The sequence below is a fragment of the Dermochelys coriacea genome, chromosome 1 (assembly GCF_009764565.3).
Source record: "Dermochelys coriacea isolate rDerCor1 chromosome 1, rDerCor1.pri.v4, whole genome shotgun sequence".
Taxonomy (NCBI): domain Eukaryota; kingdom Metazoa; phylum Chordata; order Testudines; family Dermochelyidae; genus Dermochelys; species Dermochelys coriacea.
This window is the reverse complement of record NC_050068.2, coordinates 174,838,660-174,910,748: the sequence shown is the minus strand read 5'-3', so window position 1 is coordinate 174,910,748 and position 72,089 is coordinate 174,838,660. Positions and strand designations below refer to the sequence as shown.

The 72,089-nt window shown below is 42.1% G+C and overlaps 1 protein-coding gene and 2 long non-coding RNA genes across 6 annotated transcripts in view; 2 read left to right on the top strand and 1 right to left on the bottom strand.

Moving 5' to 3' along the window:
* Positions 1-27,956: 27,956 nt before the first annotated feature.
* C1H21orf91 (chromosome 1 C21orf91 homolog) lies at positions 27,957-54,394 on the bottom strand. Of its 4 annotated transcripts, none has more exons than XM_043509228.1 (5): positions 54,162-54,394; positions 53,275-53,405; positions 35,656-36,189; positions 29,431-29,532; positions 27,957-28,915 (listed from the first exon to the last, which is right to left on the bottom strand). In XM_043509228.1, the coding sequence occupies exons 2-5, from the start codon at positions 53,396-53,398 to the stop codon at positions 28,755-28,757; spliced, it is 921 nt and encodes a 306-aa protein (XP_043365163.1). In that variant the 5' UTR covers positions 53,399-53,405; positions 54,162-54,394; the 3' UTR covers positions 27,957-28,754. The 4 variants fall into 4 exon arrangements, with proteins under 4 accessions (XP_043365163.1, XP_043365172.1, XP_043365167.1 ...); XM_043509237.1 differs by having other exon boundaries at positions 54,200-54,338; XM_043509232.1 differs by having other exon boundaries at positions 29,431-29,493; positions 54,162-54,307.
* On the top strand, positions 53,722-63,854 carry LOC119848626. Its single transcript, XR_005290295.2, has 3 exons — positions 53,722-54,007; positions 61,681-61,831; positions 63,417-63,854. It is a non-coding gene; the product is annotated as an uncharacterized LOC119848626 (long non-coding RNA).
* A 3,211-nt stretch (positions 63,855-67,065) lies between these two features.
* Positions 67,066-72,089, top strand: part of LOC122457727 — an 11,255-nt gene continuing 6,231 nt past the window's right edge. Inside the window, exon 1 of the long non-coding RNA XR_006277401.1 lies at positions 67,066-67,319. This is a non-coding gene — a long non-coding RNA (uncharacterized LOC122457727). The remainder of the gene's footprint in view (positions 67,320-72,089) is intronic.

Here is a 72,089-nt window from a genome sequence, read left to right as displayed (position 1 = left end):
TTGAAGCTTAGTCCCAAGTTCAGTTAAAATGCAGTTGATTGTAGATGAAAATAATTATCCTCTGATTCAATCATACAAAGATTCTATGTCCCATCCAAATCTCTCTTTCTGATATCCCCAGCTAGGACCTATTATTTGGGTTCTGCAGGAGGTTAATATTATATAAGAGGAAGAAAAGTACATAGTCAAGTTTAAGGCTATTATTGAAATAGGCAAAAAAATGTTTCTCCAAGTGTGCTGTCCTAGGTGAGACACCCTTTCCAGCAATGAATACAGTAATATGAAAAGTGACAGGGAGATTTAGACCTCCAAATTGCTTAGATGGAATGAGGTCAAGTTTAGCAAAATGCATTAAAATCAGCTAGAGAGGTCATTTAAAAAATAATTGATTATAACATGCCACATGGTAGGTACTACATCACTGCTTTTTTGCAACCTTTCTGAGTGCCCTAACACTAATTTGTGTCTCTGATGCAATGTCAGATATTGAGATGTGTTTTCACGGTACACAATATAAATATCTATTTTCACTCTCTCTATATAATATAAATGCTGTGTGGTGTTGATGTCTTCCAGTTTGCTTCTATGGAGAGGGTTGGGGGAATCAGTAGTACATTTGTTGAGAATATAAAACAAAACCATAACATGAACACCAGATTTTGTCTCTCTTGGACACGGAAGGAGCTGTGTCTAAAAGACACAGACATCAGAAAATGTGTTGGCAGGTCCTGATAAAAGGACTATGGGACCTCAAGGCCACAGATATTTAGGGAGCCCTGAAGTCCCAGGACACCATTACTACATATTAAAGGTGAATTCCAGAGCTAGAATAAAAACTGTGTTATTCACAGATTTGGTTTCCAAATGAGCTAGCCAGCCACGCTCTTTGTGTGCACATGACAGGAGGGAAGATATAAATACTCACACCTGAACTTTCATAAAATAAATGTTCTTTTCTTGAAATCCCGTAGCACTTCATGATTTGCTAAAGACATCCGAAAACTGGCATGTGCAAGTGTTTGTAGATCGCTTGTAATAAATAATATAATGAATAGCTTTCCTTATAAAGTCTTTTGGTCCCCACTGCTCCATTTCAAGGTGTTTCAGTCCAGACCCAGACTCAGGAAGGCACCTACGCACATATTTAGCTTATACATATGAGCAGTTCCATTCAAGTCACGTGCTTAAAGTTAAGCATGTGATTTGCTAGATCAGGCCTTGGTGCACTATCTATACAAGTAAATGTAAAATCTGCATGCAGCAGTACACAAACAGAATAATGAGAGATATAGTCTATTTTCTGTGATAACCTACTGGGGATCTTCTGAATCTCTGACATGGATTCAATGTGTACAGAATTCCAGCCTCTCTGAGGCTGTTTGAATTAGGTGTATCTTGACACGTCAAAATGTACAATAGGATCATTTACATTAGCACATGATTCTGCTCACAACTGCACTCCCTTACATCATGGTTCACTACAGCGAAAAGACAGGAGGGCAAAGTGAAAACTGGCCAACAGAATGCCTAATAGGGAGATGGTCACAGTATATATAGCATGTCTCCTGAGAGGGGTCAGATGTAATTGTATAGTAATCAACAAAAACGCATTTACATACACGTGAGGGGACAATATTGATGTTTCATGGCTTGGGTTGTGGGTTAGGGAAAAGGGGCTGATCCACAAAAGGACTTGGGCTGAGTGTTGCAATGCCTAATGTTTAGGCACCATGCTGCTTAGTGGAATTCACAGCCATGAGATAAGTGTCCAGGTTCCCTATACAATATATGTGCCTAAGAAAAGGATCATAGAAGCCTGCATGCTGGGCAGGGAGTTGCCTAAGCTAGCCAACAGGAAATGCTGAGGAGAGAAGTGTGGCTTGGGCCCTGCTCATCTCAGAGAGTTAGGTGCCTATCTTTACTTAGGATTCACAGCCATGAACCCTCTCCTAGAGTTAGGTGTCTAAGCCAGGTCAGCCCTTTCTCGTGGAAAAATTGAGGCAGAAGCGATGATGATGGTGTGCCCCCTCACAACCCCCAAGTGGTTAGATTGGTAACCTGGAGTGTGGGAGACCAAGTAAGGTTCAGATCCCCACTCTGCCTGGTTTGGAGCAGGGACTGGAACTTGGGTCTCCCAGAGGAGTGTGCTAACCACTCGGCTATTGTCATTTTCTTTTTGGACCAATGAGTATTTTATATACAATGGAATGTATTCAACAGGAGAGACCCACCCCAGAATACCCTATAGCCTAGGATGCTGACCTGGGAGATGGGAGCCCTGGGTTCAAATCCTTGTTCCTCTTGGTCAGAATGGGGGTTTGAGCCTGGGTCCCCCATATCCTGGGTGAGTACTCTAACACTGGATTATTGGGGATAAGGGAACTGCCACCTGCAAGCTAGGCTTGGGAACACTTAGTTTGAAGATTCCACTGAGGCTTAGGCATGAGCTAGGTACCAGGCTGCTCTGTGGCACCAAGACTTAGGTCTCTTTGCACATGGCCACTGGCAGAAACTTAGCTGCTTTTGGGGTTAGGCAGCAGCTGAGTAGGAGCTTTGAGGATCTAAATTTTGGATTTAAGTGCCTAAAGTGGTAGTTAGGCACCTAAATCCTTTGTGGATCTAGCCCAAGGTGTTTTTTTTTTTTTTAGCATCATGCATTTGTGACCTTCCCAAACCTTTTCAGGTAGGTAAAGCAGATGGTAAGAAAGTAAATATTTATAATACATGGAGGAGAGAAAGGAAGATATATTTTCTTGCACTTGATTACTAACTTCCATGTTACTATTATATGCTACCAGAGTAAACTGACCTGGATCCATTGAAATCAATGGAAAGATGACTATTTACTCCAGCTGAGGATCAGCATCCAGATCTTTACCTGTATTAGCTAGCTATGTGGCTATGGCAACCATGTCTATGGATGAATCAGCAAACTCAGTTGGAAGGGCCTAATTTGGTAGCTGCTCTGAACTCTATATTTTGTGAAGGAAATGAAAGTACTCTTTGGTCCTTAGCACTTTTTTGCTCCAAGCATCATCCCATAGAAGAAAATAGGGAAGAATGATATATTATTGTATTAAGGAACAATGCATGTGGCATTACTGTGGAAATCCTATTTCTTTAAAGGTGTGAGAGAGTTTCTGAAAGCCATGCTCCAACATATCTTAGTGCTTAATATCCGTTATGAACTAGTCAATAATGATAACTTATGGTGATCTTTTATAAAATATTTTTAGTTCGTTACATCATGAATTTACAACTCTACTGCTTAAAACCAAAAATCCAGTAAAGTAAAATAAAATAAAATTGTAGTTACTGAAGTCTACCACCAGAGAGGGCTTTTGCTCTATTAAATATTAATAGCTAAATGGCAAATATATCAAAGGGAAACGTACAAAGAGCAATGCTTACCTTCTGCTCGTGTAAATGTCAAATTGGCAGTTTGTGCAGTAGTTATAATTGGATTTGGTCTTTATTATATTTATTCTAATTGTGAGTATTGGACTGTCCTTCTTCAGATACCAAGAGGAAAATAATGTATTGAAACGTCAACCGTTCATAACAGTGGACAAAATATAAGATTTAATCAAATCCTTTTAATTGTACATAGTGTTGCTTCAAGGATAATTGTCAAGATAGTTTAGAAAATGGGTACAATGGAGATAAATTGGGGATAAACTATTTTAATGGATAAATAATAAAGAAGCTAATAAGGGCCAGATTCTGATATCTTTTCATTGAATAGCACCTGACTTCACAGGTGATTCCACAGGAGTCAATAGCTTTACCCTTGGTGTGAGGTGCTACCCAGCATTGGCAGGGCTGTCAGAATGTGGTGCTGTGGAACAGTGCACTTCTCACTGATTTTGAGGGTGTATAAAGATCAGGAGTTCTATGGGGATTGCTAAGCCCAATTGATATTTCTTCTACTCTCCACCAAATGGCATGTGGCACACTAACCAAATGTTGCTTAAATACACAGAAGTAGCCATCCTTTTTAGACTTCAGATGCTCCATTAAAACATCCAGGCCACTAAAGGGTTGCTTAAACTAAAAGAATTCATGTCCATACCTCCAGGCTTAGTTTTAAATTGACATAATATTTATATTTGCTGAACATGGAAGTATGCAGACTTCTTGTTTTGTTTTTCTTTGCCTAAAAAGAGCTTGGGGAGAGTCTGTGAATGCGATATTTTTATATTTGATGGCTTATGTCCTTTAAGCCACATATTGGCTCTGCAGGTTTCCAATAGATGAGGAGGCTTGGTACAGCAAATGTACTTTTTTCATTTCTGCAGTCCCTTTGACTTCAGCGAAGAATTCTTAGTGCAGGCCCTCACCCTACCCCCACTCGTTCTTCTCAGAGGAATGTTTGGAAATGTGGAATCAAATTGTATACTAGATCTAATAAAAATATAGGGATGAGTAGAAGAAGCGGAGCCTGAATGGTTATTGTTTTAACCTATTTACTATGGCATAAATTCATTATGTTGTACAAACTGCAAGGTTTCCAGTCCTCTAGAGCCATTGGTCCTCATCCTGCATTCCTTGCAGAGTCAAAACTTCTGTGACTTCAGCAGAGTTTTGAACACACAAGAAATATAGAAAAGGAGTACTTGTGGCACCTTAGAGACTAACAAATTTATTAGAGCATAAGCTTTCGTGAGCTACAGCTCGGAATGCATCCGATGAAGTGAGCTGTAGCTCACGAAAGCTTATGCTCTAATAAATTTGTTAGTCTCTAAGGTGCCACAAGTACTCCTTTTCTTTTTGCGAATACAGACTAACACGGCTGCTACTCTGAAACAAGAAATATAGATTCAGATCCGTAATGAAATCCTGCTCTAAATGTGGAGGTGCACTAGTTAAACCCACTTCTCTAAATCATCTGTCCTCTCGTCGAGATTTCCCAGTGTGTCCTGTCCTGTTTGTCTGTCCTTTAGATTGTTCCCAGGGCACAGACTGTCTTTAATATTGTGTATTGCACACTCCACAGCACATCGTTGACACTAAACAAATCATTAACAGAATAACCACCCGGAGGGTAATGTTTGTTCTTGAAAATTAAGGCTTTGATCTTGCCTTGGGAGCCACACACATCAGACTTGTGCCTTCAGCAGAATTTTGCATGAGTGCAGGTATCTATGTTAGAGGTTCCCGATGCATGATCAGGCCATAAATGTTTGTTACTGAAGACTGCAATCTTGGAAACTTATCTCTTCAAATGTGTTTTAACAAAACCTATATTTGGGACCTAAGTTGCTTGAGTGTGATCCCTTCCTCTGTTGGCATTCAGGAGCATTATATTAGTTGTTGGGAGAGGGATTATTGGGTCCTGTTATGACAGAAAATAGGGACCGACTTATTCACAATTGTGTGTGATCAGATATATATTTGGTGCTGAGCATCCACAACTCCCATTGACTTCACTGGAGGTTGTAGATGCTTTGTGTATCTCAAGATTGTGCCTCTAGAGAGGTCCCAGAGAGGAGTAAAACTGCTGTGTGAAATAAAACTAGGCCCAACTCTGTGAGAAGCTAAACACCTCTGGCAAGGGGCTGAGGGTTCCTGTCTCTCATTCACTTCACACAGGATCAAGTGCTTTATTCTTAAAGAATATTAAATAAGTCTTCCCCCTCTTTACGATATTCACAGCCAGCGCTTTATACTTTCCATGGTCTTTCCTCACCATTCTGATAATTGCATGTGTCAGGAATGTGTCGGATGGATGGTACAGAAGGCGTTCTTTGCTTCTGTCATGCACTGCTCCGGAGTCATTAAGGCTCTAGTTCAAGAAAGCACATAAACATGTGCATCAGTTCATCCTTAATCAGGAAAGCACATCAGGATGTACTTATAATTTTAAGCATACGCTTAAGCTCTACTGACTTCAATGGGACTTGAGCACACACTTAAAATTACACGTGCTTACGTGCCTGAGGGTTGAGTTACTGCAGGTTCTGTTTACAGCAGTGGTTCCCAAACTTGTTCCACCGCTTCTGCAGGGAAAGCCCCTGGCAGGCCGGGATGGTTTGTTTATCTGCCGCATCCACAGGATGGGCTGATCGTGGCTCCCAGTGGAGGGAAGTGGCGGCCAGTACATCCCTCGGCCCGCGCCGCTTCCAGCGACTCCCATTGGCCTGGAGCAGCAAACTGCGGCCACTGGGAGCCACGATCGGCCGAACCTGCGGATGCAGCAGGTAAACAAACCGGCCTGGCCCGACAGGGGCTTTCCCTGCACAAACGGCGGAAAAAGTTTGGGAATCACTGGTTTACAGGATGAGTCAGTGCAGTTGAGTGAGCAGCCCTGGTCTGGCTGCAGGTTTGCTCACACTAGGCAGGCTTTCCTGAAGCCTAAATGAATAAAGTAACACATTTAAAAGGTTCAGAAGCCTAATTATCCACCTGCTTATACTGTGAATATCAGGAGTTTCTTCACTTTTGTAGAACTCGGGTAAACCAGAGGAGAATCAGGTCCCAAATGCACATGAAGGCTCCAAATCTAAGGATGTCTTTTCAATTACACTTTCATTTCCTGACACTTCAGATCTGCCTTCATCTCTCTCCCTGGCACAGCACTAAGCCATTGTTTCACTATGATGTCAAGTGTAAGGTTATGCATTTAGGGATTAATAACAAGAATTTTAGTTATAAGCTGGGAACACATCAATTAGAAGTAACGGAAGAGGAGAAGGACCTTGGAGTATTGGTTGGTTATAGGATGACTATGAGCTGCCAATGTGATATGGCTGTGAAAAAAGCTAATGCGGTTTTGGGATGCATCAGGAGAGGTATTTCCAGTAGGGATAAGGAGGTTTTTAGTACCGTTATACAAGGCACTGGTGAGACCTCACCTGGAATACTGTGTGCAATTCTGGTCTCCCATGTTTAAAAAGGATCAATTCAAACTGGAGCAGGTACAGAGAAGGGCTACTAGGATGATCTGAGGAATGGAAAATTTGTCTTATGAAAGGAGACTTAAGGAGCTTGGCTTGTTTAGCCAAACTAAAAGAAGGTTGAGGGGAGATATGATTGCTCTCTATAAATATAGAGATAAATAGAGGGATAAATACAGGAGAGGGAGAGGAATTATTTAAGCTCAGCACCAATGTGGACACAAGAACAAATGGGTATAAACTGGCCAGCAGGAAGTTTAGACTTGAAATTAGACGAAGGTTTCTAACCATCAGAGGAGTGAAGTGTTGGAATAGCCTTCCAAGGGAAGCAGTGGGGGCAAAAGATCTATCTGGCTTTAAGATTCTACTCGATAAGTTTATGGAGGAGATGGTATGATGGGATAATGTGATTTTGGTAATTAATTGATCTTTAAATATTCAGGGTAAACAGGCCCAATCCCCTGAGATGGGATATTAGATGGATGGGATCTGAGTTACCCAGGAAAGAATTTTCTGTAGTATGTGGCTGGTGAATCTTGCCCATGTGCTCAGGGTTTAGCTGATCGCCATATTTGGGGTCAGGAAGGAATTTTCCTCCAGGGCAGATCTGAAGAGGCCCTGGAGGTTTTTTGCCTTCCTCTGTAGCATGGGGCACGGGTCACTTGAGGGAGGATTCTCTGCTCCTTGAAGTCTTTAAACCACGATTTGAGGACTTCAATAGCTCAGACATAGGTGAGGTTTTTTGTAGGAGTGGGTGGGTGAGATTCTGTGGCCTGCGTTGTGCAGGAGGTCAGACTAGATGATCAGAATGGTTCCTTCTGACCTTAGTATTTATGAATCTATGTCAGCAAGGGACGGGGAATAAAATGATGCAATAAAGCAGCTATGCGGCCCTCCTCGGCACATCCCAATGATAGCTTTGGGGGATTAAACTGGAAATTGAAGGTTTACAGTAATTGCCTTGAAAATGTTGGTTTTATTTCTCTTTTACTAACATTTTAAGACAGTGTTGTTAGTCCCCAGTCTCCGATAGGATAAAAAGGGAGTTTGGATTCAAAGAAAGGCAGCTCAGGATAGGAGTGATGTGAAGTTTGTTGTTTGTAAAATGTTTAGTTGGAATCTAATTCTGGGGGAAAGATGTGTCTGAGTTAAGTCTTTACAGTGTCTGGAGCTTGAGAAAAGGGGAAAGAGACTTCAAACCACAGATCAGCAGAAGTGGACATGTGTCTTTTCTTAAAGCTGTGAACATTCATCCTGTTATGTGTGACCAGGCACAGATCTTGCCCTCCATTGTAGACTAAAGAGATTGTTTTGAACTGTGGACGTTGGACAAGATTGCCATTGGATCCCAGCTATTTCAGAATGTATGAGGGTAAACTGCAGGGAGCTGCTTATGTTCAAGTACCTAGCATTATACTCCAATGTTTCTCATTTCATAATCAGGAAATGAGAAAATTCATGCTGAAGGCCTTTGCAGTGACCACATTTTTGGGTTAATTCTCTTTAGGGATAAAAGATGATGATACTATTTTATACTTCCATAGCACCCACCCTTGGAGGATCTCAAAGCACTTCAGAAATGTTAACGGATTAAGCTTGACAATAAAACTCATTATTTCTAAGTTTCAGATGAGGAAACAAGCACAGAGAGGGCACTGGGAAGTGACTTGCATGAGGTCATGCTAGAAATCAGTAACAGATCTGGGAACAGAACCCAAACATCATTTCAGGTTCTCAGCCCTATTCTGACCACTTGATTGCTAAAGCCAGTGAAACCAGTCAGCTGTGGGCTCCCTGGATATGGTACAAAAGGAACAGGAATCTCCTACATGATCCCATCTGGGGCTTCCCATAGTGGGAGGGTGTCCCAAGGAGTATATAGTCACTGCCACCTCTGCCCCTGCTGCCTTCTGCTTAGAGGCATTGTTGGGTAGGGAGAGATGCATTGGGGTCATAGCCTGAGCTCAGTGCATTTCAGAAATGATCAGGTTGTTGTGTGGTCCCATGGTCTAGGTAAGAACGGCCCCTAGGCTGTTGCAGGTTGGCCCAGAGAATCAGGGAGCCATGGCAACTCCACGATGCCCCCCACCATTGTACCCACAGCTTAGGCAGAGGTGCCAGAGTGGGAGCATCAGGTAATGGAGGCAGATGATGAATCTGGCCAGTTCTATCAGCATTCCCTTAGCAGAGATAAGAGTAGGATGAATTAAGAGAAATACGTTCTTTTTTTCTGTTTAAGTGCAAAATGTTAAAGATGCCCTATCTATGAGACATAATAATGTACTGCACACAAAAAAGCTATATTAAGGTTGTAAAGTCAAGTCCTCAAAAGTTAGGAAATGCCTGAATTAAAGTTGCCTTCACCAAAATTCAGCTCCCTTGTGTGTATGCCGTAAGACACAGTCTGTAATTACATGATCACCTGTTTTTTTCCATAGGATCTCTGCTTCATGAAGAGCACAGGAATAAAGGGGGCTTGCATAATGAGTAGCTATTCAATATTTTTCTCTTCATTGTTCAATGTGCATCCCTAGAACTTATTTACTGCACTCTATTCAAACCCTTCTCTGAAGACAGAATTATTAATTTCTTCATGGGCTCCTCTAGGGTGCTCTCTACTTTAGTAGCTGAGTGTTGCACAAATATTAATAGGTTTCAGAGAGGGTAGAGGTGTTAGTCTGTATCAGCAAAAACAACCAGGAGTCCTTGTGGCACCTTAGAGACTAACAAATTTATTTGGGCATAAGCTTTCATGGGCTAAACCCCACTTCATCAGATGCATGGAGTGGAAAATACAGGAACAGGTATAAATACATGAAAGGATGGGAGTGGGAGGTCAGTCTAACGAGACAAATTAATTAACAGCAGGATACCAAGGGAGGAAAAATCACTTTTGAAGTGGTAATGAGAGTGGCCCATTTCAGACAGTTGACAAGAAGGTGTGAGTAACAGTAGGGAGAAATTAGTATTGGGGAAATTAGGTTTAGGTTTTGTAATGACCCAACCACTCCCAGTCTTTATTCAGGCCTAATCTGATGGTGTCCAGTTTGCAAATTTCAGTCTGCAGTTTCATGCTGGAGTCTGTTTTTGAAGTTTTTTGGTTGAAGAATTGCCACTTTTAGGTCTGTTGTTGAGTGACCAGAGAGATGGGAGTGTTCTCCTACTGGTTTTTGAATGTTATGATTCCTGATGTCAGATTTGTGACCATTTATTCTTTTGCATATAGACTGTCTGGTTTGGCAAATGTACATGGCAGAGTGGCATTACCAATGTGATATATGCCAGCAATGCCCCTCTGCCGTGTGTGTGTGTGTAATTTACTTGCTTTTTAAAAAAAAAAGCCTAGGAATTTCATCGTGTGGCATCATATTTGTTATGTTCACGACATACATAAAAAGAAGTTAGATTAAAAACATAAGTATTCTTGCTGGAAGGTTGCAGCATAGTCTACTTTATTTTTTGGAATTCAGATCAATAATACCCAAGGACTCCAAAACAAAAAGAGACAAAGCAGGTTGCTCCCTAAAACAGCAGCACAACTCACCCCACCTGATTGTTAATCCCAGATGCTTCACTACAGAGCCACCTACCTTGCAAGCAGGGGAACAACACTGATCCCCCCCACCCTTAAAGTGATAGCTTGCAATTCCAACACAAAAAGAAAAGGAGTACTTGTGGCACCTTAGAGACTAACAAATTTATTAGAGCATAAGCTTTCGTGAGCTACAGCTCACTTCATCGGATGCATTTGGTGGAAAAAACAGAGGAGAGATTTATATACACACACAGAGAACATGAAACAATGGGTTTATCATACACACTGTAAGGAGAGTGATCACTTAAGATAAGCCATCAACAGCAGCGGGGGGGGGGGGGAAAGGAGGAAAACCTTTCATGATGACAAGCAAGGTAGGCTAATTCCAGCAGTTAACAAGAATATCAGAGGAACAGTGGGGGGTGGGGTGGGGGGAAGAAATACCATGGGGAAATAGTTTTACTTCGTGTAATGACTCATCCATTCCCAGTCTCTATTCAAGCCTAAGTTAATTGTATCCAGTTTGCAAATTAATTCCAATTCAGCAGTCTCTCGCTGGAGTCTGTTTTTGAAGCTTTTTTGTTGAAGGATAGCCACTCTTAGGTCTGTAATCGAGTGACTAGAGAGATTGAAGTGTTCTCCAACTGGTTTTTGAATGTTATAATTCTTGACGTCTGATTTGTGTCCATTCATTCTTTTACGTAGAGACTGTCCAGTTTGGCCAATGTACATGGCAGAGGGGCATTGCTGGCACATGATGGCATATATCACATTGGTAGATGCACAGGTGAACGAGCCTCCGATAGTGTGGCTGATGTGATTAGGCCCTATGATGGTATCCCCTGAATAGATATGTGGACAGAGTTGGCAATGGGCTTTGTTGCAAGGATAGGTTCCTGGGTTAGTGGTTCTGTTGTGTGGTGTGTGGTTGCTGGTGAGTATTTGCTTCAGATTGGGGGGCTGTCTGTAAGCAAGGACTGGCCTGTCTCCCAAGATCTGTGAGAGTGATGGGTCGTCCTTCAGGATAGGTTGTAGATCCTTGATGATGCGTTGGAGAGGTTTTAGTTGGGGGCTGAAGGTGATGGCTAGTGGCATTGCATCCAAATGATAACTATTAGTGAGTTTAAAATATTTTTTTCCTAATGAGATAAGCAGAAGTTTTATATCTTCTGTGTCTTACGTATGTTATGCAGCAAAAGAAAAACCATATAATATAAAGTTCTGTTTTGGAGAGAATTACTGTATAGATTATAAGAACAAAGGAAACAGGAATTAGGTTACAATATGATGTACCAGTAGGCATGCTTTGTTTTATACCAAGAAGCACAAATTGTAGGTAAAATTCTGAAACCTGAGTAACTAAAGTTAGGCAGCTAAACATTATATACGTATTTTACAAAGGCACAACCAATTTTAGGGCAGAACCAGAAACCAAGATTTCTGGTTACCACTCTTATGGTGCAACTGTTAAAGGACATACCATCACAGTACTGGTGCTGATGATGGATGGTATTTTCACAACCATCTAAGTAACTAACATGCATGTGACTTTCATAGAATATCAGGTTTGGAAGGGACCTCGGAGGTCATCTAGTCCAACCCCCTGCTCAAAGCAGGACCAATCCCCAACTCAATCATCCCAGCCAGGGCTTTGTCAAGCCTCACCTTAAAAACTTTTAAGGAAGGAGATTCCACCAACCTCCCTAAGTAACGCATTCCAGTGCTTCACCACCCTCCTAGTGAAAAACTTTTTCCTAATATCCAACCTAAACCTCCCCCCCTGCAACTTGAGACCATTACTCCTTTTGCTGTCATCTGCTACCACTGAGAACAGTCTAGATCCATCTTCTTTGGAACCCCCTTTCAGGTAGTTGAAAGCAGCTATCAAATCCCCCCTCATTCTTCTCTTCTGCAGACTAAACAACCCCAGTTCCCTCAGCCTCTCCTCATAAGTCATGGGTTCAAGTCCCCTAACCATGTTTGTTGCCCTCCGCTGGATGCTTTCCAGTTTTTCCACTTCCTTCTTGTAGTGTGGGGCCCAAAACTGGACACAGTACCCCAGATGAGGCCTCACCAATGTCAAATAGAGGGGAACAATCACGTCCCTCGATCTGCTGATATGCCCCTACTTATACAGCCCAAAATGCCATTAGTCTTCTTGGCAACAAGGGCACACTGTTGACTCATATCCAGCTTCTCATCCACTGTAATTCCTAGGTCCTTTTCTTCAGAACTGCTGACGAGCTATTTGGTCCCTATTCTGTAACAATGCATGGGACTCTGCACTTGTCCTTGTTGAACCTCATCAGATTTCATTTGGTCCAATCCTCTAATTTGTCTAGGTCCCTCTGTATCCGATCCCTACCCTCCAGCATATCTACCTCTCCTCACAGTTTAGTGTCATCTGCAAACTTGCTGAGGGTGCAATCCATGCCATCCTCCAGATCATTAATGAAGATATTGAACAAAACCGGCCCCAGGACAGACCTTTGGGGCACTCCACTTGATACTGGCTGCCAACTAGACATGGAGCCATTGATCGCTACCCTTTCAGTGGGAGCTGTGCGCCTAAGTTACTTTGGCACTTTTGAAAATCCCACCCACTGTTCTGATCTAACACAATTCCAGTTACCTACATTGATGTAGCTGAATGTCCTTCTATTCAACAAGAAAGTAGAAATTCTGCTACAAGATTCTTTTCTTGATGGTGATTTACCAGTGATCTGAATTTGATATTCTTTTCCTTTTGAGTGAGTACCTTTGCATAAACTATAGTTCAAAACTCAACATCTTTTTAACTTTGATTTGTTCATTATTTTTAAAAGTACAAAAATGTATTCCCTGATCTCACACAAAAGCCAAATTGCTTTGAGTATTTGTCATAATGAAGGCAAAAAGAGAATTGGCCATGAACAACAAGGACAATAGTACAGATTTGTGCAGAGTCTCCATGGAAAAGCTGAAGTGATTCAGCTGTTTCTTTTGAACTGCTCAATTGTTGCATATTTGAGATCTCAAATTCTGAGAGTTATTGTGTGACTCTCATTTCACAGAAAAACACATCCTTGTACATTGTGATCCACGTCTCCAACCTTCCCCATGAGTAAATCCTTCAAAATGCAGTTAATGTTATTAGAGATGACACTTAAAGGTGATGAAATTCTCTGTGTACATGGCTGTCACCTGGAAGGAAATGTGTCTTTGTGTTTAATTTTGAAGCAATTGTTTGGTATTGAGCAAGTTCTTTTCTTGTGCTGAGTTATTTCAACTTAAGGCTATATCTTCACTGCACAACTGTATCAATGTAAAAACACAACTTGTTATCTCTATTTAAAATCCTAGTGGAGACAAAGGACAGTAATTCTTTCCTCGATGTGTAGCTAGTAAAGGTCAGCCTTAATCTCCCCACTTTAGGTTGACTGTGACAAGCTACCTCAAGTTAAAACCTCTAAAGTGCCTTGTCTCCATTATCATTTCACATCAAAATAGCTATCTTGGGGTAAAAACACACTGTTTTTTCATTGAAGACAAAGCCTAACTGTTAGAAGCAGAGAGAGCTGTACTGGACTCTAGCTGAAGCTTTTCTTTCTTTCCTTCCAGTTGTTACTACTGCATGTGGCAGCTCAGTGCCTGCAGAATTGTAGTTGCCTTTTCTCTCTGGTTTTGGTTATGCAATGGGAATCAGGATTATGCATTGGGAGACAGGATTTCTCACGTTTCAGCACTCAGGCTAGAGTTGGTAAAAACCAGGAACATTTTACACACACAAAATTCACACACACCTTTTTTAATTTTTTTAATTTCTTGATCAGCTCCACTTTGACTCCCCAGTAACACAGGCATAATAGAAATGCAAAAGCAACTTTTGGTGTCATTTATAAAAATAAGTGGCCCCCGTACCATTTGGGCTGAGCTTGAAGTGCTGGTTGATCACATGTTGTTGTCACATGCTCTTGTGCAGCTTTGATTCTGCAGTATGACTGCTTAGCTTTTTTAAAGCCTTTGCTTTTCAAATAGCTATGAGCATGTGACTTTCAAAGAGCTTGTCCATTACTCTTAGGGCTGACATTGTCAGCAGCCTAGAACAGTGGAAACTGACAAGCCAGGAATATTCTTGGCTGTTGGGAATCAGGATAGAATCTCTGCTCCAGCAGGCCAAACTATAGGGAATGTTATTGATGGCTGCAGCAGCTAGTGAGAAGGCTCAGCGACATTCATCTCTTGTTAGATGACATGGTTATCATTAAACAGATGAAATGTTCAGTCATTGCTTATATTAGGGCATTTCCCAGGTGCCATTGTGTGGATTCTGACCTGCAGATCCAACAACATTGGTAAGGCTATTGTTCTTTACCAAAGTCCTCTAACCCTGGGGAGTTTGCATGTTCCAAGATTAAGTACTAATTCAAAAACTTACATTGCTTTCCCCCATCGAAAAAGACTTGGAAATTACCACCATCATTCGTAAGGCCCAGCAGTAAAATGCTTAACCACATGCAGAACTTTACGCAATGGGACTGCTCATTTCAGCTTAGAAAAGAGGAGACTAAGGGGGGATATGATAGAGGTATAGAAAATCACGAGTGGTGTGGAGAAAGTGAATAAGGAAAAGTTATTTACTTGTTCCCACAATATAAGAACTAGGGATCACCAAATGAAATTAATGGGCAGCAGGTTTAAAACAAATAAAAGGAAATTTTTCTTTACACAGCGCACAGTCAACCTGTGGAACTCCTTGCCTGAAGAGGTTGTGAAGGCTAGGACTATACCAGGCTTTAAAAGAGAACTGGATAAATTCATGGAGGTTAAGTTCATTAATAGCTATTAGTCAGGATGGGTAAGGAATAGTGTCCCTAGTTTCTGTTTGTCAGAGGGTGGAGATGGATGTCAGGAGAGAGATCACTTGATCATTACCTGTTAGGTTCACTCCCTCTGGGGCAGCTAACATTGGCCACTGTTGGTAGACAGGATACTGGGCTGGATGGACCTTTGGTCTGACCCAGTATGGCCATTCTTATGTTCTTAATTCCTGGTCTGTTGAAATCCAAGTTTAGTCACCTTTATTGCCAATATAATACAATATTTAATGCTTTGTAACATGAATTTGCTTTGACTACATATCCTTTTAGATGACAATCACATATTAGCTCCAGGAAAGACAGCAATACCAAGAATCATTAGAAATACCGGCTTGCATATGCTCTTATTGGGACAACCCCCCCAGGTCCTTTAAGGCATCAAAAACATTGAACTGTGTGTTAGTCTTGTGTCTAAGGTCCCTCCCTCCCTCCTTCAAACATTTAGCCAAAAAAGGGAGGGAGGGGAGTGACAACTATTTAAATATTTTCCAGTAGAGTACTTCATTTAATAAAGAGGGATTAGAAAGAAATCTTCCCCAAATTGCTATATTTTCAAGCATGCCTGCACATATATCTCACATTGTTAATATATAGGGGCACACATCTCCACTCACACAAATGTGCTGGTAAGAGCTATGTGTTAAATTACAGAACCCGTAACCAATACAAATTTAGCAGATGATTCCAAAACTTATCATGTATCTTTATAACACCATCTGTCTCTGCTCACTAATCTGTGTCCACGGGGCCTTCTTCCTGCATTCCACCCCACCTTTTAAAAATAACAGCAACAACAAAACATGGCAAAGGAATGATTCCTCTCCTCTCCCCATTCCACCTCCTTAATACGCAGACCTGAGGCCAAGGATGGGTAATATTAATTCTTACAGCAGTGTGTCCTTGTGACTCTACAGGGCTTTGAACAAAAGCTGTCATAACTGATGCAGGGTCTTGCGGGCTCTCCATTGCAGATCTGGCTTTTTACTCTTGACTATGGATGTAAAGACATGGGAGAGGCTCTCTGCTCAGAGCCACCTTGATCAGGAGTAGGGAGGACCTAAGGTGAACAGTCTGAAGGTCACGCATACAAGTAGTCAAGCCTGGGGAGAAGTTTTTACTCTGCCGCAGTGCATGGAGTGTTTTAAAGGAGACTCTAACCCTGACAAGGCCTCCTTCAGGTTTTGGACTTGACCAGAAACAATTATCACGTGGGAAAGGTCAGATCTAAGGACTCAAAGTGGTTCGTATTAGTGGTGCCCAGTGTGTAGCCCATGTCTGGGATCAGTATCTTTTCCTGTGTGTTATAATGACAATTTTAAGAAAAAGAGAAGTTTTCAACAATACTTACCAGGAATATGTTTGAAGTTCTCTAGCCCTACTTATATTAGCTCAGCTACAAGCAACTCGTATAGCAGTGATGCTGCTACTGTAGTAAGATTTCCAACTTTAAAGTCAGCCTGAATTGAAACAAGCACTAGTGCATGTAAAGTATACCTGTGATGGACTGAAGATCTGTAGGCCGTTGCATTCTAGCGGATGTCATCATGGGTGTCAAGGTAACCCAGTTGTGTTGGGGTTTCAGCTGACAGGCAGAAATCAGTTGGAAACCAGGGATGTGGTGGGATTGTGTTTGGGGATATAAAACTTGGAGCCTCTTGGAAGGACAAATGGAGTTTTAGCATTCCTCAGTCCTACAGGGTGTTCTGTCAAGTGTGAGACCAGAAAATAGAGTCGGGAGAAAAAGAAAAACATATTTTTAGGAGACAACCATATTTTGTTCAGTGTTAATGTTAATATTAATTTTCCCCTCTAGATATATTGTCCTGGAGTTGAACTTTTGCTCTTATTGCCATTAGACCTAGTAGTTTATTTAAAGTTTTTTTGTTTTTTTGCTTTTTTTCAAATTAGCCTCGTGACCTATTGCACTTGACTGAAAGGCAATAAGTAGCTAGCTTGGATGTGCCTTGAAATCCTGCTCTGATTTAAGTTCCCCAGAAGAATCAGGGCCTTGAATAAAACAGCTATAAACCTAAGAGCCTGGATGGGGGAACCATGAACTATTATTCCTTTTAAACCTTCTTTTATTCCAAAAAATGGTACAAGAGCTTTAAGGTTGCACAGTTAAACACTCAAAAGTTAGCAAATGTAAAAGTTATGATCATACACTACATTCACTCTTCCCCCTTGTGTCAATGAACTAAGGACATTGCCTTTAATTATATGATCACATGCTATTGCAGTGAAGTGTCGTCGTTTTTCTACAACCGAGATGCATGAGTAACATCTTGTAATTTTTATTCTTTTATATTTACACAGTTTTCATTATAATAGTCCAGTGTATCCCTGCTGATAGATTTTTAAAGTAATTTCACATTAAGATATATAGTATTTCCAACTATGAACTAATATACCTTCTCTCACCAATCAGCAGCACTGCCTTCCCTTTTTAGTTAAGTCTCACTGCAAATTTTGTGGCCTGAAGCACCTTAGACAGCAGGGAGCTTACTATTGACAACTGGTGGTGAACAGGGAGAAGCGTGGCCCACAGCTGCTTGAGAGCTCTAGATAGACAGACTACATAGGTGAAGGGGCTCTCTGCTGACATCTGTTGGTGAGCAAGGGGAAATGATTGAATGGGCCAGACCTCATTTGCATTTCTGTTATGTGACAATTTGGGGCATTTTGGTCAAAATTCTGTTAACTTTTTAAGTTTGGGGGAATAGAACATTATTATCCCTGTTGTGTAATGAAAGGGCATGAGACCTGCATCAACTGTGCAGGGGGAGAGGTGTCACCTTGACCAAAACTACAATCTGGTATGGTTGGGTAGTAGTGAGTTTGTTCCTGCCTTGTGATAGGAGTGTATTCCTAGTGGTAAAGACTTGATCCTATATGCTACTGCTCTCTGCCTGAAGAGTGCACAGAGGTGTTTTCATGAACATGAGGTGGGTAATGGTGAAGAGGTAGCTTTTGCTGAATCTGCAGAGGGTAGTAGCTGAGCTCTGATATGGGTCTCATACCCAGCAATCAAAGCTGTAATCACTTCAGCTGGGCTAGGACCAGGCAACACTTCTGTCTGGGGGTCTGCCTGAAGTCTGGAGTCTCCTAACTCTGGAAAACAGTGAGTGGCATTGCAGCAGGGGAAGGAAGTGGCTATTTCAGAAACATATTGCCTTATTGGACACTTACAGTGTGAGAGGAGGACTATGTTTAAAACTATTGTCTAGACACCAGGGGAGAAGGGTGAAAGGTCTCATTGGTTCCTCCAAGCTTATTCTGTGCCCTTTTGTTTATACAATGGCCTCGGTACTTGTATGGGGAAGTGTTCCTTTCAAGGGCATCCAGGTGGTATATAGTTTCCCAGGCTTATGGACAGGGGCCTTGAGCCAGTGACACTACAGATGTACAAGGGGACAGGGTTAAATGTTGCACATGGAACCTCAGTGGTCGCATTTACTAACTTCTGAGTAACTAACTATGCAAATATTATCAGGTCTTATAAATATGGAATTTCCTACATTTTTTCCCCCTCCAGCTAAGGGTGCAAGTAAACAGCAAGTACCAGATTTATCAAACCCTTAGTATGTTTAGGAATAAATATTTTTTTAAAAAGTTCTACACCTGGAAAATTAAAAATATAATTTGGAAATGTTTGTCACATTTCAGGATGCAATCCAGATCAGTGAGGGGCTGTGTCACTGCTGCCCTGCAACTTTGGGTGCCTCACAATGCTTTGCTGTTGTAGCTCCCAAGCTGGGCTGTTTGCTAACAGCACGCAGGTCACACCCTGAGTGTCTGGGTATAGCTGCAGCCCTGATCCAATAGTTCTGACACAGCAGCCTGTCAGCAAACACCAGCCACTCTCTGGCTTCCTGCAGCCTTGGTTATTACTTGCACGGTGACCCCAGCACACTCCCAGGCCCAAACATTCCCCAAAACATGTCTTCTGCTCTGTCCACCGCCCTCCTGGGTAGTTCAGATATTAAAGGTCCATTGCCCCCTGTGAAGGGTCAATATTCAACAGTTTTCTACTTCAACTGGAGTAACCAAACAGCTTAGTTTAAATCCAACACTGGGTTACCTTAGATTAAAAATAAAACAAGTTTATTTAACTACAAAGAGAGATTTTAAATGAGTATAAGTATAAGGTATTCAAGTCAGAAATATATCCACAAGAAAAATAAAGATAAAACACTTCCTAGTATCTAAAATTTAACAAGTTAGACTTGGTTCAAGGTAAAAATCTTACCACATATTTCCAGCAACATGACCGGCCAAATTCTCAGGTCAGGCTCTCCCCTCACCAAAGTCAAAAGGCTGATTTCTTTGGTTTTTTTAAGCCGAAAAAGAGAGGTTGGGAATATTTTTGCTCCTCATTTTTATAGTCCAGTCACTCTTTGAAATGCATTTTCTTGAGGGTCAACCCAGATAAAGTTCATCCCAGTAGTGAGGACAGAGACATGGAGTCTGGTGGTGAAAGAGGTTCCATGTTGTTGTTGGCTAAGAAATCATTACTTAGTGCAACTGTGGTTCTTTGAGATGCAGACGTGTATTCCTCTTAGGTCTGTGTGCACCGGAGCCGTTGGCATAGTTGAACCACCTTCAGGAGAGGCAGTAGCTATGTCAGTGGGAGCAGCTCTCCTGCTGACATAGCACTGTCCACAGAGGGCATTAGGTTGGCATAACTACGTTGCTCAGGGATGTGGATTTTTCACACACGAGTAGATGCAGCTGTGTATTACATTTAGGCATGTGTGCACCCAGTGCACTGGAACCAGAGAATTTTGCCTTGCAGGAACCAAAGAGGGGCAGCGCTCATGTTTTGTGGTCATAGCCCCTCACCTGGCTATATGAGGTGGTGGCACTGCCGCTCCAACCACTCTGTTCTTTCGCACCAAACGCCCAAAGATGAGACTCCGATTCAGAGGGATGGAGGGTGAATTGTGGAATACACATCTGGATCACATTAAGTAACCGTTTCTTCTTCTTCTTCAAGCAGATGCAGCCATGTATTCCACTTAGGTAACTCATAAGCAGTACCCACCCCCAAAAGCTGGAGCTCAGAGTCTACCTAAGCAAGAATTGGAGGACTGCCCTTCTAAGGCTGCATCCATCCTGGAAGATGTGGTAATGGCATAATGGGTCAAAAATGTATGTATGGAAGATCACGTAGCAGCCTGCAAATGTCCACTATGAAAACATCACTGAATGCTATTGATGTTGCTTGTGCTCTAATTAAGTGAGCTCACTCCCTCTGAGGGGGCGTAGTGGAAGCTATTTCATATGCAATTTTGATACAGGATCTTACCCACCATGAGAGTGTCTGTGAAGAAACCACTTGGCCTTTCGTACAATCTGAATATGACACAAACAGGCGAGGCGAAGCACTAAATTGTTTAGTCCTGTCCAGATAGAAGGCTAGACATCACCTGATGTCTAATGTATGGAGATGCTGCTCCTCCGAAGGTGAATGTGGCCTAGGAAAGAATACAAGTAAGTATATCACCTATTTCAGCTAAAACGGAGAAACCACTTTAGACAAAAATTTTGGATTTGGTTGTAAAGTCACCTTGTCTTTGGAGTATTGTGTATAAGGAAGCCCTGCCATTAGACTGTGCAACTCGCACACTCTCCTTGTGGACGTTATCACAAGGAAAGCAGTTTTCTGACATGAGCAGAAAGGGACAAGATGCTGGGGGCATCCGATCAGTGCTGCTAGGACCATGTTAAGGTCCCACAGAGGAACCTGCTCTTGGACCGGAGGCTGTAGATGAAGAAGCCTTTTTAAGAATCTTACCACTATGGATTGGAGAAGACTGATCTTCCCTGACTAGGAGGATGAAATGCTAGTATCGCTTCCAGATGCACTTTCAATGAACTAAGTACCTACAACTGTAGGTGCAGAAGGTACTCCATGATCTCCTGGATGGAAACCAGCATCGGTTGAATTCTGCAGGAGAAGTGACTGCTTGGAAAACCATTTCCATTTTGCTGAATAGGCCAGCCTGGTAGAGGGCTTTCTGCTGTTAAGTAGAACCTGCTGAACAGCTACCGAATACTGCTCTTCCTCCTTATTTAGCCATGCAGCAGCCATGCCACGAGATGCAGGGAACTGAGCTCAGGGTGCAAGGTGTGGCCGTGATTCTGAGTGAGTAGGTTGGGATGGAGAGGAAGTGGTATGGGAGGCTGAATTGACAGTGCAAAGGTCGAAGAACCAGCACTCTCTTGGCTGCGCTTGGGCAATGAGGATGAGCTTGGCCCAAGCTGCCTTCAGCTTGAGAATGACCTGTGGGATGATTGAGATCGGGGGAAAGGTCTAGAAGAGAGCCGCTTGCCAGCTGAGATGGAAAGCGTCAGACAGGGAACTTGGACCAAGACCTGTGAAGAGCAGAACAGGAGACATTTCCTGTTGTTCCTTGTAACACAGAAGTCGTCTATCTTTGGAATTCCCCCAAGTTGTGGAGATAGTCCAGAGCATGCTTGTCTTTAGAGACTATTTGTGACTCAGTGAAAAATTCCTGCTGAGATGGTCGGCAAGGTGATTTTGGACAGTGTTCCCTCTAATTTTTTACGTCCATGTGTGGAATGAATTTTGTTATGTGCACCAATATGGAGGTGCACAGTCATATTGGTGCACATAACAAAATTCATATGGTGGGGGTGGGGCCGAGGGGTTTGGCATGTAGGAGGGGGTGCAGCGGCAGGGCAGAGGGTTGTGGTGGGGGGGGATGAGGGCTCTGGACTGGGGGTGCAGGCTCTAGGGTAGGGCTGGGGATGAGGAGCTTGGGGTGCAGTAGGGAGCTCAGAGTTGGGGCAGAGGGTTGGGGTGCAGGGGGGATGGGCTTTGGGGTGGGGCTGGGGATTTGGGGTGCTGGCTGCCCTGGGGCTGCGGTGGGAAGAGAGAACTCTCCACAGCCCTCCCTTGCTGCAGCAGATCGGGGCTAGGGCGCCTTTCCTGCAGCCATGGCAGGTCCACGCTGGGGCCAGCAGGGTGGGGCGTCTCTCCCTGCTGCAGCCCTGAGCCCCTGTGCAGGGCTTAATAGGCAGCTGTGCAGATTAGAGGAAACATAGATTCTGAACCCTGAGCAAGTGGTCAGTGTTATATCCTTGGGGACAACAGTTTTAGGAAGAAATCACTGGAGAGACGGAGAGCTCTAAGCCTTGAAAGCAGCCATTTATCGCCACACACTGAACTAACCAAAAACCAGCCAAAACTGCCTGGCCTATCCCCATATGATCTAACTCAGTTGCCATAGCAACACAAGATTCTATTACCACGACAACCAAATACACAACAGTGGGCTATAAGAATGAATCTCCTCAATGCAAATCTGTCACAACCTGGGCGCCTCTTGGCAGAGCATCCTGGAATGTGCTCTTCCTTGCTTGTTCACCATACGTTGTCACGGTATTGTCAGTAAATAGGTGAACACCTAAGCCCCGGATATAGACCTGAATGGCTCCAAGCACCAGCACGCTGATATGCAGAGAGGACTCTTGCTCCAGCCACAGACCTTGGTCTTTCAGCAATCTCAGATGTGCTCCCCAGCCCATCATTAAAGCATTACAGTGCAGCGTGGACATGCCCAAAGAAGAAAATGCCCATTGATGTGTTCCTATCCCACTCTGTTGTCAGCTTGTGCTCTGTCTTTGAGAAACACAGTGTAGTTATAAATGGAAATTATGTTCATAACTCTAATATGCATGTCATACATAGATACATTACACAACAATAGTAATGATCAGTGTGGTGTTAGTTTTTGAAGGAAACTTCACAAGGCATACTTTGCACAAGCATTATTACAATAATGTGTAGAGTATGAATACAGCAGTGCTTTCATATGAATCTAATTGTTTTTGGTAATGGTGAAAACAGGATTACAAAACATGAGATTAAGACAGACCAAACCTGGATATAAGCATCCACGCTATACGCCCCACTAGATAGGCCAGAGGTGGGCAAACTACGGCCCGTGGGCCGCATCCTGCCTACCCCTTGAGCTCCCGGCCGTGGAGGCTAGCCCCCAGCCCCTTCCCGCTGCCCCCCATCCCTCACAGCCTCAGCTCGCCATGCTGCCAGCACTCTAGCCCTCCGCTCCTGCCGGGCAGCACGGGGACGTGCCCGGCTCTGGCCGGGTGGCGAGGCTGACTTCCTGCTGCTCTGAGCGGCATCGTAAGTTGCGGGGGGAGGGAGATTGGATAAGGGGCAGGAGATCCCAGGGTGCAGTCAGGGGACAGGGAGTTGGATAGGCATGGGAGTCCCGGGGGGGGCCTGTCAGGGGTGTGGATAGGGATCGGGGAGCAAGGGGACATCTAGTTGAGGAGGTTGGATGTGGGGCGGTTAGGGGCGGGGGTCCCGGGAGTGGGTGGTCAGGGGACAAGGAGTGTGGAGGGGGGGTTCGATGGGTTGGGAGGTTCTGAGGGGGGCAGGGGCCAGGCTGTTTGGGGAGGCACAGCCTTCCCTACCCAGCCCTCCATACAGTTTCATAACCTCGATGTGGCCTCGGGCCAAAAAGTTTGCCCACCCCTCCTGTAGGCTCATGGCTTCTTTCTGGTCCTTGCTGGATTCAGCAGTGTGGTGCTGAGTTACGAGAAGGTAAAATCAATGAAATTGTCATCCGCTTACATGGAGTCACTGGACTCCATGACTGACATCTCTGGGTTGCTGCAATACTAAACAAAGCAATGAGTTTAATCCGCCTGGAAGACCTGGCATCTTCTGGCCACACACTATTAGTCCCTCTTTCAGCTCTCCCTCTGATTTTTAAATGTTAAGTATGTGTACGTTTGAATAATGATAGTCTCAGCTTTTCAAATGTTGAGTTTTTGTAAGACTTTACTAAGTTAAATGCTTTATTGGTGCACCATGGAGTGAATAGATGCATATACGTATACAGCCCTCAAGCAATGAACAGAAACCCAAGTTTTTAAAAATATAATTAAATAAAAATTACTTCTAGTCTTCATGGAACTGCCGTTTGGTTCTTACAGTGATCTAATTTTGATGACCTTCTGAGACACTTTACAAGCACAATTTTTATATGTTTAAGAATTTCCCTTTGGGGAGAAACAATATGGTCTCATCTCAATTTTATGTGGTGGGAGCCTACAGTGGCTGCCCTTGCAGGCAACTACAGGTGCAGTTGCATTGAACTATGACAAGTACCAGTCCAGAAGCATCACCTACCTGACCAAAATATGAGTGTGTGTCTTTTGTGCTTCTCTCCCCCCCCCCCCACAACCTCCCGACAGCCAACATGGATCAGTGGGGGCAGCTTTGATTTTTGTAAAGTCTTTGGGGATGACCAGTAGAGTCTAAAGATGATTTTTTTTTAGTGAGTGAGACATAATTGGTGGTTGAAGTTCACTTCTTTAACCTCTCATATTGCTCTATTCCACTATAGGGTGTTTTTGTGTGAAACTTATTGGCACTCTTTGTTTGGCTCATGACATCAGTATTATCTCTGGGGGGGTTCATTAGAAACTCATACAGCATAGCTTTATAGAGGACATAAACAGTATCACACTCTACTAAGTTTGAGAAGTCCTGGTACTTCAGAAAGTGCAAGTACTTCCATGCTGAATTCTGAGCAGGTGATGGATTTGAATATTTGCAGAGTAGTTGGATAGTAGTAAAGGGTGTGGTTTTTTTGTCCTCAGTTGTTAATTAGCTATATAGTATACTGTATTCCATTTAGTTTTACTACATTAACAAGCTCATCCAAAGCAACTCTGAAGACTATTTCAGCAGCTAAGCCCAAATGCTCAAAGTATATTAAGGCATCTAACTCCCATTGAAATCAATGGACGTTCAGTACCTAAATACCTTTGAGGCTCTAGGACCTAGCAATTATGCTACCAGAAGTTCCTCTGAGTGGTATAATACTGCAGTTGGAGTGATTTACTAAAGCTGTCCTGATTTAGGTATTTAACAGGGATTGGCAACATTTGGCAAGCATCCCACCAGGGTAAGCCCCCTGCCGGGACAGGCCAGTTTGTTTACCTGTCGCATCTGCAGGTTTGGCCGTTCTGGGCCAATGGGGGCTGCGGGAAGCGGCATGGGCTGAGGGATGTGCTGGTCGCCACTTCCCACAGCCCCCATTGGCCTGCAACAGCAAACCGTGGCCAGTAGGAGCCCTCCACAGGGGGCTTACCCAGTGGGCTGCATGCCAAAGGTTGCTGTTCCTAGGTATATAACAACCTGCAGCAAGAATCTTTGCATCACCATTTATCAGCGAAATAAGCCTTTAACTTATACTAATGATGGGTTACCAAGATTCATGGCCACACAGCCTCATCAAGGAATGCATTAAAGGCTGTCATATGGGCTGTGTGTTTTGTGTGGGTGGGGATCTGTTTTGTATAATTCTGAATTATGGAATTATTAATGTCCTCCTTTGTTGTTTGTATTTTTAAGCATTATTACATAGTAAGTTTGTTTTACCTGGGGATTTTTAGTTTCAACTTCTATAGGAGGAAGTTGCCTATTTTTACCCCTGGATTCTAGTCATCTTGTTTAAGGTAAAAAACAGATTGAGATCTCCTTTCTACCAGAATTTTGTCAAGAGTGGGTTCTTTAGCATAGCCTTAGTCTAAATTTGTTTTTTAGGGTGAGTTTGGTAGATATTTTCTATAGTAATATGGTTGATGAGGCTGCAGGACCATTAGTTTTGTGAAAGGTCTCCAGTTCACTGGTGAAATCCACAAAGATGGTATTTGTCAGGAGTGAGATGTTAAGTTTCCATGGCTCTGTAGGAGCCCCAGCAGGGAGAGATTCAGCTTGTACATTCATCTCATTTTTCAGGTGACTGGCCTAGCCCCCAGACTATCGAGTAGTTTTCCTTCATGCTCTGAAGCTCTGCATATTTAGAGTGAACATATTTCTGTAGCCTAACCCCACTCATCTGAGAAGTGGGAGACAGATGGGAGAACTGGATCTCCCACATTTCTGGGTACTAACTCTTGGGCTAAAGGTTATGTGGGAGGCCTCTTTCTTCCCACTCCCAGGCATTTTGGAGAGAATTAATGTGGTTTTGCCACTCTTCTTGCAGGAAAGGGTTCAGAGCTGTGAAACCCAAGCAGAGCAAGGCACTTAAGTCTTAGGACATACCCCTCTTAACACTGCCTGCTATTGTAGATTACATTCTCAGGCACCTATGTCTCCCCGTGTAGGGAACCTGTGCACCCATTTGAGTTTGTGAATACAAATTAGGTGTTGCAACACTTAGCTCTTTAGGAGTACAGGTATGCAAGGGCAAGGTGAGATTGCAGCTTGAACTTACATAGCTGAGCTAGCTTAGGTCCCAGCAGTGAAGTTGCTTTAGTGCAGGCTTTCCCAGCTCACATAGCCATAGCTTCACTGATCTGGGATCCAAGATAGCTAGATGAAAATCTTGCCCTCAGCTATGTCAACTCACCCTGTATGGACATATTCTAAATATAGACTAGAGCTCTCCTCCACCTACTGTGAGTAGGATGAGGAAGGCTGTAACTGGTTAGCAGCATAAGAATAACCATTTACAGCATCAGCAAGGGTACTAAGTATGAGAGAGGAACAAAGAGTGCCGCTGGAGTTAAGTTTTGGGTAGGTGTGGGTATCCAACCCACAAACTGGACTATATGTTAGACTGCAGATTAAAATGCTGCTTGGCTTCTCAAGCAGACAATTTTTCTAACTCTCAAGTACACAAATAGCACATCTCAGAAGGAGCAATAGTCTACTTTCATAGTGGCTATTAACTGCTCTCAAATCTTCTCCCTCTGGCTATGAAATATTTCAGACGGGTCAGGCTACATAAAAATACAAACAGCAAAGCTATTGCTTTGATTTTGATGAAGGCCTAGGATAAACTGTTGAATTTACTCTACTCTAAAAAAGTAAATATTTCAAAGTGTAATCAAGTTAAGTAACCAGATACCTTTACCAAAAAATCCTTTTGCTGAACATCTTATGTTTATAGTTATCTTGATATTACATTAAGAAGGTTTAAAGGTGGTCTTGCCTAAAAAGAATCCATATTCTCTGGTAGTTTTAGATACTCATGGATTAGATAATGCACCACTGTACTTCTAGGGCTCATTTTGCATGCAAGCCATTTGATATTACAGCTTTTTCTCCCTTCAATCACAAAATACCGCAGTGACAAATTCATAAGTTCCTAATGTTGGTGCTCAGATTTTGCAGTTGTTCCTTTCTAACAGGTGAAGGCCTCTGAACTACATGTGACAGTCATATTAGTATTCAAACCCTAGAAAACAATATTGCCCTGGAGTTTGTTCTGACAAATATTTTCTCCCACCTTTCCTCCCTGCCACTAGATTACTTCTGAATATGAAAACCAGCACCATGCCATCTTAATTGTGTGCACGCATCCGTTTCATTTATTTCAGCTCTGGGAAAAGCCTTTACTAGTAACTTGTTTTTTGCAGTAGCAACAGAATGAGCAAAACAAAACACTAACTGTTTACATTTCTCAGAAGAAGGGATCTAATATGTAAAATTTAGGTAAAGAGCAGAGACTGTGCCTTTTTAATATTAGTAAGCACAGTATTATTGGTGCTCCTAGCACTAGTACCTTTCTACCAGGCTTAAGATACAGAATTGTACTACAATCCAATCTCTTCAATTCCTATTCTATTTAAAACATTAGTATTGAAACAGTTAACGAGGTATTACAGGTTTATTTAGTTTCTTTGAAGCCATACACTTTTATTAAGCATTGAAAAATATTTCACATATACAAAACCAACTCTATACACTAAAACCAAAATATGGAATTTCAAAAACGAGGTGCTGTGCTTAAGTTTATTCTACCAGAAGATAGAATCCATGCCTGATGAAATCACCTTCTTGAATTATAAAGTTGCTAAAAAGAGATGCACCATCACAATTTATTTAATGGGAAATAAATGTCCTTAGAAAAGTTTTTTTTAAAACATCTGCATCATGAAATTAACCATACACAAGGCATAAATGTTGCACAGAATCATTCAAACATTTTATAAAGAGATTTGAAAAAGTACCTAAAATAGTAACTTTTGTTCAGTATAAAATTTCAGTAATAAAATATTGCTCATAATAAATAAGGAATTTCATGAATACTGCTCTCCTCGTAAAGCTCTCTTGGTTGGATGCTGTTTGATCAGGCATCAGGTCGTTCTTTGTTGTTGAACAAATATTTCTGTATCACTAAGACATGACACCTGCTTCAGGGGACACTGCCAATTGTGCGTGAAAAACTACTTCCAGAGTGAACAGAAACACCCCCCTAGTAAATTTTAACATCTAAACACTTGCATTTGTTAGAATCCAAAAGCTGTTGCATACAACTTGTTTTATTTAAGTTTGAAGAAATCCCCCCCCCCCCGCCCCCAATCATTTCCCCAAAAGCTCTTAGATGTCTGTGCAGCTTTATTTAATGGAACTGTTAAGGAAAGTTAATACTAGTAAGGACCTCATCCCATTTATATGGGGACATTTGATTTCATTCCTGCTCTTCCCACCTGTAGACATGGCAATTTGGAAGAGTTCTTAAGCAGCTGCTCAATAGCAATGTGGCGGACGTTGAGTTCTGAGGCCAAAGAATCCTTTTCTTGCACTTGCCGAGTCAGCTCCTCAAAAACATCTGTAAGAAGGTGGACAGTCAGGTTTAAAAGTCATTGCCTGAAGATGTGTTAAACTTGTTTTTGGAATATGCAGTATGATATTTTACAGGTGCATAATGGAGAGCATGTGTACTGGGAGAACATTCAAACCTTTTTAGCTGCAATACTCCTTGGTATACAACGCCCCAGTATATTTTAACATCTAAACACTTGCATTTGTTAAATAATCCCATTTAATTTATTTGTAATTTTATTTAAAGTTAAGGTCAATGAGCTTGTTACTTTAAAATACAGTTTAAACTCTTGCACAAATACCTTACCAGCAAATGAAGTAGCACATCTTCTAGGAGTTGTAACTGTTTATCAAGAGGTAAGTGCATTATAAAATGAAGTGTCTTTCCTGTCTCTGCTCTGGAATTCAACCTTATGTAGATTTCAAAATGATCATTTAAGCAAACCTAGAGCTTCATTTCAAATGACATTTTCTGCATTATATATTAAAAAAATCAGTACGTATTTAAAAATGATCTCTCACCCTGGATTTCCTTGAGGAGTTTTTCATTCAGTTGCTCTACCTCTTCAGGAGTCATCATATTCACTGCAACATGAACAAAACCCATCACCACCTCCACCAAAACCGGGGATAACAAGAAAGCATCTATAAAGTTCCCCATTCGTCAAGATTTTTTATTTCTGCCCTTAAATGTTAATAGCTGTATTAATGTTGATTTGTCAGTGTCTGAGATTTTTCTAGCATGGCAACTGTGCTATAAGACAAACATGTATTTCATATAAAAACACTTAGGTCAATGTTAAAAGTTGAAGAGTCAAACATTCAATGTTATGAAGTGCCAGAATGGATATGCAGTCTTTAACTACATGATCACAATCCTCCCCACACTTAGAAAAACATAATTTTCATACTTTTAGGCACCTCCACAATTAGATGATGAGCACGAATAGGAAGTGCTATGAAGTTTGTGACCCTGCAAAAACTGCCTCTGGCCATGACTCCTTCAAGGTAGAAAGGATCTGTCAAGAGCCATGCTGGACTATGATGTACACAAATAGCCCGATGGCAACATTTTTCAAACCTCCAGGAACTCAAAACAAAGTCAAGTATTTCTTTCTCTTGCCCAAATCCCACAAGCACCAAAGACAAATACTGTACCACCTTAGAGCCCTCGGAAGTTCCAGAAAACTGTCAGTTTCCTATTTTCTACTCAGCTTGCTTTTCAACTGTCAGTTCCATGATCGTTTTTTCCATGTCTTTCTTCCCTATGCAGCTTGACTGCCCTCAGAGAGAGGGCAATACAAATAAAGGGAAGGGTTTTGAAAAATTCTCAGGGGTGCCAAACTCTGCTTCAACTGAAGTCAATGGAAGGAGAGCGAGGCCAAAGCCTAGTATGTGTCTCACGAGAAAGCGTCTTATGTTGTCACAAGTGCAGGGCAGGCTGGGTCCGGTCTGCTGCTTCTCAGATTTCCCAGGCAGCAGAAACTTGAAGATCTTGGTCAGTTTTTACAGTGCTGCAGCTTGGCATAGCCAGGAGCAGGTGGCACCAGCATCGCTTACAGCAGACTTACCACCACACTGCACCCATTTACACCTAATTTCTTGCTCAGAAGATTAAAAACATTTCTAGCATTTGTTTGAAATAAAGTCAAAGTTAAAATCAACCTGGGATTTTTTCTTGCCCCATTTTTAGTTGCTATCTTCAGCACAGCACCCTGCCAAGTGAGGCAGCATGGGATATAGAGGGGACAAAGAGCAGGGCACACGGGGTTGCTGGGGCGTGTGTGGGGCACACAGACTGGGGTTTAGAAGGGCTAGTGGGGGCGGGGGGGCACAGAGGTAGTGGAGTGACTGAGCCAGAAGCTGAATGGGGCCAGGCAGGGACAAATGGGGCCAGGGTCAGAGGTGCCTGACTGAATGAAAAAGGCTAGGGGGTCAAATAGGTCTGCATGGCATGGCGGAGGCTCCCTAAATCCCTGCTTCCCCTGCCCTGCCCCACCCCACCCCACCCAAAAACGAACCTGTTCTGTACTTCTTCCATCCATACCCAACCCCCCCACTCCCCTTCTTCAGGTTCACACTCTGGCTCCTTCATAGCAATTACTTCCCTCTCTTTCAGCTCCTCTGTTACCCCCGACTCCCCTAAGTCTTTGCACTGCGAGAAATACATTTTTGTATTGTAGTTTAAATTAATTAAAAACTTGGAGTAATATGCCTAGTAAGAAATCTATTTGTTAAAAAATTTCTTGAATCTTTTTTGCCTTTTGTATTGTTACTGACATACTTGCTGACAGATATTTTGAAATAAACTACCAAAATAATTGAAACCGATTATATTATAATGTGTTATTTTGACAAATAAAATATGCAGAATTTAGAACACCATGCATAGAATTTTTAATTGTTTGGCACAGAACTCCCCCAGGAATAATTTTAAGAAACCTGCTAGCCAGAAGCAGACAAGAAAATCCCTAAACAGACTCAAGGTACAGCAGTGTTGTAGAAATCTAAGTACTCTTAACTCTTTCTCCATAGCTGGTGACAGGCTTCTCACATGGATGTTGCTAGTGGTATTTCAACACCCCCCCACCTCACCCTCATTTTTGTCTCTACCCTCTATGCTAGCAGCTGGAGTCCAACAGCTGGTAAGTTTTGTTAACATTTTCGAGCCCTGTTAGTAGTAGCCCAATAATGGCTATAACAAACGTATCACACTGCAGAAAAAACTAGGAGCAAAATTAGTTGAAAGTGACAGTGTTCTAATGCAATCCATATCTGAAATAATAGTTAAAACGGACACATTGGCCAAGAAATCTGCATTTATAAATCCACAAAAAAGAAATCTGTAGTAGGAGTGCTGACAGACTTAGCTATATCGCTACTAGGAGGGCAGGTGACGCTCTGAGACCAGCATACTTCAATTTTGACAGAGAACTGACTACATTTTTTTTTTTAAACAAAATGTTTAGATTTAATTACATTAATATCCACTAAAGTGACACAATCAACATGCAATCTCAAAATGACTGGTGACTTACAAACCAACAGTAAATTATGAGTATGGAAATTTTGTTGCAAATGGAAAATTAGATTTTAGTATTTTTCTTACAGTTTAAAGCCCTTTTAAGCCTCCTGCTACACAGAGCCATCAGGAAGTAACCTATTTTAAACACAAGAATGGCTTCATACCTTTGGTTTCGTTTCAGCAGTAGGAGGTCAGACATGCAAGTCTCAGGATGACTGACTTCAGCCAGACTAACCCACAGGCCAGGTCAAGCTTTACATAATTCCTTATCTGCTTTAAACTGTCAATTTGGTATTAAGAGAATCAGGATTCCAAAACACAGGTGGGTCAAATAGATTATTGCCTGCTTTGAGATTTGTTGCTTCATTAGATATCGGCAATATGACAGACTGCAACAGTTAGGATTATATACTGGAATCCATATCTGAAATTCAGAACTACATGAACATGGTGCTTAATTTATTCATATTTAATACTGTGAAGAATACTTTCAGTTTTAAGGGGAAGATTTTGTTTGGATTTCTTTGAGAGCAGCAGCCCAAAGAAACGAATATCATCTCCCCTTATAGCCAGACCTTGATAAGACGACACACTTATCAGTGTCCCTCCTTCCATTTTGAATTCTACCTCTGTTCTCTCCCTTTTGTTGCTTCAGTTCTCTTCCACACACTTTGCTAGTCTCTTATTTCCCCATACCTTCTCAAGAGCCAAAAACCTTCCCCACTATTTCATTGGTCCTCAAAGGAGCAGTCAGCATATCAGACCCTAGTGAACATCTCCTTCCAGCAGTCCTAGCGGGCAATTCAAGCTTCTGACACTCTGGAACCTGGCAGTGTTTCTAATTCCCAAAGCTGGAACAGAATTCAGCCACTGCCCCAATCTCAGGGTCTGGAGGCACCCTCGCAGGACAAACTTGGTGCCTGCTTTGAGTGTTGGAACCTGCTATCCAGCTGCCTAGCCCCTTTGGGCATAGTGCTGACCCTTCAGCTTCTGAGGTTTAGATATGCCCCATCCCACAACCTACGCAAAAGGTGTGAAGCTTCTGGTTTACAATTCAACTCTCTCGGGCAATGTGGTGATTATGAATGCTTAACACACATCAGACAGGCTTGCATTGATTCTAGCATCATTGCTCTTTCCTTAAGAGAGAACAAGGAATACAGAACACTCAGAAAACACCAGACTGTCCCAAGTGCAATGTCCCTCTCTAGCTCACTCTTCCATTGGGGGAAGGGCAGGGAGGGTAATCAACTGTGTCGCATCAGGCAAGCAGGATCCATCCTCTTGTTTACCCTGAAACAGCTTCCCCTCATGTTAACTCATGGTGGAGACAGGTACACCCACGCATGCACACTTTTACCATTACATTAATCTCATGCTGCAATTTCATAAGATCTGCAATTCAGAAGTGGTATAGACAGAACCTCCAAATTATCTTAAGGACCACATACTGTTTCTTGTTTTCAGTGGAAGCAATATTCTGACTGGGGAAGTCATGCCTTGCACTGCTTCCTGGTGAATCCCCACCAAACGTGATCTACTTAGGCTGAAGCAGCAGCATCAATAGATACCAGAGGGATCTATATCCAGCACTCCATGCATTGGGGCATCTGAACTGTCCCTTCCCCGTTTTTGTTTTCCTGTGCTTGAAATGCTTTCAGGGTCAGCTCAGTCACCAATGGCAGCATAGACAGGAACAATTATCCATATATCTTAATTTCAGAATTCAAGTGACATGGGAAAAAGCAATCCCGATTAGATCACGGAGTGAGTGAAAAATAACTCATTTTTAGGAAGCAAAACTCCATTTTTCAAAGGGCATTTTCTTCAGTTCATTCCCAAGTGTACTTTCAGACACTTCAGATTGTTTAAATGGAAGTAGAAAGGACAATTAGCAGTGACAAGTGTTGGATGGCAGCTATGACCTACATTCACCATAAGTAAGGCTACGATTTAGTCATTGGTATTTTTAGTAAAAGTCATGGACAGGTCACGGACAATAAACTAAAATTCATGGCCCGTGATCTATCCATGAGTTATTTAGTCAGGGGTATTGATAGTATCTTGGGGAAGAGGCACTGCTGGGGGGGCACCCCGGAGGACTGCTGCTTGGGGGAGGGGGCTGGGGGGCCAGCAGCACCAGCTGCTGGGGCCACCAAACAGCGGCTGCTCCAGCCACACCTGGGGCTGCACCCCCACCACTGCTCCCGCCACACCCGGGACTGCTGCCAGGGCCACTAAGCAGCAGCTACTCCAGTTGCCCTCGGGGCCAGCTGCTCAGTCTTGGGGCCAGCCGCTGCTCAGGCTGTCCCTGGGGTCGTCCGAGCAGCGGCCAGTGTGGCTGGCCCCAGGGCCAGCTGCTTGGGCGGCCATGGGGTCACCCACACTGGTCACTGCAGAAGTCAGAGAATCCATGACTTCTATGACCTCTGTGACAAACACAGAGCCCTAACCATAAGCATTACTTTAAAGCCACACAAAGCTTTCACCTGACCATTCTGGACTCCTTATATTATTTCTCTCCCTGTCCTATTAAGCAGCCATTCACAAGGCCCTCTTCTATTAGGAAGTGAGAATGCTCAGGTTTCTTCCACATCAATGCAATGGAAGATTTATATAGTCACACAAAGCTGAAGTGATACTGAGCAATATGCCAACATTAACAGCCTTATTTAGGCAGTTGAATTATATCATTTGCTCATAGTGCACAGTATACAGAGCATCATCAGGAGAGAATATCTGAGGAATTCATATTATACTATGTGGTCACGCTGTGTATATAACACCTACCACTCAACCAGAATACTACATCCATAGAGTTCTTGCTGTTCATTCTAATCTGACTAGATCAATCAGAAGCACATATTAGCATTTCTCTGCACTACAAGAATGACAAGAATTAGACTGCAGTTGATGAAAAGGCTTTTGTCAGAGACCCCTTTAAAATAAGGTGCCTTCCCTCCTCAATAAAACACTCTTTTCCACTACTGGCCGTAGTGTAGTGTTATACTATACAGAATGGTAAATTCACACAAGCAGATTACTTCCCATGCATATCAGAGTTATAGCTCTTATGCTGGGAGTTAACTTCACTGCCTAGTCAATATGCCTTTCAATAAGACAAGTTCCAAAGTGCAAGGGTGTTTGAAAGCTTTAGTGCATAAGGGCTACTGTATATACCTATAATCGTTACCAGTATATAATTAAGTACTTTGGGATACTTAGAGAGTGTGACTAATGTCAACTATTTTACTTTGCACATTGTTTTGGTTCTATGCAAAGTTTTCTCTAGTTTCCTCGAATTCATTCTACTATTCAAGGCAGTTTGGTCTCTGAATTACATATCTCAGGAACAATAATGAGAAAAAGTGATTGCCAGCAAACTGCTAATAACCTCCACTGGTACGATTGTGAGTCATTGCCATGTCTGAATTATGAAGGATAAGCAAAGAACTCTCCTCACGTGAGCTTAGGAGACACATGCTATGTGATGGTTGGGTTAAGACTAGCAGGGATATAAAGTGAACACCTCACACTGATTCACTTGGTTGTGTAGACTCCTGAAAGCTAGTTTTTCTAGATGTAAAATAAACTGTTTCAGCACGTTAGACACTTATAGCTAGTATGTGGGTGAACTTAACTGTTAAGAGACTACAGATGCTTTTACAGAATATACATAGTGAGAAGTGGAAGTGTACCCACCTAATTCCCCCTCTACTTACATTCGTCCCTGCTGTAACAGGGATGTGGTCTTTGGGCATTGGCATCTGAATCACTTTTATTTTTTTCTGTCTTCGGTGCTTGACTGCAACTAGACCACAAAACATTCTTGCAACAGAATGTAGCTCCTGTTTCTTGCAACATATCAAGTCTGAAATCCGTAGATTCTTTTTGTTCCAAAATACTTTGAGAACAGTTTGAGATACCCCCAGAACTTCCATCTATCCATTTTGCAGAGTACCTGGGTACTTGGGAGTCAAATTGTGGAATCAGTTTTCTGTCTGTCTGATGTCTGAAATTAAAAAGCTGGTGTTGAGAAGTTTTTGTGCTGTCAGAATCAGAATCCAAATCTTTGTTTTGTGCATACTGTATAATCCTGTTAATTTTTTTGCTCAAGATACTTTTTACTTCTGCATAGGTACTTTTGGAGAGTTTTGATCGTGGGCAGTCCTGATTTGCTATTAAATGGAATTTTTCAAAGCAGTCTCTGTGCCCCCTTAATGATCTTGTGTGTAGAAGATTGGATTTTGGTATCCCTGTAAAGACAGAAATGACATCGATTATGTAAATTGTGTGTTATTTCATAATACCTTTAATACTTAGAAAGCAAATGCTTACATTTTCGAAGTTAAATTTGTGGTTCTATATATTGTTTCCGGGACTCTCATGCAAAATATGTTGGCAGTTTTCCATTTAAGTGGATCTGAAGACTAAAGCTTCAATGAGCACAAAAAAGGCCACAAGCATATGCTGCATCAACACTTAACTATCAGAGTATTAGACTTACTGTTTTTGTTCTGGAAAGACAAGGTGACTGATGTAATGTCTGTTATTGGACAAACTTCTGTTGGTGAAAGAGACAAGCTTTTGAGCTACACAAAACTCTTCTTTAAATAAGATTTCTCAAGCCTTGGGGTAAAAACTATCTGTTTATCTCTGATGAGTGGAAAGGCTGAGTGCTCTACATCAACTTCTGCAGAATCCAAGCTTTTACTCAAAACTAAGTTTCTAGCCCTTACAGTTGCAAAGATAACCTTCCAAACATGAAGCTAGTGCACAACAATGTATTGGCTTCACCCCGAGTCCCTCTATGGCCAGTTAGAGATTCCCAAGCTGCAGCAGAATTAAATTAACAAGACTCAGGTTAGTTTTATTTCTGATTTTGAATTCTGTGGACAGCAGTGAAACTTAAGAGTGTCAGTTTCATACTGTTGCTTAGGAAAGCATGTAGTGCTGAAATGGTTTATGGGGAGAGAGGAACCAAAAAAACAGAAAGTGAGGGAGAAAGAAGAACAATGGAGACCCTTCTCTCCCTTTTCAGGAGCCAGAAGGGTCTGGTGGAGGAGAAACAACATTTCTCACCTTCTGGGAGCTACATAGGTTAAAAGACCCTATTAGCCAGATACAGGAAAGACTGACCTTCCAAATAAGGTCCAAGGACAGATTCCTACCCTGCTGCTACAGGTTGGACTTCTCACCAAGATAGTGCCTCAACTCTTCACTGACATCTTTCCACCCTCCATGTTTCATATCTACCATTGGTTAGTATGTGGCAGACAGGTTTTTTTTTTTTTTTTCCCAAGCTCTGGTTATCTACTCTATAGTTTTCAAAGATAACCTGCAAAAGACTTTCAAAGCAAACTCCAGTGATAAATATATACACATTTCTAGTGTAAACCAGGGAAAGGCAAATCATTTTTCTTTTCATGGCTTTCCAATATAACTTAAATATAGCAAATCTGCTTAACTCAACTCAAGAGGCAACAAGCCTTTGTTGCAAGCCATTAGATCTTTAAGCCATCAGGGAATAGAAACATCTGCAAGTCAAAGTTACAGCGAATACGTTGCTTAAAAGCCTTCACAGACTTTTGAGATTGATTTTTTCAATATCATTCCCCTCCCCCGCCCCTCTTTTCAGCATGAAATGCTGATGTTATTTTATGCTTATGAAAACTTCAAGTATCTCATATCTTTAAGTGAAATATTATACAAGTTACTGTATTTTAAGACTCTCTCTTTGTCCAACAGTGCTACACAGAAAAGAAGCTACTAATGATTTGGATAGGGAGCAGAATGAACAATGAAGTCTGTTCCTTTTGTTGGCTTGACAAAAAACAGTCCAATGCAGCAGTAACTAAGGACCCCTTGAAGGTCTTGTGCAAGAAAATGGGGAGGGAAGACAGAGAAAATATATCATTAAGTTCAGAATAAATGTAAGTTTCAGTACACAATGTCTAAGTTTTTGTCTAGTACCCATACACTGTAACTGTTATATGGAATGTTCAGTTTAAAGAGTTGCGCCAATACTTAAACAATATACTTCTTTGTTTCCTCCCATGAAAAACAAGAAAGTCATTAGTCGACAGAGGATGAATTTCTCACCCCTATCCCCACAAAGTTAGTTTCTTAACTATGGTTGTTCGGGGGGTGCGGAGGATGGATGAATGAAAGGAATTTTAAACCCACACCTCCAAACTGTTGTCCCAAATCTATTTAGATGAAGTTACTTTGTTTTTAAAGTATCATGTGGTCCACACAAGGCTTGAAAAGTCTACCAGACACAAACCAGAGGATTTTTGAGCAAGGACATCAATCCTGCAAAGTAGTTACTGTGACTTCATCTCACACAAGAGATTCCATATTAGGCAGCAGACTCCATCAATTTGCTCACAGATGGCCACAGACTAGGTTGCATAAATGGATTTGGACACTGTCCAGAAAAAGCTATTCCTTAAAACTGCTCAAATATCTAAGTGACAGACTTATGTCCATGACATCCAGAAATCCTCACAGGAGGGCTACCATGAGAACAGTCAAACATCTGCTGCAAATAGGGACAGAATCCTTCACTCAGAAAAAGCGAGGGAATATGCTATTTTCTTTCCCAAAAGACATGGAGAGAGTGTGCGTGTGTGTGTGGTGGGAGGGGGTGTGGAGAAGAGACCATGCTGTACCTGATCAAATTAATCCAGAATACAAAAGTCAAGATAGAGGCCTTAAAAATCTAGATTGGCAGCTGCCATCTCCAAGGGCTCTGGAAGCTATCTCCACCATACATTCAGAAAGGAAATATTTTCATATTCCAAGCTGATCTGTGCACTGCAGTTTCCTTTCTTTCTGGTACAGCTCCAAGGATTTCCCTACCTTTCAGGTTATTCTCTGCTCTAATGCTTGTTTGTTTTTTTAAACCAAAATAAATAAATAAATAAATAAAATAAACAGATTAATTTTAAAAAATTGGTGGTCCTGATTGCTGCACTGAAGCACATACTAAATGTGAGGTCCCCAGCTCTTCAGGGGCAACACCCTTAAGCTACTGGAAAGTGGGAGGTTACTTGGAATCCACCAGGATGTTGCCCAAAAATCCTTTGCGGGGGCCACATCTTCCATATCAGTTTCTCACTAGGAGGCTACTAAAACTTGAGATCCTCAATCTCCTCTGGCTATCGAAAGAAGGTGCAATGAGGAGGATGTCCTCTACTATAGTGTTTTCCTCAGCCTTCTGTCTTGATTTCACTTTGCTGCACTTTGGGAAAAGTATGACCAGCAGAAGAAACTTAGAGTTGTCTGAAGTCTTAGGAAGGCAGTTGCACTGATTTATGATGGGTTTACATTCAGACAGTTATAAGGGCTAGAAGTGTTGGGTGTTTTTAAACAACCTTTAAATTGTGCAGAAGCTCCTGTTCCTTAGTCAGAAGTTATGATACATGGTTTTCTCCATTCACTAGGGGAAGAACTATATCCACCAATGAGTAGGTTTTTCAAACCCAGAAAGCACGCAACTGCTGGTCATGTTTCTGCATAATGTAACTATTAAACAGCTAAGTTTTAAAAAATGAAATGAGTGGGAGTTCATGAAGAAATGCTGATGCCTCAATTAAGGAGACACTACATGTTGCAATTAGAAGCAGCACTCGGAGTTTATAAAGGAAGTATATTAAAACGTTGACAGATCCACTAAGAACTCTAGATTGTTAAATAAGGCCACATTCTGCCCTTGAATATATGGCCATTATCCCCACCAACTTCAGTGGGAGTTCCATGCATGTAACTACTAGCACAATGTGTAAGAGGGTCAAAAGGTGCATAATTCTCAACCTCAGTTTTACAAGTAGAAAGTTATGCATCTGACTCAGTGAATGCCTGGAACACTGTAAAAAACAAAAACACTGAGACAAGGGGATGCTCAGTTTATTTTTGATTCAACTGATACAAGGAAGGATTTTTAAATACATCTCTGTCAATATTTTAACTGGCATTTTCTCTTTTTTGTAAGGAATGGAAGGTCTGCAAAATAGTGACAAACAATATGCACTGAGCAAAGTTTGAATTTTACTAAGATGCTATAACATTTTTTCAATGTTGGAGAGTTAATTACAACTTGCAACAAGCACTTTGAAGATGTGATTTAGTACAATGCATATTCACTGCCCCATTTCTTATCTTAAGTTTCCAACCAAAAATGTATACTAAAAAAAAATGTAATACAAGAGCTGCATCTTACTTAAACACAACCCTGGGCAAAGTAGTTAATTTTATACATGCTCTGAGGTGACGTTTTAAAATCCTAATCAGTAACTCATCTATAGACTTGAGAGCCCAATAGTGTCAAATTCAGTTGTGAAATGAAGTTTCTGAGGGTATGTCTACACTACAAGCACTACAGCAAAGGAAGGGTTCTTTTCCATCACTATAGTAAATCCACCCCCTTGAGAGTGGTAGCTAGGTCGATGGAAGAATTCTTTGATCGACCTAGCTGTGTCTATTGTGGGAGTTGGGATCAGCCTAACTACTAAATCATATATGGGAAATACATTCATAAATAGGGTCCTACCAAATTCAAGGCCATGAAAAATGCATCACAAACCATGAAATCTGGTCTTTTGTGGGCTTTTCCCATATACCACCAATTAGCTACCTTTGGCACCTGGCCCGTCAGGGAAATCCAATGGAGGGCCGGGACGGTTTGTTTACCTGCAGCGTCCGCAGGCTCGGCGAATTTCAGCTCCTAATGGCCGCGGTTTGCCGTGCCAGCCAACAGGGGCTGCGGGAAGCGACGTGGGCCGAGGGATGTGCTGGCCACCGCTTCCCAGAGCCCACATTGGCCTGGCAAGGTGAACCACAGCCAGTGGGAGCTGCAATTAGCTGAACCTGCAGACGCTGCAAGTAAACAAACCGTCCCGGCCCGCCAGCGGATTTCCCTGAGGGGCCGTGTGCCAAAGGTTGCCAATCCCTGCCATATACTTGACAGATTTCATGGGGGAGGCCACCATTTCTCAAACTGGGTGTCCTGACCCAAATGGAGGTTGCTGGGGGATTGCAAGGTTATTTTAGGAGGATTGCAGTATTGCCAACCTTACTTCTGTGCTACCTTCAGAGCTGGGCGGCTGGAAAACAGCAGCTGTTGGCTGGGCGCCCAGCTCTGAAGGAAGTACCCCGTCAGTAGCAGCACAGAAGTAAGGGTGGCAATATCATACCATGCCGTACTTATTTCTGCGCTGCTGCTGGCAGTGGCTCTGCCTTCATAGTTGGGCTCCCAGCCAACAGCCGCAGCTCTGTGGCCACCCAGCTCTGGAGGCAGCACCGCCGCCAGCAGCAGCACAGAAGGGTAGCAGTACTGCAACCCCGCTACAATAATCTTGCAACCCTCCAACAACTCCTTTTTCTGTCAGGAGGACCCCCATAATTACAACACCATGAAATTTCAGATTTAAGGAGCTGAAATCATGAAATTTATGATTTTTAAAATCCTATGACCGTGAAATTGACCAAAATGGACTGTGAATTTGGTAGGGCCCTATTCATAAAGTAGTTTAGGCATAGTCACTATGCCTAATTTTCAGGGGTCTGGGATTCACAAATCCTGATTTTGGCAACTATGCTACATATACAATGAAGGGGGATAGATAGGCGTCTTAGAATGGGATTCATAAAAGTCAGCACACTAGGTGGTTCCCCACTTAAATTACCCAATGGGAAATCCCAAGCTAAGTGTGTGCACCAAGTCCTTGGCCTATCTCAGAGATAGATACCTACGTCCAGGCTGCAGGGAGGTGCCTCTATCTGCTTTAAATTCTCAGCTGCAAACCCTGCTTTAGCATTAAGTTGTTGTTGTTGTAAGAAGCTGGGGCAAAGGAGGATGACTTCCCTCATACCCTAACCTAACCAATCTGGTAAGACTTATTTGCCTGGAACGTGAGAGACCTCTGGTTCAAAACCCTTCTCTGCCTGGGGGAGAGAAGGGATTTGAACAGGGTTTTGCCACCTCTCAGGTCAGTGCCCTTGTTACTGGTCTATGGGATAGTCTGAAGTGGGGCTCCTTCAGTCTCCCCTGCTGAAGCTGTTTCACTGTAGATATACAATTAAAAAAAAAATCACTGGAGCAAGGGAACTGGTTCCTGGGTCTCCCTCTTTCCAAGTGAGTGCTCAAGCCACTAGGCTACAGAGTCTCTCATGCTTGCTTCCCCCCGGCCAAAAGTATTTACCCTCTGGAATAGCTTCAATATTGGGCCAGAGAGTGCACATAAGCATGAGAACGACCCTAGTCCCATCATTTTATGTAGTCAATTGAGTCAGGCTCCTGCAACAACCTTCCAGGCCAATAACTTTACTATTCCAACAAATACAGTTTTATGCATTATTTATTTTCTTGCTCTGGACTTAAAATAACTATCACACTGACCAAACGTATCTATTCTGTGTCAGAGTATGATATTAGAAGTTGAGAGCTTCAGACACAATTGTTATATAAGCAGAAATTAAACAGAAGAGAAGAACTCAAGGCCATGTTCTGCACTATGCCAGTTGTGCAATCACATAATTTTAAACCATATGATCATTTATTTCTGTAATAAATTACAGAACTGGTTTGTTTTTTGCAAGCACAATGTTGTCTATGAAAAAGCCAAAGAGGGCCAAAATTTAAATTTCTTATGTCAGTTAAAATTTTTTTTTTTAAATTTGGAATTTGAAGTAGTCTTTATACAACAAAACAGCAAAAAAGGGTGCACAAATCATTTGTAGGTCACCTTTAAGCTAGCATGAATGCTTTGCATTCCAAGATTTCACACATCCACACTACCAATCTTACGACACGATTTTGGTGCAATAGTTTCTAACTACCTTTTTTAATGAGTTAAGTGATAAGTAGGTGCTTTCCTCCACAGCAGCTCTGTCTAAGGTCTAGAACTGATGTTCTTTGGCATTTTGGACTGAAAACTCAGAACTTACAATTGCCAGCCCAAAACAGGCTAACAGACACACATCCAGAATCAGACCTACAGAAAAAAGTACTCTCCATGCAATAAATATTGTAGCCAAAACATTGCCCAACTGCTTTATATGGCAGCTGGAAGGCCACTCTTGGAAACACACGCACCACACAGATTCTTAAGATTTATTTTTTTTTCCTTTTATTGGTATTTCATCAAAAACTTTTTGTAAACTGAAGAATGCCATGGACCAAGCAGCTTAGTCAGTTTTATCAAGAAAACAGGTATTCAGTCCAGGTAACAATGAAATTAGTTCTTCCTCTGCCCTATGGAAAGGGACAAATAAGCAAGCAAAGCAAGGCTCATCAAGGTTATGGTAAATTACAGCATAAGTTTATCTTACAATGATACAATATTCACTAGCCAACTTGGAACCAAAGCTTCCATGGCTAACCTTGTCCCAGGGTTTCTTTATTGGACCGTTTAAAATATTGGTCCTTGTGCCTCAAAATTCCCACATGGTAGCCTGCTGCACCTGTGCCCCCAGCATGATTTGGCTAATTTGGATAGTCTAGTCTTTAGTAGCCAGGTATCCATCAATAGTTGCTTTTACAGGTATATGTATATGCTTTGCCCTTTCCCCAGTTTTCTGGGAAGGAAGGAAATAGGCATGCTGCAGCAATTAACACAAAGAATACTAGTAATCAAACACCATGCTGTTGCACAAGTATAATTCATTACGGTGTACATTTAAAAAACAGCCAAAAATGGATGAGAACTTAAACCAAGGCAATAACAGATCACAAGCCCCTGTGATGATTGAACTTGGTGATATTCTAAACAAAAAAGAGCTCTCAGCCATGTTTGCAGGTGTTTTGATCACTTCACCTGGGGGGTGGGGAATAGTCATCCAAAATTCAAAGTACACAAGATTAAATCCACTCAACAGGTGCAAATGCTGAACACACAACAGGGTGCTCTTGAACACCAAGACTATTTCACATGCCTACATGACCAACTTTCAGTGATCAGCAGCCTGTTTTGCTTAACTTCTGTTGCATTTTACTTTGTTAGGTAGCTGTTAAAGCACTTTAGTCTTTCCACCCTATCAATTTAAATTAATGTAACAGAATAAGCTACTCCCATTACCTTCAGATCCCAGCAAGCGTCTAATGGGACTTCTCAGTTCTAATTGCTTTTACAACTGTGAACATCAATTAATTTTATCAGTAGCTGGAAAGGAAGGAACTTTTTAGTCATAAAATGCACTTTTCAGATACATGAATGCTATAAAGCTCACTAATCCGGTTAATGAAGGTTTGTATTGCAATATTACTTAATTAAAATGTTTACTATAAGGCTACTAAGTTTGGCACTCATCTCCACTGAAACATTAAATGTACAGGTGTTAATTAAAAATGATAATCCAGTTAAAATCAATTTAAAGATGTCCATACACTTAAAGTGCATTACTTTCTGTATGAAAGCACCTTGTTAGTTAAAATTTAATACTCCTGGGGGAATTCTGCACCACTGTGTGTGTGCAGAATTAGTGTTCCCTACAGATTTCTTTGCTTCCCTGCAGAAAAATGACTTTCTGACATGGAAGCAAAGGGAAGCTGCAAGAGCAGTCACGCACCACTCCCTAGAAGTGCAGGTACATCATTTCGGGTTCCTCCCCTGCTTCCTGCCCCCATCACTCTTCAGCTGGGGGGGGGGGGGAGGAGAGGGAGCATCACTATGTGGGGAGCTGCTCCCTCATCTGCCCAACCCCTGTGCATCTGGGCTTCTCATACCCAGACACCCGCGACAAGCCTTACCCCGTACACCCAGAACCCATCCTAGCCCTCCATACCTGAACCCCTCCCCACTGAACTCAACCCCTGCATCTGGAGTCCCCCTGCCTCCAGACCCCCACCCCTGCATCCAGACCACCCCCCACTGAGCTCCCTGCACTCAAACCCCCCCACACTGATAATCCCCACTGCACATGCACCAGCCTCAGCCCCCACATCCAGACCCCCAACAAGCTGTACCCAGACTTCCAACACACACCATTCCCCCAGCACCCAGACTCCCCCACTGAGCCCCCTACACCCAGACCCCTCTGCTGAGCCTTAAACACCTTCACCTGGAACTCCCTGCAGAGTCCCACTGCTCTTGCACCTGGAACCCCCCACAATGAGCCTCTGTGCATTCAGATTCCCTGCTACTCAGACCCCCCACTGAGCTGCCTGCATCCAGACTGTCCCACATAGAACCTTCTCACCCCACACTGATTCCCTTCACACTTGGATCCGGCCTGCCCCACATATGGTGCGCCTGGCACACAGGGGCAGGCCCCCAGGGTGTTTTTGGGGCAGGTCCAGGCCTTGTGCTATGTTGGGGTAGGATGCAGCCTCACTGCTGAGTCTGTGTCCCAGGGGTGAGTGGTGGGGAGGCTGCAGGGTGATCTCACACCATCGTGCAGCCAGTGGCCTGTGCTCTCCACTGCCATGCTGGAGCCTCTGCATTTATTTATTGACAAAAAACTTGCAGAATTTTAAAATATTGTGTGCGGAATTTTTTTTTGGTGCAGAATACCCTTAGGAATATTAAACTGATACAGTTTGGTGTGTAGACCAGGCCTAAGATTTAAAGAGCAGCAGAAGTTTAGGGCAGGTGGTCGGGGTGCAGGAGGGGTGCGGAATGCAGCAGGGGGCACAGGGCAGGGGGGTTCAGCTGCAGGAGGGGCTCAGGGGTGGCTCCGGCCCGGCACAGACCAGGGGCAGGGCCCCAGGGGTCTGTGTGATGCCCTGGCCACTCCTCCAGGAACCTCCCCGTAGTCAATGGGAACTTTGGGGGAGGTACCTGGAGGAGCAGCCAGGGCAACACACAGACCCCGGGCCTCCAAACTAGGTCCCGGCCGCTTCCTGGAGCGGTGCGTGCCGGGCTGGAGCCGCTTTAGGTAAATGCTGGGGGGGCTGCGGGGAGCTGACGGGCCACAGAAAATAACCCTGCGGACCGTATGTTTGAGACCTCTGGTTTAGTTTCAGCGGAATAGAGTCCACATTGAAGACTACCATCATAATTAGTCTTTGCAGACAGGACAAAAAAAAAAAAAAAAATGAATAGCAACTGAACTACTTTAACCCCTACATGGAGTCTTCTGTAGGAGGAGAAAAAACTGGCAAGAATGGATGAAGGAAACTTTCACTACACATATCCTGTCGTTACATAACAAATTTCAGTCTGACAGTCAGATTTTATATTTTATCATGTAATATAGTATAGCTTTTATTTAAGACATTTTAGATGTTTAATAATAGACTTGTCAAATGTATTCAATAATTCTGCATTAACAAGTTTTTAAGTTAGTATGTCTTGGAACAGTTATTTTCCCTTCTGCCAAAAGACATTAAGTGATAGGAGCCTGCAAGCAAGGTAGTCCATTGTAAGAAGTAAAAGCTTTTTTGAATTACACCAGAACTAGCACACTTAGAGCTATTTTTGTATTGCATGTCTTAAAAAAGAGAGACATTCAACTTTTGGAGGAAAAATACTGGAAGAGACCTTTACTGCCAAGTCTGAGCTCTTAATAAGCGCATGCAGATATCTTAAGCTTCTGATATTAGAAGGTTCCCACAAGCATCCGTCAGAGAGGCAAAGCAGAGCTCAGTAGTAGAGTCGAATCTCCAAACTAGCTTACAGAGGATGTGTCTGTCTGGATGGGAAGCAACTCAGATCATGCAAGGTTTCTGCTAAAATTAAAGATCCAGGCTAGCTAATGGGTAATACTGAAAACAGTTTAGTTAGTCTCCCTTCCTATGCCACAACCAACATGAAATTACAAGGGGGGTGGGGCAGGGGGAGAAAGTCTGTAGAACCGAGATACGTCATGAGATTTCCTGGCTTACTTAAGCAATCTAACCCTTATAAATTAGAAACAGGAAATGCATTTTAAGCAATAAATCTTTTCATGTTTCCTGTAGTTGTGAAAAAGCAACTAAATTATGTGTGTGTGGTTGATCTGTTGTTTTTTTCTTCTTTTTAAAGCCATAGAAGAGTTGACATTCAGGATATACATGAACAAAATTGACCTTTTAAAGTTTTTGTGGACATTGTTCAGCATAACTAACACGTTACATGGTCTAAAGAGTTATCAGAGGTCTATTTTGAACTAATTGTTAAGGGACACAATCAGTTACTTTAGGCACAATTCAGAATTGGCAAAAAACATTTTTTAAATTAAAAATTATTTGTATTTAGGTAAATACACCTTCTTTCCCCCAAAGAAGAGTTTTGGATACAAAGATTCCCTTACAGTGCAGATTAATATATAATAACTATAAAGTGAATCTGACTACACAAACTGAGCAAAGTGTAAGGCAGGTGAACAAATGATGTAAGATTATATTAAAATTGAAGTTTACTAATACTTTAGCACAAGTATAGAAAAATTTTAAGATGCGATTTAATCCAAGTTTTTCTTTAAATAATGATTGTTTATAACCCTCCTTCCTCCAAAGAAATTATAATCGGTAGTTATCAGGAAACAGGGAGAATCAAAGCTGCAACTGTAATAATTTGCATATGTTATGTGTCTATTCCTGCGTCTTCTGGCTCAACCGTGCCAAGAACTCAAAGCAGGTGAACTTCAGGATCCCTACTGGGATCACTAGGTGGATCCCTACTGATTTAGACTGCAAGCTTTTCAGGAGAGTGACCATGGATGAAATCCTGGTTCCACTGAAGTCAATGGCAAAACTCCCCTGGCCTTCATATGCATTTATACAGCACCTAGTCAATGGTATGAGCCTGATTTGGTCCTTATGGTAATAACTCAATACAAATATTGACCAACAGTATAGACACAGCACGTGTTTATATTTCACACAAAGGCTAAAATCTCTACTGGTTCAAAGGAATTCTTTTAAATGGAGCAAAAATGCCATTTAATATGATTGGGGAGGGGTATAGAGGGTAACTTGTCCGCTCACTCACAAAAGGTTCTGAATGAGACATTTGAATTTTGAGGATAGATATCCTTATGATTACGTACTGCCGTCTGAGCTAATGTCCAAACATGCCAATAAACATTTAACTCCTAAAAACCGCCTCAGAAAAGCAGAAGTTGAAACATACTGAAACCCTAACATCAATCCAGGAAACCACCTAATGACAGACTGGAACATTCCCAACCAAAGAGCTAGCTGAAAAACTACATTTTTAATTCTACTTAAGTAAGGCCCAAAGGATGTAGTCATTATCCATACAAATGAACTTCTACAGTTGTTTGGAATCTCACTGAAGTTAGAGGGGCTCTGCATGGGTATAATATTCCATCCCTACTAACTAACTGAAAGATTATGGTTTATGGTTAATGAAAAAGTCAGCCTAACTAACTGTACTTTCTACAATATTTAATCTACATACGTTTGAAGTTCTACAATCTTTCTGGTTTTCTTATTGTTTTAAATGTCAGGCCAAAGAAGTTTAGTTTTGCTTAAGATGTGTGAAATTGGTACAGGCAGTTTTAGGAAAAAAATGCTGTCAAATACTCCCCAGGGAAGACGACAGAACTCTGACCTTTAAGGAGAACAAGTCAAGAGAGAAAGCTTGGGTCCTTTGTGAAATATGAGGGAAATGAAAACTCATTTCCAGAAAATGTTGAAGGGAAGCTGACACAGGCTACTGCGGTCACTGGAAATGCTTATTACCTTGGAAAGATACTAAGCACAGTTACATGTATTGAAAGTTTGTTTTAAAATACAAATGGCTTCTTTATTTTACTGAGAGGGAAGAGTCTGTTTATAGGCAAACTGCTTATCTAAATATAAATTCAGATATTAAGTTAAACCAAACATCATATACAATAGTTAGAACAAATATCTCTTTCCTAGCTATCAGTTTCATTTCTGAAGAACTGCAAAAGTGCTTGCTTACTTCCCATCGGAACAGCTAGCACTCACAAATAGAAAAAACATCCAATAAACTAAGCATTTGCAAGTTGAACAGTCTGCGTGCCTGACGCCATACAGTTCAAATAAAAAGCAGCAACTATAAATTTTAAATAGTCATGACATTTCTGACATACTGCATCTCATAATTTATAACTATTCAGTGCAAGAAAATTAGCAATTACAAATGATTGCTGATTTCTTGCGCAAGAAGTGACTGATGACAGAATGATAGAAATGTAAAGCTAGTAAGAAAATTCCTGATGCATTTTGCTTTATAAAAGTGTGTGGATTACCCAATGTGGTTCCCTCCCACGTCTTGAATAACTGAAGACCACTACTACTTGTCTACATGCCAAATAGTAAACTGTTCTGCAAGTCAATGGTCTATGAAGTGGTAGTGAAAGTAACTTAATATCACTTCAAGGTAGAAAAGATCTAGTGATCAGGGCACTGGGCTGGGACTCAGGATACCAGGATTCATTTTCTGGCTCAGCCACAGACTTTCAGTGAGACTTCAGAAAAATCACTTATTTTACTTTGTGCCTTGGTTCAGTTTCCCCTCTGTAAAAGTGTACAATACTTCCCAAATTCATTGGGGCATACTGAGGGCAAAAGGCAGTATTTATGAAGTCCTCAGATTCTATGGTGATAAGGGCATCAACACTTAAGTATTTCTAGATTGATAAGTATATGAACCTAAACACATCACATTTACCTTAAACAAAAAATAGTTTTATGTAACTATTTCTTTACGCTTGTAAAACAAATCTTAAAAATAAAGCCTATTTAACAAAGACTTGTGCAGTAATATTACTACCTCTAATATTATTCAAAATTACCAGAAATAAATGCATTTTGTTGCAATCATATTAAATCTGAGCTTTTTATAAAGCTATATTTATCCTCTACTGTCTCAGATTCAAGCTCACCTGCTCAAAACAAAGCATGGAGAGACAAATACATACAGTAATCTCACAATAAAAGCAGAAATATTTTTATATCAAGGCTCCTATCAGCAAGAAGCAAGTGTCTGAATGTCAAAATCATTTATGTTCACAAATCATGCACAGCTGTTACACTGCAACAAGAGCATTTAACTGCAAATAAAAGTATAATATTTGGTGGATTACGGCACCAGGTTTTCTTTAATCCTAAAAAGTGTAGGTGGTGGCATTAAAATATAACCAGAAAGAGAAATCTGTAAGTCTATCAGTTATTTTAAAAACTATGAAAAAAAAATCCAAGTTTTAAAGTACACTGACAATATCCCTTAATTCAAAGCAACTGTCCAGTTTCATTATCAAAAGATGAAGCTATAGTAGGAAGCCCTTTCTACATAAAAAAGGAAGGCAGATGGTGCAGTACTACTGAAGTATTAAACACTAGTGCTTGCTAGATTAAGATGTGTACTACCTTTTTAATTAAATGAGTGACAAATTTTAAGGCTGTTTTATTTTAATTTTTACCAAAATGAGTTGAGAGTCAGCACATGAAAGTGACACAGACTGACCAATATATTTTCTGGCTTCTGTGAGACACGAGTACAACTACCATTCTTTAGTATTATGTACGCATTAAGTGAGCTGTAGCTCACGAAAGCTTATGCTCAAATAAATTTGTTAGTCTCTAAGGTGCCACAAGTCCTCCTTTTCTTTTTGCGGATACAGACTAACACGGCTGCTACTCTGAAACCTGTCATTAAAACTTCAGTTAGAACTGGAAACAGAGCATATTTTTATAATTCTAGACAGCACGCATTCACACCAGTTTCACTCTTCTGGCATTTAATAAAGCTTGAGGAACAGCAAAGGCATTGGAGACCCTGATCTCAACTTCAACAGTGCTCCTTGACTCTCCCAAAAAAACCCTCTAAGGCCTTTGCAAGCTTGGTCAAAAACTCAATGGCATTTCTTTGTAACATGGTAACTTCTGAATGCAGCATCTGACCAATTCCAATATTTTAGGGAATATTCTATGCAGACTGGAACCAGACTGATTTGGGATAAACTGCAAGACCAATGGGGAACACATGAAGCTGCTGCCAGGTCTTAAGCAAATCTTCAATCACCACTGCAACCGTCTATAGATTTTTTAAAAAACCTGGTTGATAGCATCCATCAATCTCATCTTTGCTCAGCATCCCAATAGTTTAACACACCGGTTCCCAAACTTGTTCCACCGCTTGTGCGGGGAAAGTCCCTGACGGGCCGGGCTGGTTTGTTTACCTGCCGCGTCGGCACGTTCGGCCGATCGCGGCTCCCAGTTGCCGCAGTTCGCTGCTCCAGGCCAATGGAAGCTGCTGGAAGCGGCGCGGGCTGAGGGACTTATCACCCAGAAAGAAATAAGAAGGGTAGGAGGGAGAGGAATGGGTGCGTATGGAGGCGTGTGCACACGGTCCTTCATGAGTGGAGAACAGGGACCCAGGTATGGGGCAGCAGAAAGTGCCCCTCACATGGGGGAAGTGGGAAAATGAAAGTTTATTACATAAAGCTCTTGCTATCTAGGGAGGAGGAAATGGAAGCAAGACACCTCCCATCTGGGGAGAATGGGGAACACATAGAATCTCTAATGGAGGGGCGGGGGGAGACTGGAGAGATGCAGGGAGTCTCTGAAATAGAGACCAGGAGTATGGCACACTGGGATTTTTGGCCTACACAAGCTATGAAGTTTGTGACCCTCCACCCCTGCTTCATGTTAAATGCAACCAATTAGTTCTTTCCTATATCAGGAAAGAAGATAAAGGACGAGATGCTACCAGTTAGAACAGCACGAAGGACACACTAACTTCATACATTCCATACCAATGAACTTGTTCCCTTTCAGTCGCCCATGACCAATGCAGACCAGATCTACACTAGGCTTCTGCTGGCATAGCTATATTGGTCAGCAGCGTGGACTGCTGTGATCCCTGACCAACATCGCTGTGCCAGCAAAAGCTCACGCTGTAGAAACAGCTTTACTGGAAAATCTGCACTTTTACAGGCATAGCATGTTTAACTCTTTGGGGGTTGCTTTATTATACTGGTACTAAGCACACCTTTGCCAGTACAGCTGCATCCAGACGAGGAGCACATCACCAGCATCGTATACTGGTATTCTTATACTAGTAAAGCACTCCTAATGTAGGCATGGCCTGGGATCACCCCTGCTAAAGTACTTCTTGGATGGGTAGATCTATCCATTATATAATCAGACTGGATTACTTTTGTTTGCTGCCAGACTCAGATGTGTGATACTACAAAGCATTTATGGTGTATCAAAATGGAAAAGTTCTAATTTGCAGCATTCACACACAGATGAATACAATAAAGTAAAACTTGACACTTTAAAACAAGGCTGTTCAGTCCACAAAAACATCCATATACGTGGACCCTTGAAGCTGCAGGCATTGTCCCTGCCCTCAATATGGTTGTTTAGATTATTCCTATAAAAACTGATGTTTTAACCTATCAGGAAACGTGTTGTGCTTATACTTTACAATCTGATAATTATACATTAGTTTATTTGTAAACTCTTGGGGGCACAGAGTGCCTTCTGAAGTAAGTTTCTGTACAGTGCCAAACACATAAGATGGAAGAAATACTATTGCAATGGTTTGGATACCTGTCAGCAATGAATTTGAAAAGGATAACATACATGGTGCTACCTACCAGAGGACAAGGAACTAGAAATAGATGAAGACCAAAGAGGTGTTGGACAGACACAGTAAATGACACAGAACAAAAAGGTTTAAAGATGAACAAAGCCACAACAAGATAGGAAGTGGTGGAAAGATTTAATTCAGCCCAATCACTGCTGCTGAGCTGATGGACAGGAATCAAAGAAAATCAAAGAACAAAAGACCGGTCTTAGCACAGGCAGCCACCTATCTCTGACTGGCAACTTCAGGCGCTACCACAGTACAAATTTACTTTTCCAAAATAAATAAAAAAACATCCATTACACAATTTCTCTTGGTATTTTGAAAAGCATTTCCTGTAATTAGATACTATTTATCACTACAAGTATACAACATTATTTGGAAAAGGTGACTGTCTACTTTTTTGTAAATTTTTGCTTATCCAAAAGCCCAGCCAAGCTGATTTTTATCGTACATAAAGAAATCTAACAAACATGAAAGAAAGGGTAATAATGGAAGTCATCTATTCAGGAAGAAGTTATTTAGAATAGCAAAACCACGTTAAATATTCAGGGTTTTGAAGACTTGAGGAAGAATATCCATAAAGTTATCACATTGTTACTTAGAAATAGTGTTAAAATTATGCATTACTTCAAATTTGTTGATAACTATTTATACACCAAGGGATACAGACAAGAGTGTCTCTCTCATTGGCTTCAAGCCACCAAGTCACTTCCCTTTTTTCAATTTTGTGTTAGACCCGTCTTTTTCTCTTTAACTCAATGCAAGGTATTCTGGGACATTTAGAATGAAGTACACCATTAAGCTAAAGTTATACTGATTTCTTACCTTCAATGTTTAGCTCAAAACAGACGTGGCAAAATGAGAGCGTTTCTTTTTCTGTTCCCAGTTTACACACGCTGCAAACATTATCATCATTCAAGTCAATGTTAACAAACTGCTCTTCATTCATAGTGCCCCTAGGAGAAAGGCAAGGCAAAAGGTGAGAATGTTATTTTATAACATTATACTATCCTTTTGTCCAAATGAGGAAGCAAGATGTATATTCTGCATTTCTTGACAAGGTAACAAAACCCAATATTCAGTCAATATGCATCCAGCTTTACTACAGAAACCGTGTGGTTCCTGAAAGCGCTTTGAGTTCTGGACACAGATGCACAAAAGAAAATAAAGGCTACAGTGTTACTCATTTACGCAGCGTTATTATTTTATTCATCAGAGCATAATTTCTGAAAGCAATACAAGCCATCACATGCCTCTCCCTTTTCACATCTTAACAAGAAGAAAACACGGGAAAGACTGCAGAGGCTTCTATATGCGCTCTCTTAACTCCACTGCATAAAATATTGTAACGAAACTAGAGACGTTTGCGTAACCCACGTCCTCCCTGGCCATTCTCCAGGCAGGCGCAGCAGCCGGGACAGAGACTTATCACCAGCCCCGCCGCTGACGCCCGCGCCCGGACCACGCGACGGAGCTTTCCCGCGGGCCCTGCGGGCCACGTGGCCGGGGCGCTCGGGGCAGCACCGGCGGGAACGAGGCGACCCCGCCACGCAGCCAGGTGAGCGGCACGGGCCGGAGCCGCCGGGGCCCGGGCTGGACTCGCGGCCGCGGCCGAGCAACGGGGCCAAACCCTCCGCCCACCCAGCGCGGCCGGGACGGACAGAGCCCGAGCCCGAGCCCGAGCCCGGCAGCCGCCGCAGCAGCGGCCCCGCCGCAGACCCCGAGTCCCGCAGCAGGCAGAGCCCCTCACCGCTGCGTCGCTCCCCGCGTCTCCCGGGCCGGCGGCTCCCCAGCCCCGCTTCCCTCTTGTTAGCGGCGGCGGCCAGGCGGGCTCCCCGAGGCCTCGCCCGCGCGCTTCCGGAAGAGACCATCGCTCTACGGAGAAAGGGGGAGGGGGGACGGTTCCGTGACCGTGGTCCCTGCCCTCGAGCCGGCTCCCGTCACGCCCGCCCCGGGTGGGGGTCCGCGGAGGCTCGGGGTAAGTGAGGGGACGGACAGCGCCTCCGGCCCGGCGCGCGCCGGTCAGGTAGAATGTGGAACAACCCTCCCCAGGTGCAGCAGTTGGACTCGCCCAGCGCATTGTGACGCTGCTTCCCGCACGCGGGAGAAAGGAGGAGGAGCGCAAACTGTCTGACTCTAGACTGTACCACAGTCAGTGTGGGTGCTATGACTGGCCCAGGGTAACCTTAACTCTGCCCCCTCCACCCCCACCCCGTGCACGCTGGTGACATGGCTCCCGTTTATAGGGCTGACGGCCTTTTGTTCCCAGAGTTGCCTGTGTCTTACGCATATCACATCTCCCTTCACTTTAGGGAACTAGCCCTTGTTGAAGTTGCAGGAAAAGGCATGCATTGTCTGTGAAGGGATGACTTCCACAGCCTTGTCAGTTTCCTATACGATGTGATACATATACATATACAGTTTCCTATATGATGCGAATACGGACTAACACGGCTGCTACTCTGAAACCTATACGATGTTTCTATGTCCCTGGTTTGGGGGTTTTGTCACATATTGTGTTGAAACACAGGTGGGCCCGGGTAGGTTGAGCACAGGCAAGACAAAGTAGGTGAGGTGTTATATTTTATTGGGCCAACTTCTATCAGTGAAAGAGACAACCTGGTTACAGCACCACTGCAAACATCCGTACATTGGGGTCATTCCTCTACAGTCTGGAATTACATGGTTACACCTTATTTCCAGGGGACTCAGTGTGTTCAGTGAACAGGTTGGATGGTGATTCAAATGGGGACAGAATCCATATAATTCATGTCTCAAGCAGGGCCTAATATCCCTCGTCCCCACATCCCTCGGCGCGCACCACTTCCCACAGCCCCCATTGGCCTGGAACTGCGAACCACAGCCAGTGGGAGCTGTGATTGGCTGAACCTGCGGACGCTGCAGGTAAACAAACCGGCCCAGCCTACCAGTGGATTTCCCTGATGGGCCACATGCCAAAGGTTGCCGATCCCTGCCCTATGTAATTACTGCAGTCTAAATTTGCATTTGGCTTATGGAAATCACTGCTCTTATTCCCATGATACACCAGTGTAATTGAGAACACGTTTTTGTCTCACATTGGTTAGGCCAGCGGCTCTCAACCTTTCCAGACTACTGTGCCCCTTTCAGGAGTCTGATTTTACTTGCATACCCGCAAGTTTCACCTCACTTAAAATCTACTTGCTTACAAAAACAGGCATAAAAATACCAAAGTGTCACAGCACACTATTACTGAAAAATTGCTTACTTTCTCATTTTTACATTATAATTATAAAATAATCAGAATATAAATATTGTATTTACATTATAGTGTATAGTATATAGAGCAGCATAAACAAGTCATTGTATGAAATTTTAGTTTGTACTGACTTCGCTAGTGCTTTTTATGTAACCTGTTGTAAAACTAGGGAACTATCTAGATGAGTTAATGTACCCCCTGGAAGAACTCTGTGTACCGCTGGTTGAGTAGATTGTGTAGTAAATACAGCAGTTGTATTTAGGGAATGAGGCAGGGATCAACTTGTTGAATAGTGAGAAGGAAAACAAATAGCGCTCAGCTGCCTTAACCATTTGCAAAATTGGTACCTCTGTACTTTATGCACGAGTTGTCCCATTGACTCCACTGAAGTCAACAGTACTATTCACTTAATTAGGCATGTGTTTAAGTGCTTTGGTGGATCAGGGCCAGTGTGCCCTGCCACTTGCTGAATGAAGCTTTCTGGAAGCAAAATTTGGTCCTTTACAGGGTTGTTATTTTCACAACAGCATCTCATGAAGTTAGGGAAGGAGGGGGGTTTCAACTAAAGAGGGGTAAAAAAATATGTTTATGTGGAACGTGAAGAAGTGAGGTAAAACGGTGAGACACAACAGTAGGGTTGAGAGGGAGTAGGAGGGTTAGATAAGGTAGGAAGGGGGGAGGAGGGTGACAGGGTTGAAAATGCCAAATATGGGTTGTGTGATCCAAACTGAAAGGAAAACCAGGTCTGCTCTGTGTTTGTACTTTACCTGAGTGAGTTAAACTGTTAGTAGTAGATTATATCTTTCAGAAGTTTCTGTAGTTCAAAAAAGCTATGTACGTCACAGTGTGTGTATGTCGGAGGAGGATTTTGTCTGCCCATGCTCATTACCAAGAAAGAGGCTTAATATTATAGGAAAATATTTGCTGCATGATACTTCCTCCTTAGAAACGCTTGTTTCTACAGTACTTAATATTATATTTATAATATTTTTTCATTGCATTTTTTGTGGGGAATCTGATTCCATGCTGTCACGAATAAAAATTACAAGGGACCTAAACCCGTATTACCACATTAGATTATAATAGTGAAAGATTTTTTTTAAATGTCATTTACTTTATTATCTGTATAATTGATAGTGTCACTGATACTGACACTGATAGTGTCACTAACACTTTCCACTATAAAGCTCTATTCAGTTTCTCCTAACTTTGCTAAATTTAACATGTTTTGAGATAAAATTTTCCTTGCAAGTTGCCTGCCACATGCTAATTTTTTTTTTTTTTCAAGTTTCAGTAAAAACATCTTAGCTGTTTGCAAGAATAAGATTAAGGAACAATTGCCTATGTTATATTCTTATAATGAGATGCTCTAGCAACTCCATGTTTTGGAGCAGACACTTGACATTTGGTAGAGAGTTAACACTGGTGTCAACGATGTGCTTTTTGCTGTTCCTGTGAACATCCACTCAAATTTGGCCATGTTATGAACTCTGAAAAATTGGTTCATAGCTGCTCAGTAGAGGTTTGTTAAAAGATTGCAGTATTATTCTTCAAAGATTCAATATATATTGAGCATGCACCACTATCCCTATGCTCGGGCCAGACTTCACATGCACTAATCCCACATAATGACAGGTTTCAGAGTAGCAGCCGTGTTAGTCTGTATTCGCAAAAAGAAAAGGAGTACTTGTGGCACCTTAGAGACTAACAAATTTATTAGGAGCATAAGCTTTCGTGAGCTACAGCTCACTTCATCGGATGCATTTGGTGGAAAAAACAGAGGGGAGATTTATATACACACACACAGAGAACATGAAACAATGGGTTTATCATACACACTGTAAGGAGAGTGATCACTTAAGATAAGCCATCACCAGCAGCAGGGGGGGGGGGAAAGGAGGAAAACCTTTCATGGTGACAAGCAAGGTAGGCTATTTCCAGCAGTTAACAAGAATATCTGAGGAACAGTGGGGGGTGGGGTGGGGTGGGGGGGGAGAAATAACATGGGGAAATAGTTTTACTTTGTGTAATGACTCATCCATTCCCAGTCTCACAAAAGCTTATGCTCTAATAAATTTGTTAGTTTCTAAGGTGCCACAAGTACTCCTTTTCTTTTTACTAATCCCACAGTGCCTGTGTAATCCACCCACCTTCTGGGTGTGGTGTTCTGTCTCATCTAGGGGCACTGAAACCACTTAGAGAGAGAAAAACTGAGTCCGCTCTACAGCCTTAACTAACAGCCAGTTGGCTTTTAGCTCATGCGGTAGAGGCTCAGAGGTCCCAGGTTTAATCCTGCCTGCTGACAACGGGGGCCTGTCGGTGTTATACATACTCCTGCCTAGGACTGTAGTAAAAGCAGGACTTTTCCTAGAATTGCTCTGCCTAGCTGGTAGGGGCTAGTGTGATGGCAGGCACTGGAACAGAGGAGGGAGACTGTCTCCTACGCTTTCAGTGCTCCTCTTGCTGACACACATATAGCATGGTGGTGGAAGAGGAATTGTCTGACTTCAATGGAAAGGGGATAGGAGCAGCGGGAGACATAAGTCTGAGGTGGTGAGTAGGGGAGCTGAAGATGAGGGAATAGCCTGGGGAGAAAGGGGCAGAAGGGTCTATGAGTACTAGCGCACACTCCCCTCAGAACCTGAAATAGGACCTAGGATTCCAGAGTCTCAGCATTGCATGGGCATAGTATTTTAACAACTGTGAAATCTATTGGCTTGTCCCCATAGAGGACAACAGTCTATTAGTGCAACTAGCTGCTCAGTTAGCTCAAGCAGTAGGTCTCTCTCTGCTATGGCTCTAAAGATCCAAACCGTGCTGATGAGCCATGCGGGGGTCAATATGGTTGTGCATGATGGATTTTTTTTTTCCAGTTTGCTTTATCAAAAAAAAAAAAAAAAGGAAATTACATAATGTATTAGAAAGGCAAGGGGGCTGAGATATCTTTTATTGATCCAACTTCTGTTAGTGAGAAAGACAAGCTTTCAAGTCACGCAGAGCTCTTTTTTGGGTATGGGAAAGGTTCTCAGGGAGTCACAGCTAAATGCAAGGGGAGCAGATTTTTTAACATAAGTAGTTAGCACATATTCTAAGGGACCATTCCAGGTAGAATGGCCCATTAACACCCCCGCCCCCCCCGCAGTTATAGGACAAAAAGAGGGGGTGAGTGGGTCATGTTCTCTGTATGTATATCTATCTCTTCCTACTGTATTTTCCACTGCATGCATCTGATGAAGTGGGCTTTAGTCCACAAAAGCTTATGCTCAAATAAATTTGTTAGTCTCTAAGGTGCCACAAGTACTCCTCGTTCTTTTTGCTGATACAGACTAACATGGCTACCACTCTGAAACCTGTCACCATAAATCCAGTGTCTCTATTCAGTTCATGATTTTTAGAGTCGAGCAGAGTTATGAATTTAAGCTCCAAGGTTCATCTTTTGAAAGTGTTGTGCAGGTTTCCTTTGAGAATGAGGACTGATAGGTTAGACATAGACCGCTAAGTTCTGTAATGAACTGGAGCGACATTAAAAGGAAGTAATTAGTGGCTAACTTCAATGCCATTGTCCTTATGATAGTGTCATCATCTTGCTATTAAATACAAAATTTTAGGAGCAGAGAGCGTGGTTTTTTGTTTGTTTTTCACTTTAGGATTTCATCTGAATTTCAACATCCAGCAGATTTTTTTAAAAAATAATGTGTGTGGTAGCCTGGAAACAGATTCTCCTGAAGTAAAAAGTGAATCCATAAGCTTGTATATCCATCCAGTGGGTCACAGAAGTGAGGTAGCTAAGCCAATTTGCAATTACTCCTTTGAGTCATATAGGATCTGGGTGGAGCAGCAACTACTCCATTGTGTCACAGTAGCGAGGGGGTGGCAACCAACAAGCTGCAGGTATTACAGTGGATTAGAGACATGATGAAACAAAGTGGAGTTATGGCTACTCCAGCAGCTGCGGATGTGAGGCAGAAGAGTGGAATGATTCTACTTCCTTCCAAGTTCTCATAAAACATTGTTCCAATAACCTAATTAAGAAAATTACCTGAGCAGTCTCAATATTTACCAGTTTACCCCATTCTTTGTTTTCCAGGATACACTTTGAAAATTCCTGACTCCTGTGAATAAGGTTCCAGTTTTTAATAATAACGATAAAAAGAGTCTTACCTCTTAAGCAGTGCATTTTTCATCCATACCCTTTACAAAGCCACTGCCTCTTCAAATGAATTGGACTTGTTGTCTAAAACTGCTGCCTTGAGTTTCTCACTTCCAGCTCCATCTTTGACTCCCAACAATCTATTTTCCACTCTGTCCAAACTAAAGAAACTGCTCTCACTAAAGTCTGATGACCTTCTCCTGGTCAAATTCCAGGGCTTCTATTCTATCCTTTTCCTCATTGATCTTTCAGTAGCTTTTGATGCAATAAGCCACTCTGTTTCTTAAAACCGTGCCCTCATACCATACTGTTTTTTGTGGCTGTACCTCCTGATTTACCTCTGACCTCTTACCTACTTCTGCTTCAATATCTGGTTTAGTGGGTCCTCTCCCTCCTCACTCCCTTTTTCATTGTGCACCCTTTCAAAACTCTCCTTAGCCCCTCACTCACTCTGTGTCCTATCTCTAGATACTCTTATCCACAAACTTGTTATTGACTATTATCTTTATGCCAATGACTCCCAATTCTATCTCTCTACTGCTGATTTATCTCTCTGCATCCAATCCAGCACTTCAGCTTGTCTTTCTGACATCTCCTAGTCGCCCACTTAAATTTAGTATGACCAGAATTGAGCTGTTCTTGCCCCCAGTAGCCTTCCCTCACCCCATTTTCACTATCACTATGGATACCACATCATCCTCCCAGTCACTCAGGCCTGTGATCTGGGTATCATCTTCACCTTGGTTCTCTCTCTAGATCAGCACATTCAGGCAGTATCAAGATGCTGTTGCTTCTTTGTACATAACATTTCAAAGATCCAGCCCTTATTTCATGTCTCAATTAATGTAAACTCTTCCCTTTAACTATGATTACTGCAATTTGTTGGATCATATTAAAGAAGTTCTGTATTAAAATCACAAATGAGTTTGATTCCCCATAGTTTAAATTCCAGGGTATTACTAATTAAGAGGTCTCTTGGTTTTTGGTACTGTTTCTCTCCTCTCTGTGTGAAACTTGCAAGCTGCTAATTGTGTTAGTACATTCTAAGACAGAGTCTGTTCTCAAAGCAATTCTTTGTAACAACAACTACTTACACAGAGAGAGACTCAAAGCAATACTCTAACAACACAGACAGCACCCAGAGACTCCCCGCCCTTTTGTTGTATTCATCTCGCTTTGTTAACAATTGTGATTAAAATAGAGATAGAGGATATATGTGAATGGATGCTTGGTATGGATAATAACTGAATGATCAGGGAGGTGCCAGTCTAAGAATCCAGTGTCCATCGGCTGAAGAAGGCGTCAAGTGGAAATAACCAGAGGACCCCCAGAGGGCAGACTGGAATCCACCTAACAGCCTCAAGAATGGGAGAACAAAGAACAAGATAACATCTGGCAGCACGAAGCCGTCAGGAATGTGCCATCTGCTGATTGATTCAGCAACGGCATGATGAAGCAATTCCCATAGACTGGCATAGGAAGAAATTCCTATAAAAATGGACTCTAGAAAGTGAGAACTTTGGGGTCTGATTCTGCAAACCAACTTCCAGGAGCATCAGATGAGCATCTGACAAGGCCCTGCTCCCTCCTCATGTCCAGGCCACCTGGCCAGTGGCTTAGCATGAGCACCTCTAAGGCTGGTAACTATGATAACAACCTTGCAGAACCTGTGTGTGTGTGTGTGTGTGTGTACACACGAATGTGTGAATAAATATGAAATTGAATGGAATGTTATAGCTATAACTAACTGCTTACTATGATTCTTTCTGTATTCACAATAAATGTGGCATTTTGCCTTTTCCTCTTTAATAAGATCCTGCTGGTTTTTATTTTATTGGTATAGCAAATTCTCCTGAAGATCATTCAAAATGCTGCTGATAGGATCATCTTCCTAGATTGTCATTCTGACTATGTCATCCCCCTTCATCTTTGTGGCTTACCCCCTAGTGACGACTTCTTCTCCAGTGCACAAGCTTGTTGTCTTCTTCTTTAAGGTACTTCATTATTTGGCTCTACCCTATCAGTTTTACTGTCTTCGCAAACCATCAACTCCTACTTTCTCTTTGCCAATAATGTTGGTCTTTACTCCTTTAACAACTTCTCCCACAATCACCTTTGTGCTTTTTACCAGTCTGCTCCTTCCACGTGGGAAAAACCGTAAAGCCATTTTTTGTCCTCTTTAAATTCCTCCCATAGTCTTATTTCTGCCATGCTGCCTACAGAACACTGTCAGATGATGACTGGGCAATAGTGACCTGAGACTATTGCTTTGTATAACTTGCTAATTTTACTCATACTTTGACCTCCCAACATGCCCATTTGTCCATTTCATCTACCTGTTGTGAATTATTGTAAACCTCATTGTAAACTCTAGTCTTTTTATCACTTGTGTATACAGTACTTAACACAATGGAGCCCTGATCTCTGATTGGGAGCCCCTAAGTGCTATTGTAATACAAATAAATTATAACAGCTACAACAACATGGTAGAGCTAAATTAAAAGATGCACAACCTTTCAGTTTCATAATGCTATAAATGGAGTGCCCTTTCAGAGATCCAAAAGAGCTATGTGAACCAAAGGCAAATCCTCTCCCTTCAGCTGAAAATGGAAAACTAGATGGATGTCCATTTTAACGAGCAAGGAGGGTTTAATGACATACCAGTGTTTTTCCACGATAAACATCTGAAAGACGTTTTTTCTTTTATGTGCAGAATTCCCCTGAAAACCACATACAAGTCTGAAAGAGCATTCAGACAGATGTGTCATTGCTGAAGTATCTTACTGCTAGGCTCTTAGCAAATGCTCTGCACTTACCTAGACAACTGATAACACAAGCTCCACCAACAGAATATAAAGTAGACTGTGTCTGTTTTTATAATACTGCTTCGTGTGACAGGCTTCAAAGCTTCAATGTAGTCCTGATGTTAGTGTGTTCCTGGCTCCTTATATGCTCTTGTGCACATTGACATAGTATCAGCAGGGGCTCATCTGTTCCATTGTAATTATTTCATCTTTTCCTAAAGAAAAAACAAAGATGTAAACAATCCAAAAAATCTTAACACTTACTAAAAATGCTTTAATTTGTTTATCCTGTAGAAAGAGAGAACCACATCCTTCACATGTCCTTATTTAAACTAGTGCTACTCTAGACCCTTGATATCACACCAACAGTTAAGTTATTCTGATCCTCCACTGTGTCTTGTATTGAAAGGAAGGAGCTCATTGTGGGGCTAGTACTGGCATCACTGTACATATGCATGAGTCAAAGTGCACATATAGAGCACTGTGACGCTAGTTCTGACTGCTAGCATCATGGCTTATTGTTTATATATGCAGCCCTCCTGTAGCACCAGGAGTCAGCGCTTGTGCCGTATCACAGTGTGACAGACTGACAATATCCTGGACAAACCTTCTGGAATTAAGATAAACTTTATTCTATTAAATTAAACCTGATTGAATTAGGGTTAATACCTTTGGCAGTCCATTGTATTAAAAATGTCATTGTGTGTGTTATTGTGGAATTATATGTACCTTCTCTAGGAGGAGAGTGATGCTAATGTACTTCCTCTTTTACCAGCCCTTTGAAGCAATCCCCATGAAGAGGTGCACATATATTGATTCAAATTGGATTCTCCAGAGACCAACAGACAAAGAATGGACTTCTGAATAAATAGCTGGGTTTTAAACTGGCTCAGGGCCTTCTTCCTGATCCAGCAAATTGACAGGACTTCTGATCACCGGAGGGCCCCAATTCTTAGGGAAGGGTTGGAACATCTTGGCCTACTGAGACCCCATAAGAGTGTGTGCTTGTTCTGGGCTGGAGCTGTGATGGACTTGTGAGCACAAAGGAAACCCTGGAGGTGGGGTATTGAAGGACTTCTCCTTCCAGAGTCCATTTTAGAGTTGGAATGGTGTCTGGTAAGCTTATTAGCATGCAGATAGGTTCTTTCATTGTTTTTAATAGGCTTTCTTTGTCGTGCTTTTACCTGAAGAATAAAATAGGCTTGCATGGAAAGAGCTGTGTGGTAGCTTATAACTGTTGACAATCACTCTGTTATCAGTCTCTGAAGAGAAGCAAGCAGGTTTGCTTAAGCAGCCTGTCTCTCTTCGGAATATCACAGTGAAGCCAGGGAACTGTGTAGCCTGGAAATATCCTGGTCAGAAGGCAGAGGGATGAGGGTCTGCACCCAAGAAAGGCACCAGCTGTGGAGTTGGAAGCCTGAGAGTGGGTGCCTTTGGTGGAGCACTGAGGAGAAATACAGAGGCAGTTGCCCTGAACAGTACAGTATTACCAGATACCACTGTGAGGAAGCACAGTTTCAATGCTGAGCTGCAGTAGGCAATGGAGATTGAGAGAGAGATGTCTCATGAAGATGGACAGTTCCTATAAAATATGTTGGCTTGTTGACCTTGGGAACCCTAAGGGCACAGAGATGATCTGAATAAATGCATACTCCAACATTTCTAAACAAAACCATGCTAGATTTCTAGCCATCTTCATATAGTACCACTTTTTCATTCTATAAAAGCCACAGACAGTGCCATGTTCGACTGCTAAATGCATGTGTTTTCTATATAGAACTAAATGAAAAGTAAAGACTGTGTTTAGCTCTGCTTCTTACTTAAAGCTAAAATGGCACGTCAATGTATGTGCAAGCTGAGCCTTAATCTTTAAAGACTGTCAGAAAGTATTAGGCTTATTGTTGAGAATGGCCTACTTTCCATTGGTGGGTTCATTAAAAGTTTTGGCCAGCAAAGTCAGGAAAAAGTACTGACTGGCAGTCCTGAATTAAATTCAGAAAGAGCCACCCTGTTTTGTTAATCCATTCTGGGTACTTGAAAACAACTCAGCAGGATAGGGAACTAATCCTATTTCATTTCAAATGCCTGCTGGGTCCATTTAATGAGCATCATGTCTGGTTCTTCTTTAATCCAAAATAACACTTTAAAAATATTTTGAGTTGCCTTTTTGGAAAGTGAAAGTCTGGCATCGAGATACTTAGGGCCAGAATGTCACCTCCATTTGGATTAGTGGAGGGCTCCCAAAGAAAGTACAAATGGGATGTGTAGTAGGAGGGGAGAAGCAAATGGTCTCCCCTTTTCCAGATCCTGTGGCGGCTCTGCTGCAGATACATTGTGGACTTGGAGTCCAGATACAGGAGTGGGGGCTGTGAGTGGATGAGGTGTAGAGAGAGGGGACTGCTTTTCTCAGCATCACCTCACTTCATAGCAGAGAAGAATTTGCTGGGTGAGATAATGCTGACTCATGCTGCTTACACCGTTGCACATTGGAATGTGCCCGGATGGGGAGAGGAGGCTCCAGCAGTTGGTGTGCAGCCCATCTCCTGAGTGAGCCACACTGTCATGGTGGGAGAAGGGCCCGGAGATTAATCCTAAGGTAGTGCACCTCCATACAAATACTCATCTCCCCCGAGTATTGTGAGATCTGTGAAATTTCCTTGTGGGTCTCAGAACATATGTGGAATAGGTGGGTCACATGCCTGCCAGTTTTAGTGGACCAAACCCCAGACCCCTATGACAGAGCAATCTGAACGGAACCCCACTAGTTTCACTGTGCTAACTTTCACAGTTTGCAGGTAATAGAGCTCTTAGGATGCACTGTATCTCCCAGTTGATAAGGATTGAGGAAATCACAGTAGATACCATAGTGAACTCAATCTTTAGTTGAAGGGTGGGAAGGTCATAAAGAGATAATATCACACAGGAGAAAACTTGGAAAAAACAACATTAATAGACAATGTAGTAGTTTAGTCAGTATTTTTTTGTTACCTTTGATAGTATCAAAACTATTTGTGCTCCATTAAGGTCTTCCTCAAGCATATTCCAGACTTTGTTCTACTGTAGCCAACAATGATATCATTAATTATGTCTCCATTTTAACATAATCTCCCTCTAGGATCACCTAAGACAAAAAAAGGTGTTAAAAGGGTGAAACTGTTCTTTAAACACCGGGGCCTAGATCTTTTGGTGTGATAGTTATGATTACAAACCATGCTTGCAACTCTAAAGTGTGCTGCCCTGATCTTCCCCATTCAGCTGAGGCTACAATGCGACTCGCATATATCCCAGATGGCCACTCTGGGGAGGGATGTCCTAACCACCCATTGCTCTCAGCCACATCCCTACTATCTACTTTAGTTTTGGGTAGCTCAGCTCACTGCTTGTGGAATAAGCAGGATGTCATTTATAAGCCCTGACATTCATCCTGGATGGACCCAATTAATAGTGTTCTGAGCCAGGTGTCTGTTGAACTACTTACCATTGGGCAAGTGGAAGCCCATCACTAACTTGCTTACTGTAAAGTTTCCTTATCCAAATACTTTCAGCTGACCCTCACCTAGACAGCTAAGCAACTGTAGAGACCTCATGCAGTGAATGAAATACAGCTATACAAGAACTACCACTACAGTGTTAAACCATGTAAACTACAAAAAGTTCTTTACACAAAGAACTGCAGGGTGATTCTGGAGCCTGGTGTAGAGTGCATCTTGTGGGAGTCATTTAATTCCCCTGTAGGAACTTAATGTACGGTGTGTTTCTTTAGAAGTAGCTGTCTACAATTCTCCATCTCTCTTCATGCACCATTTTAACGATGCTTCAAATTAGGCAACACTTCTCAAGGAGTATGCAATTAAATATATCTTCAAATCCCTCCCCCTTTTTGGAGCAAGAGCCATAGGCACAGTGACCAAGTGCTCAAACAAACAGGTATTGTAGTGAATTGCAACTCAGACTATAGGAAAAATTGAAGCACACTTGGTAATTTAGACAGTGAAATACGTGCACACACTTTTTGTATGGCGGTCAGTCTATCAAAGGCACTTCTCATTTCCATCACATCTACAGAGAGCCACATAGAGGGGACCTCCCCATGTTATTTATGCACCAAGTTCCTGTTATTAACTTTAACAGTGTTTGCAAATTGCTTCATAAATTATCATGGCATACTTTGATATTTATCATTGTGAAAATTAATAAGTGGAAGATAGCTCAACAGAGTGAGTGCTAAAATCACCATCCTACGCGGCCCTGTACCAGATGTAATCATTTCTAGCAGTGAAAAGTGGGTGCAAAATACTACTATTCTACTCGGGCAGTATTTCACACCCGTTTTGCACTGGTGCTGATGACTACACATAATGCAGGGCAATGAAGACTCAGGCCCCATTGCTGTTCACAAGGAAAAATATACATAGCTATCCTGACAATGGTCAAAGTTCTGCTACCTAGAATCACCATTTGGAAAGGGTACATCACAGAGAATGTAGATAACGCAGTATACGTAACACATACTATTCATAAATAAAATTGACATGTACATGCCAGGATGCTGGAACAGTTTGCATAGTAGGGGTGCTGAGAGCCATTGAACCAAACTGTAAACCCTATATATGATGGAAACCACTTCAAGCCAGGGGGTGCAGTGGCACCCCCAGACCCCCTAGTTCCAGCATCTATGGTTCATGCTGAAGAAATCTTTGACCCGAAGGCCTGCTTTTAAAATGAACAGGCTGTGACACTGAGCCAGCTTCTCCTAGCTGAAACAAAATCTCCACAACCGAATATTCCTTTCTCCCCAGGCATCTCTGCTGTTTCTCCAACACTACACAGTTTGGAGGCAGAGTCAAACAGCTCCATGTTATTCTCTCTGGCTTGGAAGAGGTTGGCAGACAGCCCTCTTCCTACATGTGTCTCCCTCCTAGTAGGGAAGAGATGGAACATTTGCTGTTCTTCTTTCCAGAACTTGTCCTGATTAGCTGAGGGGGAGCTCTGCCCCACTCTACATGACAAGGCTCCTTCCTGGTTCCAGGCCCTAAAGAGAGCAATTGCCTTGGGTTTTTCTAGACCCCAATTGTTACCCTGGTACCACTTATCTTCTCATAACATTGGTCCTAGATTTCTGTCTGCTGCAGAACTCCTGGAACGAGCAACCTGGCTCCTGAGACTTCTTCCTCTGGCCTTAAAGGTCCATATACCCCATTACAAGTGTGTTAAAAATGGGCAAAGACTAAGTTTGCATAAAATATATTTTCATCTTTAGCAAGACCTCTATGTACCTATCTCTGTCTAGGGGAATAAGGATGTCCTCAGCAATGGCTGGTTCAATGTCCTCCTCCATTGCAACATTTTTCGAGACCTCCAATATTGGTCAGACTCTTCACACCCACAGACCCAAAATACCTTTTCTGGTGCCATGCTGACTACAGCCTTAGCTTGTTGTAGCAACAGACTTGCAGCTATCTGATGTCACAGTTACGCTCCATGTTGACATGAGTGGAAAATTTGAGTTCCTTACTCAAATGAGGTGCTTCGCAATCACAGCACAATACTATAAGGGCAGTGCACAAAATCACTTTCCCCTATAATTGTGAGAATAAAACAATTAGTAACAACTGTGTAAAATTAACTTTTCATGACTTGTATTTTTTCATACATTTTATACTTCCTATGATGTCCATGGCAAATTATCCATATTGTCAGTTCAAGACAGTTATGCATCATAATCCCAACAACTGCTATTCCTATATGTTACACAGTTCAAGGCATAAAGACACTGTCAGTAACCACAATTATCTCCCATTCACTGACAACAGTCCTACATCGCCATTGCATACAGAGCAATATACCATTTGGCAGTGTAAATTCTGCAAAAATCACATCAACTAAGAAGAAAAGAAGGTGGTTCTTACTTCACACAACATCACACTTACTTACTTCATATCTGTATTCATAAATAATAACTGAAAGTTTAAATAGCAAATAATTGTCATCCAATTTCTGATGGTCAAACCAAAATATTCACACATACAACATTCAGAAAAAAATCCAAAGCCTGTAAATACTGTCATGTCACAGTTATCAAAACTATTTTCTCAGGTGTAAACTGGGCACACAGGAAAGAAAGCCAGAACTCTAGTAGATTACTTCCCCAGTAACAGATTGCAACCATGTAATTTTTACATTAGCTTTCAAAAAACAAAAACATGAACTTGTTGCAACTATATTTCTTTTGAGTTAAAATGTCACATACTCCCCTAATCAATTTGTAATCTGAAACTTAAACCTGACCATATACATGTTTTGCCATTCAGTTATTACATACCATTAGATTTAACTCCATCCCGTGAGGCCACCTTTTACGAACCACAGAATGATGCTGTGACAAAAGCTATGTAATCATAGAATATTCAGAGACTATTATATTAACTTTATAAATGGTATATGTATCTGTAAGGGCTTGTTAGTGATTATACTTCTGGCTAAATGGGTAAGATAAACAATGCTTCCTGCAGGAAATAAAAACATTAGGGGATAATTAATGCAAATCCTCAATTTACTGAAACAATGCAAGTAACATGTCTTTTTAAACTCTTCAGCCCCTCTCCTACAACCAAGCACAGAGAATGCTTTGGTTTGGTGGTTCAAAGAACTAAGAAAACAAAGAACTCAAAGCTGCATAAAATGACAGCCTGGATCTGGGAGAGACACCATCAGAGAGTTATAGGCATTAAACAATGACCAACAGAAACAGGCCCTGTGGAAGGACTTGAAATATTTTAGACCTGCCAGGGTCTTCATGTGAAAGATGCACGACCATCTTGAGTAAGCGAGGCATGCATATAAACTATTGATTGTTTTCAGACGTTTCTCTACAATGCAAATTTCTGCCTGGTATAAGGCAAAGGAACAGTGATATCTGAGATTATTCTGTACTTTTCAGATGTCCTCCAGACTTTGGGGAAATTTGGATCTTCATCTAGATCTGAGCTTCATGACTTTGGCTCATCTCTAAACTTTAGGTTATAATTGAGGCTTGAGTCCATCTCATTTATAGGGTCTAATTGCAGATATGAATGAAAACTCTGCATTTTCTATAGCCTTGTTACTGAATTTGATGTAACCTAAACACAAAGTTCAGCAAATGTAGTGTTAACAAAGTAGAGGCTGCATGACTTGAATACTGAATGTTAATGAAACTGAGTTGTGTCATATTACCCTCTTTTGCTTCCCATATGTTTACTCTCCTTTCCCCCTCAGAAGCAGCAACTCCACATTTCATCTTCATTTGTATACGCAAAATGCAGCCAGCTTAATTACCAATTATAACATTACTCATTTAAAAACTAAATCAAGTGGAAACAACTCCAAAAAGTGTCTCCCTTGAGGAGAACTAAAGACTTTGTGTTAATTTTCTTCACATATTTTGATTAGTATAAAGTACTGTGTAGCTTAGAAGTTAAGCTCCCCAAATGGTGTTAATTTTAAATCAAGGTGACACATTGATCCTTCTGGGAAGAAAGTCAGATCAACACAATAGCCTCCTCCTCTTCCTTCACCCCTGATCTGACATGAAAACACGTTCCTTCACAGGAGACTGACAAAGCAGCACTATTGTAACCTGCTCAGCAGGCAGCCTTTTATTTATTTCCACCATTTTTTGACTTGTTTCTTTCCTACCTGGCCTTTGTTATTTCTTCAGGTTTAGAAGTCCCTACAAACAGGCTTGTTGGTTTATCCTAAGTGCAATTTCTCCATCTCCTGTGAAACAAGAGCTCCATCAACTTCATACAAGGCATATTAGCTACGGGGTTTGATATATTTGAGATCTCCACACAAAGCATTTTTCCAGTAGTGCAAGTGAATTTCACAAAACCTATCTAGTTCCTGGATGATTTTACAGTGAGTTGTTCATAGTGAAGTTCTCCATTACCACAGTAAGTGCCAAAGTAAATATGAGGTACTCAACAATTGTCTTGACAGCTGCCATCATTTTTGATTTTCCTTTAATACATAATTTCTCAACCTTTGTGACTCTGGTCTTTGCTTTGAGTTTAGGACCCTCTTCTATAGAAGGTGTCATATCAATGATCATGATTTTCTTTTTTCAAATCACAATTATTTAGGTTTTCAGAGGTTATTGTGAGAGGTTTGTGTGTCATCCCTTTAACCATCCTACAAGCAGCTGAAATTCCCCCACTGCTCTGAACAGAATACAAACAAACATACTGTATATAGCTCAAATGTCATAGGATGGGGTTTTAGTGATGATTCATAACAATAACAGAAGATAATCCTAAATCTAAACTCTACCCCATGCAAGTTTGACTGTTTCTAGGGCAGTGGTTCCCAGACTTGTTCCATCGCTTCTGCAGGGAAAGCCCCTGCCGGGCCAGGCCGGTTTGTCTACCTGCCGCGTCCGCAGGTTGGGCTGATCGCGGTTCCCACTGGCCGCGGTTCGCTGCTCCAGGCCAATGGGGGCTGAGAGAAGCGGCGGCCAGTATGTCCTTCGGCCCGCACTGCTTCCTGCAGTTCTCATTGGCCTGGAGCAGCGAACCGTCGCCACTTCGAGCCGCAATCGGCCAAACCTGCGGACGCAGCAGGTGAACAAACTGGCCTGGCTCGGTAGGGGCTTTCCCTGCACAAGTGGCGGAACAAGTTTGGGAACCACTGCTCTAGGGTAACCATGAAAGATGGCGTCTGTCCCCACCCCTTAGCTCCCTCTGAGAAAGAAAGTCTCCAGACTTTCTTATATCCTGATGAAAATGCTAACAAGGAGCACTTGTGACTGTCAGATGATGTGACTTGTTCAGGTTCAAGGTTTAGACTCAGCACAAGAGTTCTGGATCCCTTCTTCTGGGTTTTAGAGCATGTTACATTTTCCCTTCCACATCCCTAGAAATGACTACGCATGACCTTACTGTACATTATCAGGGCTCTCTCTCTCTTTTTTGGCTATTTAACTCTTTGAGCGCACTGGTGGATTACTTGCCTGACCATATCAGTAGACCACGAGTGGAATCCTGGCCCCATTAAAGTCAATGAATGTCTTGCTCTTGATTCCAGTGATGGCAGGATTTCACCCTATATTTACAGCTTTCCATTAATCGTAAGGAGTATTCCTTAAAAAAATTGATAGCTTGGAGTGTGGCGCTCAGAGTTACATAAACTTAAAATATCCCCACTTTTTTCTTGATAATTTGTAAATTTCTCTCTTATTTTAAAATATTTTAATTACATGGTTGCTTCTAATGCAAAACCATTTGACACCTAATTCCACTAGTGCATATTGCAAATCTTGATCTATAGCATATGCCCTTTTGTGATCTTCTCTTTTAAAAAGAGCCTTAAGCATCCACGCTCATTTATAAACTGTTCAGGAGACCAAAAATGAAAAGAAACAATTACTGTATAGTAAAAATAAACAATGTTGATAATTTTATTAAAAGCG

Coding starts and splice junctions, on each gene's coding strand:
- C1H21orf91 (XM_043509228.1), bottom strand. CDS start 53,398: ATGAATGAAGAGCAGTTTGTTAACATTGACTTGAATGATGATAATGTT. Junction 29,533..35,655: donor CTGTTACAGCAGGGACGAAT/GTAAGTAGAGGG, acceptor TGTTATCCCCGG/TTTTGGTGGAGGTGGTGATG. Junction 28,916..29,430: donor ACTCCTCAAGGAAATCCAGG/GTGAGAGATCAT, acceptor ACCTTCTTACAG/ATGTTTTTGAGGAGCTGACT.